This window comes from Stenella coeruleoalba, assembly GCF_951394435.1.
Source record: "Stenella coeruleoalba genome assembly, chromosome: 19".
NCBI classification, from domain to species: Eukaryota; Metazoa; Chordata; class Mammalia; order Artiodactyla; family Delphinidae; genus Stenella; species Stenella coeruleoalba.
This window is the reverse complement of record NC_137165.1, coordinates 23,014,355-23,082,576: the sequence shown is the minus strand read 5'-3', so window position 1 is coordinate 23,082,576 and position 68,222 is coordinate 23,014,355.

The following is a 68,222-nucleotide window of genomic DNA, read 5'->3' as shown; positions in this document are numbered from 1 at the left end:
GCTGGCAGAACTGTGGCCACTAAACCAAAGGGACCCTCAGGCCAAGAAGGGGACACTGGCTTCTTATTGCAGGAAGCCAAGCGCAGGGACCCAGGCTGGCAGAAGGAGTGGCGCTTCCAAGCCACAGACCACCAATGTTTCCTGGACTCTGGCGCTCTTTATTCCTCTCTCCATGCCCTGCCGCCCCCTGCCCCTGCCCCCGCCCCCATTTGCTGCTGGTAAGTTCATTTTCCCAGTCTGGCTCCCGTGCAGAGAGGGCCTGGAGGCCGAGGTGGAAGGCAGCAGCGAGTTGGCCCGCGCTTGGTCCTCCTGCGGTTGCCGCTTCAGCACCAGACTGTCATACACCTGGTAGTTGGCATTGCCTCCTGGGTTCCGGCTGAGTGGCATGAAGGTGGGCGGGGGTGGAGGGTGCTCGGTAGCCTGGACGTCGGGCAGGAGGTGAGAGGGGCGGAGGAGCAGCGCTGAGCTGGGAGCCGGGGCCCGCTGGTCCGAGGCCTCGGCCAGTACCGTGAGGGAGGCGGAGGTGGCCACAGGGCGCCGCAAGGGCAGGATCTCAGCCCATTCGGCCGCCGGGTGCCGCACCTCGTGGGGATCGCGGGAGTAATCCAAGTGTCCCGTGGAGGGGTGCAGGCTGCGGTTGGACTCGCTGTGAGCACAGCTGGGGAGGCTACGTCTGTGGGCCGGTGGGGTGTCGCGCTACCAGGCTTCGGGCCGGTAGCCCCGAGGCACCAGAGCGGATGGAGGCTCAGAGCCCTCCAGACCCAGACTCCGCCGCGGGCCCAGTTGCCGTCCTTTCGGCCCACGAGCCCCTCGACCTGCACCTGGCCGCCCCCACCGGCGCCCAGCCCCGGCGCCGCCACCTGTGTGCCGGTGTGTCCCTCCACAGCTCCCTCCGACAAAAGCCCCCCCCCCACCCCGCCCCTCTGGCGTGTCACCGCGGCCGGGTGCGGGAGCGGGATCGAGGGCAGGGGCCGCTTCCCCGGGCCTGCCGGCCACCAGGGGCGGGGTCCTGAGCTCGGCGGGGGGTGTGGGGCAGGGGTGGCCTTGCCGGGGCTGAGGGGCCGTGGCGACTCAACGGTGGCTCCCAGTGGCTTCGGGCCAGCTGCTGTCGGGCAGGAGGGCCGGCCCGGGCTGCGGCCGGGCTGCGCCTAGCGCCGCGTGGGCGGGCAGGGCCGATGCCCAAGGGACCGCGGGCCCCGGGCCCTGAAGCCTCCGGGGCCACGTCCCTGTGGGCGACGTGCGGGATGTTGGGCGGGGCGCCAAGCGCCGAAGGGTTTGCCGGGTCACGGCCGCCCTGGGCTGGGAGGTGGTCGCCAAACCCTCCGCCGCCGCCCGATACCCGAGACCTCCGTTCCCCCTGCCTGGGCGGGCGAGGGGGCCCTGCCGGGGCGGGCCGGCCGCCAGGCTGGCGTTAAGGCGCCAGCGCCAGCGAAACTGCGGCTCAAGAGGCAGCCCGCGGCCCCCGCCCCCGTCTACGGCCATACCACCCTGAACGCGCCCGATCTCGTCTGATCTCGGAAGCTAAGCAGGGTCGGGCCTGGTTAGTACTTGGATGGGAGACCGCCTGGGAATACCGGGTGCTGTAGGCTTTTTGCCTCCCGCTCCGCCCGCCTTCTCCTTTACTCGCCCGCGGCGGGGGCCGCCGGCTCCGCCCCCGCCGGGCCCCGCTGCAGGCAGTAGTCAAGGTGGTTTGCCTGCCCGAGCAGGAAGCTTGGGCGATGGCAGAAGCGGGAAGAAACTCTTGAGCACAGGTTCTTGGGATCCACGGAGCAGCGCATGCACATGCGATGGCTGCCTTACACAGCTGGCTTGCTTGTCTGTGGGGAAAGGCGAGATGGGTCAGGGCCTGGGTTCCTGAGGGGCTGAGAATCAAGGCAGGGATAGAAGAAAGGGGACAGGCCCACATCCCCTGAACCCACGCCGGCGCCCACTCACCTTTGTGGAAAATACGATTGAAAAGTGCCCGCAAGAATCTCTTCAGATGCCTCCAGAGTTGAGGGAAGAAGGGGAGGGGGTAGGCCGGGAGCAGGGTGAGCCCTGAAATCCAACCCTTGTCCGGTCACACCCCAGCAGCCCTCCCACCTCAGCCCCTTCAAGACCCCAGGGCTCCCCCAACCGCGCTGCACAGATCCTGCCCTGACCATAGTCACCACGTTGATCCCCACGTTGAGCAAGATGAAGCTGACCGGGCTCAGAAGAATTGAGTATCCTTGCTCCTGGCATTTCCTGGGGATGGGGCCAGTGAACGGCTCGGCTCGGTAGTAGTTTCGCTCACCCATGGCCGTTGGTCCCAGGACTGCCTGGGCCCCCTGCCCTCCAGTTTTAACTGGGAGCCAGACTGGGTCATAATGGGGCAGGTGGTGAGGTCACAGTGAGGGAGGGGGATGAAAAGGAGGGCCCAGAGTGGCATTCCCTGGTAACCAGGGTCAGGTAAGCTGAGCCTGGACAGTCAAACAGGGCCCGGTGGCCGGCATACATCCCCTCGAGCGGTCATTCATTCGCTCACCGCCCACTGACTCACTTGTTCAAATGACACATTGCGTCTCTTGGCCCCTCTTGAGACTAGGAAGACCTGGGCCTCAGAGGCCTGCTGAAGGCCTGGCTGGAGTCCAGAGCCTCAGCCTTCTTCATGCCCTTCACTGGGCCTGGAGCTGGACCTGCCCAGATGTGGAACCTCCCAGTTTGGAAGCAGCTTCTTGTATGAGGCTCTCTGTGGACAGGGACAGCTGAGACACAGAGGAGGTGCCCAGAGACCAGGGGTTTGGAGTCTGCAGCTGCAGATGTACTTAGTGCATGGTATAGGACCAGGAGGGGCCTGCTGGCAGAACTGTGGCCACTAAACCAAAGGGACCCTCAGGCCAAGAAGGGGACACTGGCTTCTTATTGCAGGAAGCCAAGCGCAGGGACCCAGGCTGGCAGAAGGAGTGGCGCTTCCAAGCCACAGACCACCAATGTTTCCTGGACTCTGGCGCTCTTTATTCCTCTCTCCATGCCCTGCCGCCCCCTGCCCCTGCCCCCGCCCCCATTTGCTGCTGGTAAGTTCATTTTCCCAGTCTGGCTCCCGTGCAGAGAGGGCCTGGAGGCCGAGGTGGAAGGCAGCAGCGAGTTGGCCCGCGCTTGGTCCTCCTGCGGTTGCCGCTTCAGCACCAGACTGTCATACACCTGGTAGTTGGCATTGCCTCCTGGGTTCCGGCTGAGTGGCATGAAGGTGGGCGGGGGTGGAGGGTGCTCGGTAGCCTGGACGTCGGGCAGGAGGTGAGAGGGGCGGAGGAGCAGCGCTGAGCTGGGAGCCGGGGCCCGCTGGTCCGAGGCCTCGGCCAGTACCGTGAGGGAGGCGGAGGTGGCCACAGGGCGCCGCAAGGGCAGGATCTCAGCCCATTCGGCCGCCGGGTGCCGCACCTCGTGGGGATCGCGGGAGTAATCCAAGTGTCCCGTGGAGGGGTGCAGGCTGCGGTTGGACTCGCTGTGAGCACAGCTGGGGAGGCTACGTCTGTGGGCCAGTGGGGTGTCGCGCTACCAGGCTTCGGGCCGGTAGCCCCGAGGCACCAGAGCGGATGGAGGCTCAGAGCCCTCCAGACCCAGACTCCGCCGCGGGCCCAGTTGCCGTTCTTTCGGCCCACGAGCCCCTCGACCTGCACCTGGCCGCCCCCACCGGCGCCCAGCCCCGGCGCCGCCACCTGTGTGCCGGTGTGTCCCTCCACAGCTCCCTCCGACAAAAGCCCCCCCCCCACCCCGCCCCTCTGGCGTGTCACCGCGGCCGGGTGCGGGAGCGGGATCGAGGGCAGGGGCCGCTTCCCCGGGCCTGCCGGCCACCAGGGGCGGGGTCCTGAGCTCGGCGGGGGGTGTGGGGCAGGGGTGGCCTTGCCGGGGCTGAGGGGCCGTGGCGACTCAACGGTGGCTCCCAGTGGCTTCGGGCCAGCTGCTGTCGGGCAGGAGGGCCGGCCCGGGCTGCGGCCGGGCTGCGCCTAGCGCCGCGTGGGCGGGCAGGGCCGATGCCCAAGGGACCGCGGGCCCCGGGCCCTGAAGCCTCCGGGGCCACGTCCCTGTGGGCGACGTGCGGGATGTTGGGCGGGGCGCCAAGCGCCGAAGGGTTTGCCGGGTCACGGCCGCCCTGGGCTGGGAGGTGGTCGCCAAACCTTCCGCCACCGCCCGATACCCGAGACCTCCGTTCCCCCTTCCTGGGCGGGCGAGGGGGCCCTGCCGGGGCGGGCCGGCCGCCAGGCTGGCGTTAAGGCGCCAGCGCCAGCGAAACTGCGGCTCAAGAGGCAGCCCGCGGCCCCCGCCCCCGTCTACGGCCATACCACCCTGAACGCGCCCGATCTCGTCTGATCTCGGAAGCTAAGCAGGGTCGGGCCTGGTTAGTACTTGGATGGGAGACCGCCTGGGAATACCGGGTGCTGTAGGCTTTTTGCCTCCCGCTCCGCCCGCCTTCTCCTTTACTAGCCCGCGGCGGGGGCCGCCGGCTCCGCCCCCGCCGGGCCCCGCTGCAGGCAGTAGTCAAGGTGGTTTGCCTGCCCGAGCAGGAAGCTTGGGCGATGGCAGAAGCGGGAAGAAACTCTTGAGCACAGGTTCTTGGGATCCACGGAGCAGCGCATGCACATGCGATGGCTGCCTTACACAGCTGGCTTGCTTGTCTGTGGGGAAAGGCGAGATGGGTCAGGGCCTGGGTTCCTGAGGGGCTGAGAATCAAGGCAGGGATAGAAGAAAGGGGACAGGCCCACATCCCCTGAACCCACGCCGGCGCCCACTCACCTTTGTGGAAAATACGATTGAAAAGTGCCCGCAAGAATCTCTTCAGATGCCTCCAGAGTTGAGGGAAGAAGGGGAGGGGGGAGGCCGGGAGCAGGGTGAGCCCTGAAATCCAACCCTTGTCCGGTCACACCCCAGCAGCCCTCCCACCTCAGCCCCTTCAAGACCCCAGGGCTCCCCCAACCGCGCTGCACAGATCCTGCCCTGACCATAGTCACCACGTTGATCCCCACGTTGAGCAAGATGAAGCTGACCGGGCTCAGAAGAATTGAGTATCCTTGCTCCTGGCATTTCCTGGGGATGGGGCCAGTGAACGGCTCGGCTCGGTAGTAGTTTCGCTCACCCATGGCCGTTGGTCCCAGGACTGCCTGGGCCCCCTGCCCTCCAGTTTTAACTGGGAGCCAGACTGGGTCATAATGGGGCAGGTGGTGAGGTCACAGTGAGGGAGGGGGATGAAAAGGAGGGCCCAGAGTGGCATTCCCTGGTAACCAGGGTCAGGTAAGCTGAGCCTGGACAGTCAAACAGGGCCCGGTGGCCGGCATACATCCCCTCGAGCGGTCATTCATTCGCTCACCGCCCACTGACTCACTTGTTCAAATGACACATTGCGTCTCTTGGCCCCTCTTGAGACTAGGAAGACCTGGGCCTCAGAGGCCTGCTGAAGGCCTGGCTGGAGTCCAGAGCCTCAGCCTTCTTCATGCCCTTCACTGGGCCTGGAGCTGGACCTGCCCAGATGTGGAACCTCCCAGTTTGGAAGCAGCTTCTTGTATGAGGCTCTCTGTGGACAGGGACAGCTGAGACACAGAGGAGGTGCCCAGAGACCAGGGGTTTGGAGTCTGCAGCTGCAGATGTACTTAGTGCATGGTATAGGACCAGGAGGGGCCTGCTGGCAGAACTGTGGCCACTAAACCAAAGGGACCCTCAGGCCAAGAAGGGGACACTGGCTTCTTATTGCAGGAAGCCAAGCGCAGGGACCCAGGCTGGCAGAAGGAGTGGCGCTTCCAAGCCACAGACCACCAATGTTTCCTGGACTCTGGCGCTCTTTATTCCTCTCTCCATGCCCTGCCGCCCCCTGCCCCTGCCCCCGCCCCCATTTGCTGCTGGTAAGTTCATTTTCCCAGTCTGGCTCCCGTGCAGAGAGGGCCTGGAGGCCGAGGTGGAAGGCAGCAGCGAGTTGGCCCGCGCTTGGTCCTCCTGCGGTTGCCGCTTCAGCACCAGACTGTCATACACCTGGTAGTTGGCATTGCCTCCTGGGTTCCGGCTGAGTGGCATGAAGGTGGGCGGGGGTGGAGGGTGCTCGGTAGCCTGGACGTCGGGCAGGAGGTGAGAGGGGCGGAGGAGCAGCGCTGAGCTGGGAGCCGGGGCCCGCTGGTCCGAGGCCTCGGCCAGTACCGTGAGGGAGGCGGAGGTGGCCACAGGGCGCCGCAAGGGCAGGATCTCAGCCCATTCGGCCGCCGGGTGCCGCACCTCGTGGGGATCGCGGGAGTAATCCAAGTGTCCCGTGGAGGGGTGCAGGCTGCGGTTGGACTCGCTGTGAGCACAGCTGGGGAGGCTACGTCTGTGGGCCGGTGGGGTGTCGCGCTACCAGGCTTCGGGCCGGTAGCCCCGAGGCACCAGAGCGGATGGAGGCTCAGAGCCCTCCAGACCCAGACTCCGCCGCGGGCCCAGTTGCCGTCCTTTTGGCCCACGAGCCCCTCGACCTGCACCTGGCCGCCCCCACCGGCGCCCAGCCCCGGCGCCGCCACCTGTGTGCCGGTGTGTCCCTCCACAGCTCCCTCCGACAAAAGCCCCCCCCCCACCCCGCCCCTCTGGCGTGTCACCGCGGCCGGGTGCGGGAGCGGGATCGAGGGCAGGGGCCGCTTCCCCGGGCCTGCCGGCCACCAGGGGCGGGGTCCTGAGCTCGGCGGGGGGTGTGGGGCAGGGGTGGCCTTGCCGGGGCTGAGGGGCCGTGGCGACTCAACGGTGGCTCCCAGTGGCTTCGGGCCAGCTGCTGTCGGGCAGGAGGGCCGGCCCGGGCTGCGGCCGGGCTGCGCCTAGCGCCGCGTGGGCGGGCAGGGCCGATGCCCAAGGGACCGCGGGCCCCGGGCCCTGAAGCCTCCGGGGCCACGTCCCTGTGGGCGACGTGCGGGATGTTGGGCGGGGCGCCAAGCGCCGAAGGGTTTGCCGGGTCACGGCCGCCCTGGGCTGGGAGGTGGTCGCCAAACCCTCCGCCGCCGCCCGATACCCGAGACCTCCGTTCCCCCTGCCTGGGCGGGCGAGGGGGCCCTGCCGGGGCGGGCCGGCCGCCAGGCTGGCGTTAAGGCGCCAGCGCCAGCGAAACTGCGGCTCAAGAGGCAGCCCGCGGCCCCCGCCCCCGTCTACGGCCATACCACCCTGAACGCGCCCGATCTCGTCTGATCTCGGAAGCTAAGCAGGGTCGGGCCTGGTTAGTACTTGGATGGGAGACCGCCTGGGAATACCGGGTGCTGTAGGCTTTTTGCCTCCCGCTCCGCCCGCCTTCTCCTTTACTCGCCCGCGGCGGGGGCCGCCGGCTCCGCCCCCGCCGGGCCCCGCTGCAGGCAGTAGTCAAGGTGGTTTGCCTGCCCGAGCAGGAAGCTTGGGCGATGGCAGAAGCGGGAAGAAACTCTTGAGCACAGGTTCTTGGGATCCACGGAGCAGCGCATGCACATGCGATGGCTGCCTTACACAGCTGGCTTGCTTGTCTGTGGGGAAAGGCGAGATGGGTCAGGGCCTGGGTTCCTGAGGGGCTGAGAATCAAGGCAGGGATAGAAGAAAGGGGACAGGCCCACATCCCCTGAACCCACGCCGGCGCCCACTCACCTTTGTGGAAAATACGATTGAAAAGTGCCCGCAAGAATCTCTTCAGATGCCTCCAGAGTTGAGGGAAGAAGGGGAGGGGGGAGGCCGGGAGCAGGGTGAGCCCTGAAATCCAACCCTTGTCCGGTCACACCCCAGCAGCCCTCCCACCTCAGCCCCTTCAAGACCCCAGGGCTCCCCCAACCGCGCTGCACAGATCCTGCCCTGACCATAGTCACCACGTTGATCCCCACGTTGAGCAAGATGAAGCTGACCGGGCTCAGAAGAATTGAGTATCCTTGCTCCTGGCATTTCCTGGGGATGGGGCCAGTGAACGGCTCGGCTCGGTAGTAGTTTCGCTCACCCATGGCCGTTGGTCCCAGGACTGCCTGGGCCCCCTGCCCTCCAGTTTTAACTGGGAGCCAGACTGGGTCATAATGGGGCAGGTGGTGAGGTCACAGTGAGGGAGGGGGATGAAAAGGAGGGCCCAGAGTGGCATTCCCTGGTAACCAGGGTCAGGTAAGCTGAGCCTGGACAGTCAAACAGGGCCCGGTGGCCGGCATACATCCCCTCGAGCGGTCATTCATTCGCTCACCGCCCACTGACTCACTTGTTCAAATGACACATTGCGTCTCTTGGCCCCTCTTGAGACTAGGAAGACCTGGGCCTCAGAGGCCTGCTGAAGGCCTGGCTGGAGTCCAGAGCCTCAGCCTTCTTCATGCCCTTCACTGGGCCTGGAGCTGGACCTGCCCAGATGTGGAACCTCCCAGTTTGGAAGCAGCTTCTTGTATGAGGCTCTCTGTGGACAGGGACAGCTGAGACACAGAGGAGGTGCCCAGAGACCAGGGGTTTGGAGTCTGCAGCTGCAGATGTACTTAGTGCATGGTATAGGACCAGGAGGGGCCTGCTGGCAGAACTGTGGCCACTAAACCAAAGGGACCCTCAGGCCAAGAAGGGGACACTGGCTTCTTATTGCAGGAAGCCAAGCGCAGGGACCCAGGCTGGCAGAAGGAGTGGCGCTTCCAAGCCACAGACCACCAATGTTTCCTGGACTCTGGCGCTCTTTATTCCTCTCTCCATGCCCTGCCGCCCCCTGCCCCTGCCCCCGCCCCCATTTGCTGCTGGTAAGTTCATTTTCCCAGTCTGGCTCCCGTGCAGAGAGGGCCTGGAGGCCGAGGTGGAAGGCAGCAGCGAGTTGGCCCGCGCTTGGTCCTCCTGCGGTTGCCGCTTCAGCACCAGACTGTCATACACCTGGTAGTTGGCATTGCCTCCTGGGTTCCGGCTGAGTGGCATGAAGGTGGGCGGGGGTGGAGGGTGCTCGGTAGCCTGGACGTCGGGCAGGAGGTGAGAGGGGCGGAGGAGCAGCGCTGAGCTGGGAGCCGGGGCCCGCTGGTCCGAGGCCTCGGCCAGTACCGTGAGGGAGGCGGAGGTGGCCACAGGGCGCCGCAAGGGCAGGATCTCAGCCCATTCGGCCGCCGGGTGCCGCACCTCGTGGGGATCGCGGGAGTAATCCAAGTGTCCCGTGGAGGGGTGCAGGCTGCGGTTGGACTCGCTGTGAGCACAGCTGGGGAGGCTACGTCTGTGGGCCAGTGGGGTGTCGCGCTACCAGGCTTCGGGCCGGTAGCCCCGAGGCACCAGAGCGGATGGAGGCTCAGAGCCCTCCAGACCCAGACTCCGCCGCGGGCCCAGTTGCCGTCCTTTCGGCCCACGAGCCCCTCGACCTGCACCTGGCCGCCCCCACCGGCGCCCAGCCCCGGCGCCGCCACCTGTGTGCCGGTGTGTCCCTCCACAGCTCCCTCCGACAAAAGCCCCCCCCCCACCCCGCCCCTCTGGCGTGTCACCGCGGCCGGGTGCGGGAGCGGGATCGAGGGCAGGGGCCGCTTCCCCGGGCCTGCCGGCCACCAGGGGCGGGGTCCTGAGCTCGGCGGGGGGTGTGGGGCAGGGGTGGCCTTGCCGGGGCTGAGGGGCCGTGGCGACTCAACGGTGGCTCCCAGTGGCTTCGGGCCAGCTGCTGTCGGGCAGGAGGGCCGGCCCGGGCTGCGGCCGGGCTGCGCCTAGCGCCGCGTGGGCGGGCAGGGCCGATGCCCAAGGGACCGCGGGCCCCGGGCCCTGAAGCCTCCGGGGCCACGTCCCTGTGGGCGACGTGCGGGATGTTGGGCGGGGCGCCAAGCGCCGAAGGGTTTGCCGGGTCACGGCCGCCCTGGGCTGGGAGGTGGTCGCCAAACCTTCCGCCACCGCCTGATACCCGAGACCTCCGTTCCCCCTTCCTGGGCGGGCGAGGGGGCCCTGCCGGGGCGGGCCGGCCGCCAGGCTGGCGTTAAGGCGCCAGCGCCAGCGAAACTGCGGCTCAAGAGGCAGCCCGCGGCCCCCGCCCCCGTCTACGGCCATACCACCCTGAACGCGCCCGATCTCGTCTGATCTCGGAAGCTAAGCAGGGTCGGGCCTGGTTAGTACTTGGATGGGAGACCGCCTGGGAATACCGGGTGCTGTAGGCTTTTTGCCTCCCGCTCCGCCCGCCTTCTCCTTTACTCGCCTGCGGCGGGGGCCGCCGGCTCCGCCCCCGCCGGGCCCCGCTGCAGGCAGTAGTCAAGGTGGTTTGCCTGCCCGAGCAGGAAGCTTGGGCGATGGCAGAAGCGGGAAGAAACTCTTGAGCACAGGTTCTTGGGATCCACGGAGCAGCGCATGCACATGCGATGGCTGCCTTACACAGCTGGCTTGCTTGTCTGTGGGGAAAGGCGAGATGGGTCAGGGCCTGGGTTCCTGAGGGGCTGAGAATCAAGGCAGGGATAGAAGAAAGGGGACAGGCCCACATCCCCTGAACCCACGCCGGCGCCCACTCACCTTTGTGGAAAATACGATTGAAAAGTGCCCGCAAGAATCTCTTCAGATGCCTCCAGAGTTGAGGGAAGAAGGGGAGGGGGGAGGCCGGGAGCAGGGTGAGCCCTGAAATCCAACCCTTGTCCGGTCACACCCCAGCAGCCCTCCCACCTCAGCCCCTTCAAGACCCCAGGGCTCCCCCAACCGCGCTGCACAGATCCTGCCCTGACCATAGTCACCACGTTGATCCCCACGTTGAGCAAGATGAAGCTGACCGGGCTCAGAAGAATTGAGTATCCTTGCTCCTGGCATTTCCTGGGGATGGGGCCAGTGAACGGCTCGGCTCGGTAGTAGTTTCGCTCACCCATGGCCGTTGGTCCCAGGACTGCCTGGGCCCCCTGCCCTCCAGTTTTAACTGGGAGCCAGACTGGGTCATAATGGGGCAGGTGGTGAGGTCACAGTGAGGGAGGGGGATGAAAAGGAGGGCCCAGAGTGGCATTCCCTGGTAACCAGGGTCAGGTAAGCTGAGCCTGGACAGTCAAACAGGGCCCGGTGGCCGGCATACATCCCCTCGAGCGGTCATTCATTCGCTCACCGCCCACTGACTCACTTGTTCAAATGACACATTGCGTCTCTTGGCCCCTCTTGAGACTAGGAAGACCTGGGCCTCAGAGGCCTGCTGAAGGCCTGGCTGGAGTCCAGAGCCTCAGCCTTCTTCATGCCCTTCACTGGGCCTGGAGCTGGACCTGCCCAGATGTGGAACCTCCCAGTTTGGAAGCAGCTTCTTGTATGAGGCTCTCTGTGGACAGGGACAGCTGAGACACAGAGGAGGTGCCCAGAGACCAGGGGTTTGGAGTCTGCAGCTGCAGATGTACTTAGTGCATGGTATAGGACCAGGAGGGGCCTGCTGGCAGAACTGTGGCCACTAAACCAAAGGGACCCTCAGGCCAAGAAGGGGACACTGGCTTCTTATTGCAGGAAGCCAAGCGCAGGGACCCAGGCTGGCAGAAGGAGTGGCGCTTCCAAGCCACAGACCACCAATGTTTCCTGGACTCTGGCGCTCTTTATTCCTCTCTCCATGCCCTGCCGCCCCCTGCCCCTGCCCCCGCCCCCATTTGCTGCTGGTAAGTTCATTTTCCCAGTCTGGCTCCCGTGCAGAGAGGGCCTGGAGGCCGAGGTGGAAGGCAGCAGCGAGTTGGCCCGCGCTTGGTCCTCCTGCGGTTGCCGCTTCAGCACCAGACTGTCATACACCTGGTAGTTGGCATTGCCTCCTGGGTTCCGGCTGAGTGGCATGAAGGTGGGCGGGGGTGGAGGGTGCTCGGTAGCCTGGACGTCGGGCAGGAGGTGAGAGGGGCGGAGGAGCAGCGCTGAGCTGGGAGCCGGGGCCCGCTGGTCCGAGGCCTCGGCCAGTACCGTGAGGGAGGCGGAGGTGGCCACAGGGCGCCGCAAGGGCAGGATCTCAGCCCATTCGGCCGCCGGGTGCCGCACCTCGTGGGGATCGCGGGAGTAATCCAAGTGTCCCGTGGAGGGGTGCAGGCTGCGGTTGGACTCGCTGTGAGCACAGCTGGGGAGGCTACGTCTGTGGGCCAGTGGGGTGTCGCGCTACCAGGCTTCGGGCCGGTAGCCCCGAGGCACCAGAGCGGATGGAGGCTCAGAGCCCTCCAGACCCAGACTCCGCCGCGGGCCCAGTTGCCGTCCTTTCGGCCCACGAGCCCCTCGACCTGCACCTGGCCGCCCCCACCGGCGCCCAGCCCCGGCGCCGCCACCTGTGTGCCGGTGTGTCCCTCCACAGCTCCCTCCGACAAAAGCCCCCCCCCCACCCCGCCCCTCTGGCGTGTCACCGCGGCCGGGTGCGGGAGCGGGATCGAGGGCAGGGGCCGCTTCCCCGGGCCTGCCGGCCACCAGGGGCGGGGTCCTGAGCTCGGCGGGGGGTGTGGGGCAGGGGTGGCCTTGCCGGGGCTGAGGGGCCGTGGCGACTCAACGGTGGCTCCCAGTGGCTTCGGGCCAGCTGCTGTCGGGCAGGAGGGCCGGCCCGGGCTGCGGCCGGGCTGCGCCTAGCGCCGCGTGGGCGGGCAGGGCCGATGCCCAAGGGACCGCGGGCCCCGGGCCCTGAAGCCTCCGGGGCCACGTCCCTGTGGGCGACGTGCGGGATGTTGGGCGGGGCGCCAAGCGCCGAAGGGTTTGCCGGGTCACGGCCGCCCTGGGCTGGGAGGTGGTCGCCAAACCTTCCGCCACCGCCCGATACCCGAGACCTCCGTTCCCCCTTCCTGGGCGGGCGAGGGGGCCCTGCCGGGGCGGGCCGGCCGCCAGGCTGGCGTTAAGGCGCCAGCGCCAGCGAAACTGCGGCTCAAGAGGCAGCCCGCGGCCCCCGCCCCCGTCTACGGCCATACCACCCTGAACGCGCCCGATCTCGTCTGATCTCGGAAGCTAAGCAGGGTCGGGCCTGGTTAGTACTTGGATGGGAGACCGCCTGGGAATACCGGGTGCTGTAGGCTTTTTGCCTCCCGCTCCGCCCGCCTTCTCCTTTACTCGCCCGCGGCGGGGGCCGCCGGCTCCGCCCCCGCCGGGCCCCGCTGCAGGCAGTAGTCAAGGTGGTTTGCCTGCCCGAGCAGGAAGCTTGGGCGATGGCAGAAGCGGGAAGAAACTCTTGAGCACAGGTTCTTGGGATCCACGGAGCAGCGCATGCACATGCGATGGCTGCCTTACACAGCTGGCTTGCTTGTCTGTGGGGAAAGGCGAGATGGGTCAGGGCCTGGGTTCCTGAGGGGCTGAGAATCAAGGCAGGGATAGAAGAAAGGGGACAGGCCCACATCCCCTGAACCCACGCCGGCGCCCACTCACCTTTGTGGAAAATACGATTGAAAAGTGCCCGCAAGAATCTCTTCAGATGCCTCCAGAGTTGAGGGAAGAAGGGGAGGGGGGAGGCCGGGAGCAGGGTGAGCCCTGAAATCCAACCCTTGTCCGGTCACACCCCAGCAGCCCTCCCACCTCAGCCCCTTCAAGACCCCAGGGCTCCCCCAACCGCGCTGCACAGATCCTGCCCTGACCATAGTCACCACGTTGATCCCCACGTTGAGCAAGATGAAGCTGACCGGGCTCAGAAGAATTGAGTATCCTTGCTCCTGGCATTTCCTGGGGATGGGGCCAGTGAACGGCTCGGCTCGGTAGTAGTTTCGCTCACCCATGGCCGTTGGTCCCAGGACTGCCTGGGCCCCCTGCCCTCCAGTTTTAACTGGGAGCCAGACTGGGTCATAATGGGGCAGGTGGTGAGGTCACAGTGAGGGAGGGGGATGAAAAGGAGGGCCCAGAGTGGCATTCCCTGGTAACCAGGGTCAGGTAAGCTGAGCCTGGACAGTCAAACAGGGCCCGGTGGCCGGCATACATCCCCTCGAGCGGTCATTCATTCGCTCACCGCCCACTGACTCACTTGTTCAAATGACACATTGCGTCTCTTGGCCCCTCTTGAGACTAGGAAGACCTGGGCCTCAGAGGCCTGCTGAAGGCCTGGCTGGAGTCCAGAGCCTCAGCCTTCTTCATGCCCTTCACTGGGCCTGGAGCTGGACCTGCCCAGATGTGGAACCTCCCAGTTTGGAAGCAGCTTCTTGTATGAGGCTCTCTGTGGACAGGGACAGCTGAGACACAGAGGAGGTGCCCAGAGACCAGGGGTTTGGAGTCTGCAGCTGCAGATGTACTTAGTGCATGGTATAGGACCAGGAGGGGCCTGCTGGCAGAACTGTGGCCACTAAACCAAAGGGACCCTCAGGCCAAGAAGGGGACACTGGCTTCTTATTGCAGGAAGCCAAGCGCAGGGACCCAGGCTGGCAGAAGGAGTGGCGCTTCCAAGCCACAGACCACCAATGTTTCCTGGACTCTGGCGCTCTTTATTCCTCTCTCCATGCCCTGCCGCCCCCTGCCCCTGCCCCCGCCCCCATTTGCTGCTGGTAAGTTCATTTTCCCAGTCTGGCTCCCGTGCAGAGAGGGCCTGGAGGCCGAGGTGGAAGGCAGCAGCGAGTTGGCCCGCGCTTGGTCCTCCTGCGGTTGCCGCTTCAGCACCAGACTGTCATACACCTGGTAGTTGGCATTGCCTCCTGGGTTCCGGCTGAGTGGCATGAAGGTGGGCGGGGGTGGAGGGTGCTCGGTAGCCTGGACGTCGGGCAGGAGGTGAGAGGGGCGGAGGAGCAGCGCTGAGCTGGGAGCCGGGGCCCGCTGGTCCGAGGCCTCGGCCAGTACCGTGAGGGAGGCGGAGGTGGCCACAGGGCGCCGCAAGGGCAGGATCTCAGCCCATTCGGCCGCCGGGTGCCGCACCTCGTGGGGATCGCGGGAGTAATCCAAGTGTCCCGTGGAGGGGTGCAGGCTGCGGTTGGACTCGCTGTGAGCACAGCTGGGGAGGCTACGTCTGTGGGCCGGTGGGGTGTCGCGCTACCAGGCTTCGGGCCGGTAGCCCCGAGGCACCAGAGCGGATGGAGGCTCAGAGCCCTCCAGACCCAGACTCCGCCGCGGGCCCAGTTGCCGTCCTTTCGGCCCACGAGCCCCTCGACCTGCACCTGGCCGCCCCCACCGGCGCCCAGCCCCGGCGCCGCCACCTGTGTGCCGGTGTGTCCCTCCACAGCTCCCTCCGACAAAAGCCCCCCCCCCACCCCGCCCCTCTGGCGTGTCACCGCGGCCGGGTGCGGGAGCGGGATCGAGGGCAGGGGCCGCTTCCCCGGGCCTGCCGGCCACCAGGGGCGGGGTCCTGAGCTCGGCGGGGGGTGTGGGGCAGGGGTGGCCTTGCCGGGGCTGAGGGGCCGTGGCGACTCAACGGTGGCTCCCAGTGGCTTCGGGCCAGCTGCTGTCGGGCAGGAGGGCCGGCCCGGGCTGCGGCCGGGCTGCGCCTAGCGCCGCGTGGGCGGGCAGGGCCGATGCCCAAGGGACCGCGGGCCCCGGGCCCTGAAGCCTCCGGGGCCACGTCCCTGTGGGCGACGTGCGGGATGTTGGGCGGGGCGCCAAGCGCCGAAGGGTTTGCCGGGTCACGGCCGCCCTGGGCTGGGAGGTGGTCGCCAAACCTTCCGCCACCGCCCGATACCCGAGACCTCCGTTCCCCCTTCCTGGGCGGGCGAGGGGGCCCTGCCGGGGCGGGCCGGCCGCCAGGCTGGCGTTAAGGCGCCAGCGCCAGCGAAACTGCGGCTCAAGAGGCAGCCCGCGGCCCCCGCCCCCGTCTACGGCCATACCACCCTGAACGCGCCCGATCTCGTCTGATCTCGGAAGCTAAGCAGGGTCGGGCCTGGTTAGTACTTGGATGGGAGACCGCCTGGGAATACCGGGTGCTGTAGGCTTTTTGCCTCCCGCTCCGCCCGCCTTCTCCTTTACTCGCCTGCGGCGGGGGCCGCCGGCTCCGCCCCCGCCGGGCCCCGCTGCAGGCAGTAGTCAAGGTGGTTTGCCTGCCCGAGCAGGAAGCTTGGGCGATGGCAGAAGCGGGAAGAAACTCTTGAGCACAGGTTCTTGGGATCCACGGAGCAGCGCATGCACATGCGATGGCTGCCTTACACAGCTGGCTTGCTTGTCTGTGGGGAAAGGCGAGATGGGTCAGGGCCTGGGTTCCTGAGGGGCTGAGAATCAAGGCAGGGATAGAAGAAAGGGGACAGGCCCACATCCCCTGAACCCACGCCGGCGCCCACTCACCTTTGTGGAAAATACGATTGAAAAGTGCCCGCAAGAATCTCTTCAGATGCCTCCAGAGTTGAGGGAAGAAGGGGAGGGGGGAGGCCGGGAGCAGGGTGAGCCCTGAAATCCAACCCTTGTCCGGTCACACCCCAGCAGCCCTCCCACCTCAGCCCCTTCAAGACCCCAGGGCTCCCCCAACCGCGCTGCACAGATCCTGCCCTGACCATAGTCACCACGTTGATCCCCACGTTGAGCAAGATGAAGCTGACCGGGCTCAGAAGAATTGAGTATCCTTGCTCCTGGCATTTCCTGGGGATGGGGCCAGTGAACGGCTCGGCTCGGTAGTAGTTTCGCTCACCCATGGCCGTTGGTCCCAGGACTGCCTGGGCCCCCTGCCCTCCAGTTTTAACTGGGAGCCAGACTGGGTCATAATGGGGCAGGTGGTGAGGTCACAGTGAGGGAGGGGGATGAAAAGGAGGGCCCAGAGTGGCATTCCCTGGTAACCAGGGTCAGGTAAGCTGAGCCTGGACAGTCAAACAGGGCCCGGTGGCCGGCATACATCCCCTCGAGCGGTCATTCATTCGCTCACCGCCCACTGACTCACTTGTTCAAATGACACATTGCGTCTCTTGGCCCCTCTTGAGACTAGGAAGACCTGGGCCTCAGAGGCCTGCTGAAGGCCTGGCTGGAGTCCAGAGCCTCAGCCTTCTTCATGCCCTTCACTGGGCCTGGAGCTGGACCTGCCCAGATGTGGAACCTCCCAGTTTGGAAGCAGCTTCTTGTATGAGGCTCTCTGTGGACAGGGACAGCTGAGACACAGAGGAGGTGCCCAGAGACCAGGGGTTTGGAGTCTGCAGCTGCAGATGTACTTAGTGCATGGTATAGGACCAGGAGGGGCCTGCTGGCAGAACTGTGGCCACTAAACCAAAGGGACCCTCAGGCCAAGAAGGGGACACTGGCTTCTTATTGCAGGAAGCCAAGCGCAGGGACCCAGGCTGGCAGAAGGAGTGGCGCTTCCAAGCCACAGACCACCAATGTTTCCTGGACTCTGGCGCTCTTTATTCCTCTCTCCATGCCCTGCCGCCCCCTGCCCCTGCCCCCGCCCCCATTTGCTGCTGGTAAGTTCATTTTCCCAGTCTGGCTCCCGTGCAGAGAGGGCCTGGAGGCCGAGGTGGAAGGCAGCAGCGAGTTGGCCCGCGCTTGGTCCTCCTGCGGTTGCCGCTTCAGCACCAGACTGTCATACACCTGGTAGTTGGCATTGCCTCCTGGGTTCCGGCTGAGTGGCATGAAGGTGGGCGGGGGTGGAGGGTGCTCGGTAGCCTGGACGTCGGGCAGGAGGTGAGAGGGGCGGAGGAGCAGCGCTGAGCTGGGAGCCGGGGCCCGCTGGTCCGAGGCCTCGGCCAGTACCGTGAGGGAGGCGGAGGTGGCCACAGGGCGCCGCAAGGGCAGGATCTCAGCCCATTCGGCCGCCGGGTGCCGCACCTCGTGGGGATCGCGGGAGTAATCCAAGTGTCCCGTGGAGGGGTGCAGGCTGCGGTTGGACTCGCTGTGAGCACAGCTGGGGAGGCTACGTCTGTGGGCCGGTGGGGTGTCGCGCTACCAGGCTTCGGGCCGGTAGCCCCGAGGCACCAGAGCGGATGGAGGCTCAGAGCCCTCCAGACCCAGACTCCGCCGCGGGCCCAGTTGCTGTCCTTTCGGCCCACGAGCCCCTCGACCTGCACCTGGCCGCCCCCACCGGCGCCCAGCCCCGGCGCCGCCACCTGTGTGCCGGTGTGTCCCTCCACAGCTCCCTCCGACAAAAGCCCCCCCCACCCCGCCCCTCTGGCGTGTCACCGCGGCCGGGTGCAGGAGCGGGATCGAGGGCAGGGGCCGCTTCCCCGGGCCTGCCGGCCACCAGGGGCGGGGTCCTGAGCTCGGCGGGGGGTGTGGGGCAGGGGTGGCCTTGCCGGGGCTGAGGGGCCGTGGCGACTCAACGGTGGCTCCCAGTGGCTTCGGGCCAGCTGCTGTCGGGCAGGAGGGCCGGCCCGGGCTGCGGCCGGGCTGCGCCTAGCGCCGCGTGGGCGGGCAGGGCCGATGCCCAAGGGACCGCGGGCCCCGGGCCCTGAAGCCTCCGGGGCCACGTCCCTGTGGGCGACGTGCGGGATGTTGGGCGGGGCGCCAAGCGCCGAAGGGTTTGCCGGGTCACGGCCGCCCTGGGCTGGGAGGTGGTCGCCAAACCCTCCGCCGCCGCCCGATACCCGAGACCTCCGTTCCCCCTGCCTGGGCGGGCGAGGGGGCCCTGCCGGGGCGGGCCGGCCGCCAGGCTGGCGTTAAGGCGCCAGCGCCAGCGAAACTGCGGCTCAAGAGGCAGCCCGCGGCCCCCGCCCCCGTCTACGGCCATACCACCCTGAACGCGCCCGATCTCGTCTGATCTCGGAAGCTAAGCAGGGTCGGGCCTGGTTAGTACTTGGATGGGAGACCGCCTGGGAATACCGGGTGCTGTAGGCTTTTTGCCTCCCGCTCCGCCCGCCTTCTCCTTTACTCGCCCGCGGCGGGGGCCGCCGGCTCCGCCCCCGCCGGGCCCCGCTGCAGGCAGTAGTCAAGGTGGTTTGCCTGCCCGAGCAGGAAGCTTGGGCGATGGCAGAAGCGGGAAGAAACTCTTGAGCACAGGTTCTTGGGATCCACGGAGCAGCGCATGCACATGCGATGGCTGCCTTACACAGCTGGCTTGCTTGTCTGTGGGGAAAGGCGAGATGGGTCAGGGCCTGGGTTCCTGAGGGGCTGAGAATCAAGGCAGGGATAGAAGAAAGGGGACAGGCCCACATCCCCTGAACCCACGCCGGCGCCCACTCACCTTTGTGGAAAATACGATTGAAAAGTGCCCGCAAGAATCTCTTCAGATGCCTCCAGAGTTGAGGGAAGAAGGGGAGGGGGGAGGCCGGGAGCAGGGTGAGCCCTGAAATCCAACCCTTGTCCGGTCACACCCCAGCAGCCCTCCCACCTCAGCCCCTTCAAGACCCCAGGGCTCCCCCAACCGCGCTGCACAGATCCTGCCCTGACCATAGTCACCACGTTGATCCCCACGTTGAGCAAGATGAAGCTGACCGGGCTCAGAAGAATTGAGTATCCTTGCTCCTGGCATTTCCTGGGGATGGGGCCAGTGAACGGCTCGGCTCGGTAGTAGTTTCGCTCACCCATGGCCGTTGGTCCCAGGACTGCCTGGGCCCCCTGCCCTCCAGTTTTAACTGGGAGCCAGACTGGGTCATAATGGGGCAGGTGGTGAGGTCACAGTGAGGGAGGGGGATGAAAAGGAGGGCCCAGAGTGGCATTCCCTGGTAACCAGGGTCAGGTAAGCTGAGCCTGGACAGTCAAACAGGGCCCGGTGGCCGGCATACATCCCCTCGAGCGGTCATTCATTCGCTCACCGCCCACTGACTCACTTGTTCAAATGACACATTGCGTCTCTTGGCCCCTCTTGAGACTAGGAAGACCTGGGCCTCAGAGGCCTGCTGAAGGCCTGGCTGGAGTCCAGAGCCTCAGCCTTCTTCATGCCCTTCACTGGGCCTGGAGCTGGACCTGCCCAGATGTGGAACCTCCCAGTTTGGAAGCAACTTCTTGTATGAGGCTCTCTGTGGACAGGGACAGCTGAGACACAGAGGAGGTGCCCAGAGACCAGGGGTTTGGAGTCTGCAGCTGCAGATGTACTTAGTGCATGGTATAGGACCAGGAGGGGCCTGCTGGCAGAACTGTGGCCACTAAACCAAAGGGACCCTCAGGCCAAGAAGGGGACACTGGCTTCTTATTGCAGGAAGCCAAGCGCAGGGACCCAGGCTGGCAGAAGGAGTGGCGCTTCCAAGCCACAGACCACCAATGTTTCCTGGACTCTGGCGCTCTTTATTCCTCTCTCCATGCCCTGCCGCCCCCTGCCCCTGCCCCCGCCCCCATTTGCTGCTGGTAAGTTCATTTTCCCAGTCTGGCTCCCGTGCAGAGAGGGCCTGGAGGCCGAGGTGGAAGGCAGCAGCGAGTTGGCCCGCGCTTGGGCCTCCTGCGGTTGCCGCTTCAGCACCAGACTGTCATACACCTGGTAGTTGGCATTGCCTCCTGGGTTCCGGCTGAGTGGCATGAAGGTGGGCGGGGGTGGAGGGTGCTCGGTAGCCTGGACGTCGGGCAGGAGGTGAGAGGGGCGGAGGAGCAGCGCTGAGCTGGGAGCCGGGGCCCGCTGGTCCGAGGCCTCGGCCAGTACCGTGAGGGAGGCGGAGGTGGCCACAGGGCGCCGCAAGGGCAGGATCTCAGCCCATTCGGCCGCCGGGTGCCGCACCTCGTGGGGATCGCGGGAGTAATCCAAGTGTCCCGTGGAGGGGTGCAGGCTGCGGTTGGACTCGCTGTGAGCACAGCTGGGGAGGCTACGTCTGTGGGCCGGTGGGGTGTCGCGCTACCAGGCTTCGGGCCGGTAGCCCCGAGGCACCAGAGCGGATGGAGGCTCAGAGCCCTCCAGACCCAGACTCCGCCGCGGGCCCAGTTGCCGTCCTTTCGGCCCACGAGCCCCTCGACCTGCACCTGGCCGCCCCCACCGGCGCCCAGCCCCGGCGCCGCCACCTGTGTGCCGGTGTGTCCCTCCACAGCTCCCTCCGACAAAAGCCCCCCCCCCACCCCGCCCCTCTGGCGTGTCACCGCGGCCGGGTGCGGGAGCGGGATCGAGGGCAGGGGCCGCTTCCCCGGGCCTGCCGGCCACCAGGGGCGGGGTCCTGAGCTCGGCGGGGGGTGTGGGGCAGGGGTGGCCTTGCCGGGGCTGAGGGGCCGTGGCGACTCAATGGTGGCTCCCAGTGGCTTTGGGCCAGCTGCTGTCGGGCAGGAGGGCCGGCCCGGGCTGCGGCCGGGCTGCGCCTAGCGCCGCGTGGGCGGGCAGGGCCGATGCCCAAGGGACCGCGGGCCCCGGGCCCTGAAGCCTCCGGGGCCACGTCCCTGTGGGCGACGTGCGGGATGTTGGGCGGGGCGCCAAGCGCCGAAGGGTTTGCCGGGTCACGGCCGCCCTGGGCTGGGAGGTGGTCGCCAAACCTTCCGCCACCGCCCGATACCCGAGACCTCCGTTCCCCCTTCCTGGGCGGGCGAGGGGGCCCTGCCGGGGCGGGCCGGCCGCCAGGCTGGCGTTAAGGCGCCAGCGCCAGCGAAACTGCGGCTCAAGAGGCAGCCCGCGGCCCCCGCCCCCGTCTACGGCCATACCACCCTGAACGCGCCCGATCTCGTCTGATCTCGGAAGCTAAGCAGGGTCGGGCCTGGTTAGTACTTGGATGGGAGACCGCCTGGGAATACCGGGTGCTGCAGGCTTTTTGCCTCCCGCTCCGCCCGCCTTCTCCTTTACTCGCCCGCGGCGGGGGCCGCCGGCTCCGCCCCCGCCGGGCCGCGCTGCAGGCCCCACCTCCTCAGGCCCCTCCCACCACGGCGCGCGCCGGCGGGGGCGCTCCCCGCCGGCCCGGCCGGCCAGGCGGCCAGAAGGCGGCCCTGGAAGGCAGCCGCACCCCAGACGCTCCCGGGGTGGCCGGCCCGGACCCAGACTCCGCCGCGGGCCCAGCTGCCGTCCTTTCGGGCCGCGAGCCCCTCGACCAGCACCTGGCCGCCCCCACCGGCGCCCAGCCCCGGCGCCGCCACCTGTGTGCCGGTGTGTCCCTCCACAGCTCCCTCCGACAAAAGCCCCCCCCCCCACCCCGCCCCTCTGGCGTGTCACCGCGGCCGGGTGCGGGAGCGGGATCGAGGGCAGGGGCCGCTTCCCCGGGCCTGCCGGCCACCAGGGGCGGGGTCCTGAGCTCGGCGGGGGGTGTGGGGGCAAGGGTGGCCTTGCCGGGGCTGAGGGGCCGTGGCGACTCAATGGTGGCTCCCAGTGGCTTCGGGCCAGCTGCTGTCGGGCAGGAGGGCCGGCCCGGGCTGCGGCCGGGCTGCGCCTAGCGCCGCGTGGGCGGGCAGGGCCGATGCCCAAGGGACCGCGGGCCCCGGGCCCTGAAGCCTCCGGGGCCACGTCCCTGTGGGCGACGTGCGGGATGTTGGGCGGGGCGCCAAGCGCCGAAGGGTTTGCCGGGTCACGGCCGCCCTGGGCTGGGAGGTGGTCGCCAAACCCTCCGCCGCCGCCCGATACCCGAGACCTCCGTTCCCCCTGCCTGGGCGGGCGAGGGGGCCCTGCCGGGGCGGGCCGGCCGCCAGGCTGGCGTTAAGGCGCCAGCGCCAGCGAAACTGCGGCTCAAGAGGCAGCCCGCGGCCCCCGCCCCCGTCTACGGCCATACCACCCTGAACGCGCCCGATCTCGTTGATCTCAGAAGCTAAGCAGGGTCGGGCCTGGTTAGTACTTGGATGGGAGACCGCCTGGGAATACCGGGTGCTGTAGGCTTTTTGCCTCCCGCTCCGCCCGCCTTCTCCTTTACTCGCCCGCGGCGGGGGCCGCCGGCTCCGCCCCCGCCGGGCCCCGCTGCAGGCAGTAGTCAAGGTGGTTTGCCTGCCCGAGCAGGAAGCTTGGGCGATGGCAGAAGCGGGAAGAAACTCTTGAGCACAGGTTCTTGGGATCCACGGAGCAGCGCATGCACATGCGATGGCTGCCTTACACAGCTGGCTTGCTTGTCTGTGGGGAAAGGCGAGATGGGTCAGGGCCTGGGTTCCTGAGGGGCTGAGAATCAAGGCAGGGATAGAAGAAAGGGGACAGGCCCACATCCCCTGAACCCACGCCGGCGCCCACTCACCTTTGTGGAAAATACGATTGAAAAGTGCCCGCAAGAATCTCTTCAGATGCCTCCAGAGTTGAGGGAAGAAGGGGAGGGGGGAGGCCGGGAGCAGGGTGAGCCCTGAAATCCAACCCTTGTCCGGTCACACCCCAGCAGCCCTCCCACCTCAGCCCCTTCAAGACCCCAGGGCTCCCCCAACCGCGCTGCACAGATCCTGCCCTGACCATAGTCACCACGTTGATCCCCACGTTGAGCAAGATGAAGCTGACCGGGCTCAGAAGAATTGAGTATCCTTGCTCCTGGCATTTCCTGGGGATGGGGCCAGTGAACGGCTCGGCTCGGTAGTAGTTTCGCTCACCCATGGCCGTTGGTCCCAGGACTGCCTGGGCCCCCTGCCCTCCAGTTTTAACTGGGAGCCAGACTGGGTCATAATGGGGCAGGTGGTGAGGTCACAGTGAGGGAGGGGGATGAAAAGGAGGGCCCAGAGTGGCATTCCCTGGTAACCAGGGTCAGGTAAGCTGAGCCTGGACAGTCAAACAGGGCCCGGTGGCCGGCATACATCCCCTCGAGCGGTCATTCATTCGCTCACCGCCCACTGACTCACTTGTTCAAATGACACATTGCGTCTCTTGGCCCCTCTTGAGACTAGGAAGACCTGGGCCTCAGAGGCCTGCTGAAGGCCTGGCTGGAGTCCAGAGCCTCAGCCTTCTTCATGCCCTTCACTGGGCCTGGAGCTGGACCTGCCCAGATGTGGAACCTCCCAGTTTGGAAGCAACTTCTTGTATGAGGCTCTCTGTGGACAGGGACAGCTGAGACACAGAGGAGGTGCCCAGAGACCAGGGGTTTGGAGTCTGCAGCTGCAGATGTACTTAGTGCATGGTATAGGACCAGGAGGGGCCTGCTGGCAGAACTGTGGCCACTAAACCAAAGGGACCCTCAGGCCAAGAAGGGGACACTGGCTTCTTATTGCAGGAAGCCAAGCGCAGGGACCCAGGCTGGCAGAAGGAGTGGCGCTTCCAAGCCACAGACCACCAATGTTTCCTGGACTCTGGCGCTCTTTATTCCTCTCTCCATGCCCTGCCGCCCCCTGCCCCTGCCCCCGCCCCCATTTGCTGCTGGTAAGTTCATTTTCCCAGTCTGGCTCCCGTGCAGAGAGGGCCTGGAGGCCGAGGTGGAAGGCAGCAGCGAGTTGGCCCGCGCTTGGGCCTCCTGCGGTTGCCGCTTCAGCACCAGACTGTCATACACCTGGTAGTTGGCATTGCCTCCTGGGTTCCGGCTGAGTGGCATGAAGGTGGGCGGGGGTGGAGGGTGCTCGGTAGCCTGGACGTCGGGCAGGAGGTGAGAGGGGCGGAGGAGCAGCGCTGAGCTGGGAGCCGGGGCCCGCTGGTCCGAGGCCTCGGCCAGTACCGTGAGGGAGGCGGAGGTGGCCACAGGGCGCCGCAAGGGCAGGATCTCAGCCCATTCGGCCGCCGGGTGCCGCACCTCGTGGGGATCGCGGGAGTAATCCAAGTGTCCCGTGGAGGGGTGCAGGCTGCGGTTGGACTCGCTGTGAGCACAGCTGGGGAGGCTACGTCTGTGGGCCGGTGGGGTGTCGCGCTACCAGGCTTCGGGCCGGTAGCCCCGAGGCACCAGAGCGGATGGAGGCTCAGAGCCCTCCAGACCCAGACTCCGCCGCGGGCCCAGTTGCCGTCCTTTCGGCCCACGAGCCCCTCGACCTGCACCTGGCCGCCCCCACCGGCGCCCAGCCCCGGCGCCGCCACCTGTGTGCCGGTGTGTCCCTCCACAGCTCCCTCCGACAAAAGCCCCCCCCCACCCCGCCCCTCTGGCGTGTCACCGCGGCCGGGTGCGGGAGCGGGATCGAGGGCAGGGGCCGCTTCCCCGGGCCTGCCGGCCACCAGGGGCGGGGTCCTGAGCTCGGCGGGGGGTGTGGGGCAGGGGTGGCCTTGCCGGGGCTGAGGGGCCGTGGCGACTCAACGGTGGCTCCCAGTGGCTTCGGGCCAGCTGCTGTCGGGCAGGAGGGCCGGCCCGGGCTGCGGCCGGGCTGCGCCTAGCGCCGCGTGGGCGGGCAGGGCCGATGCCCAAGGGACCGCGGGCCCCGGGCCCTGAAGCCTCCGGGGCCACGTCCCTGTGGGCGACGTGCGGGATGTTGGGCGGGGCGCCAAGCGCCGAAGGGTTTGCCGGGTCACGGCCGCCCTGGGCTGGGAGGTGGTCGCCAAACCTTCCGCCACCGCCCGATACCCGAGACCTCCGTTCCCCCTTCCTGGGCGGGCGAGGGGGCCCTGCCGGGGCGGGCCGGCCGCCAGGCTGGCGTTAAGGCGCCAGCGCCAGCGAAACTGCGGCTCAAGAGGCAGCCCGCGGCCCCCGCCCCCGTCTACGGCCATACCACCCTGAACGCGCCCGATCTCGTCTGATCTCGGAAGCTAAGCAGGGTCGGGCCTGGTTAGTACTTGGATGGGAGACCGCCTGGGAATACCGGGTGCTGCAGGCTTTTTGCCTCCCGCTCCGCCCGCCTTCTCCTTTACTCGCCCGCGGCGGGGGCCGCCGGCTCCGCCCCCGCCGGGCCGCGCTGCAGGCCCCACCTCCTCAGGCCCCTCCCACCACGGCGCGCGCCGGCGGGGGCGCTCCCCGCCGGCCCGGCCGGCCAGGCGGCCAGAAGGCGGCCCTGGAAGGCAGCCGCACCCCAGACGCTCCCGGGGTGGCCGGCCCGGACCCAGACTCCGCCGCGGGCCCAGCTGCCGTCCTTTCGGCCCGCGAGCCCCTCGACCAGCACCTGGCCGCCCCCACCGGCGCCCAGCCCCGGCGCCGCCACCTGTGTGCCGGTGTGTCCCTCCACAGCTCCCTCCGACAAAAGCCCCCCCCCCACCCCGCCCCTCTGGCGTGTCACCGCGGCCGGGTGCGGGAGCGGGATCGAGGGCAGGGGCCGCTTCCCCGGGCCTGCCGGCCACCAGGGGCGGGGTCCTGAGCTCGGCGGGGGGTGTGGGGGCAAGGGTGGCCTTGCCGGGGCTGAGGGGCCGTGGCGACTCAATGGTGGCTCCCAGTGGCTTCGGGCCAGCTGCTGTCGGGCAGGAGGGCCGGCCCGGGCTGCGGCCGGGCTGCGCCTAGCGCCGCGTGGGCGGGCAGGGCCGATGCCCAAGGGACCGCGGGCCCCGGGCCCTGAAGCCTCCGGGGCCACGTCCCTGTGGGCGACGTGCGGGATGTTGGGCGGGGCGCCAAGCGCCGAAGGGTTTGCCGGGTCACGGCCGCCCTGGGCTGGGAGGTGGTCGCCAAACCCTCCGCCGCCGCCCGATACCCGAGACCTCCGTTCCCCCTGCCTGGGCGGGCGAGGGGGCCCTGCCGGGGCGGGCCGGCCGCCAGGCTGGCGTTAAGGCGCCAGCGCCAGCGAAACTGCGGCTCAAGAGGCAGCCCGCGGCCCCCGCCCCCGTCTACGGCCATACCACCCTGAACGCGCCCGATCTCGTCTGATCTCGGAAGCTAAGCAGGGTCGGGCCTGGTTAGTACTTGGATGGGAGACCGCCTGGGAATACCGGGTGCTGTAGGCTTTTTGCCTCCCGCTCCGCCCGCCTTCTCCTTTACTCGCCCGCGGCGGGGGCCGCCGGCTCCGCCCCCGCCGGGCCCCGCTGCAGGCAGTAGTCAAGGTGGTTTGCCTGCCCGAGCAGGAAGCTTGGGCGATGGCAGAAGCGGGAAGAAACTCTTGAGCACAGGTTCTTGGGATCCACGGAGCAGCGCATGCACATGCGATGGCTGCCTTACACAGCTGGCTTGCTTGTCTGTGGGGAAAGGCGAGATGGGTCAGGGCCTGGGTTCCTGAGGGGCTGAGAATCAAGGCAGGGATAGAAGAAAGGGGACAGGCCCACATCCCCTGAACCCACGCCGGCGCCCACTCACCTTTGTGGAAAATACGATTGAAAAGTGCCCGCAAGAATCTCTTCAGATGCCTCCAGAGTTGAGGGAAGAAGGGGAGGGGGGAGGCCGGGAGCAGGGTGAGCCCTGAAATCCAACCCTTGTCCGGTCACACCCCAGCAGCCCTCCCACCTCAGCCCCTTCAAGACCCCAGGGCTCCCCCAACCGCGCTGCACAGATCCTGCCCTGACCATAGTCACCACGTTGATCCCCACATTGAGCAAGATGAAGCTGACCGGGCTCAGAAGAATTGAGTATCCTTGCTCCTGGCATTTCCTGGGGATGGGGCCAGTGAACGGCTCGGCTCGGTAGTAGTTTCGCTCACCCATGGCCGTTGGTCCCAGGACTGCCTGGGCCCCCTGCCCTCCAGTTTTAACTGGGAGCCAGACTGGGTCATAATGGGGCAGGTGGTGAGGTCACAGTGAGGGAGGGGGATGAAAAGGAGGGCCCAGAGTGGCATTCCCTGGTAACCAGGGTCAGGTAAGCTGAGCCTGGACAGTCAAACAGGGCCCGGTGGCCGGCATACATCCCCTCGAGCGGTCATTCATTCGCTCACCGCCCACTGACTCACTTGTTCAAATGACACATTGCGTCTCTTGGCCCCTCTTGAGACTAGGAAGACCTGGGCCTCAGAGGCCTGCTGAAGGCCTGGCTGGAGTCCAGAGCCTCAGCCTTCTTCATGCCCTTCACTGGGCCTGGAGCTGGACCTGCCCAGATGTGGAACCTCCCAGTTTGGAAGCAACTTCTTGTATGAGGCTCTCTGTGGACAGGGACAGCTGAGACACAGAGGAGGTGCCCAGAGACCAGGGGTTTGGAGTCTGCAGCTGCAGATGTACTTAGTGCATGGTATAGGACCAGGAGGGGCCTGCTGGCAGAACTGTGGCCACTAAACCAAAGGGACCCTCAGGCCAAGAAGGGGACACTGGCTTCTTATTGCAGGAAGCCAAGCGCAGGGACCCAGGCTGGCAGAAGGAGTGGCGCTTCCAAGCCACAGACCACCAATGTTTCCTGGACTCTGGCGCTCTTTATTCCTCTCTCCATGCCCTGCCGCCCCCTGCCCCTGCCCCCGCCCCCATTTGCTGCTGGTAAGTTCATTTTCCCAGTCTGGCTCCCGTGCAGAGAGGGCCTGGAGGCCGAGGTGGAAGGCAGCAGCGAGTTGGCCCGCGCTTGGGCCTCCTGCGGTTGCCGCTTCAGCACCAGACTGTCATACACCTGGTAGTTGGCATTGCCTCCTGGGTTCCGGCTGAGTGGCATGAAGGTGGGCGGGGGTGGAGGGTGCTCGGTAGCCTGGACGTCGGGCAGGAGGTGAGAGGGGCGGAGGAGCAGCGCTGAGCTGGGAGCCGGGGCCCGCTGGTCCGAGGCCTCGGCCAGTACCGTGAGGGAGGCGGAGGTGGCCACAGGGCGCCGCAAGGGCAGGATCTCAGCCCATTCGGCCGCCGGGTGCCGCACCTCGTGGGGATCGCGGGAGTAATCCAAGTGTCCCGTGGAGGGGTGCAGGCTGCGGTTGGACTCGCTGTGAGCACAGCTGGGGAGGCTACGTCTGTGGGCCGGTGGGGTGTCGCGCTACCAGGCTTCGGGCCGGTAGCCCCGAGGCACCAGAGCGGATGGAGGCTCAGAGCCCTCCAGACCCAGACTCCGCCGCGGGCCCAGTTGCCGTCCTTTCGGCCCACGAGCCCCTCGACCTGCACCTGGCCGCCCCCACCGGCGCCCAGCCCCGGCGCCGCCACCTGTGTGCCGGTGTGTCCCTCCACAGCTCCCTCCGACAAAAGCCCCCCCCCCACCCCGCCCCTCTGGCGTGTCACCGCGGCCGGGTGCGGGAGCGGGATCGAGGGCAGGGGCCGCTTCCCCGGGCCTGCCGGCCACCAGGGGCGGGGTCCTGAGCTCGGCGGGGGGTGTGGGGCAGGGGTGGCCTTGCCGGGGCTGAGGGGCCGTGGCGACTCAATGGTGGCTCCCAGTGGCTTTGGGCCAGCTGCTGTCGGGCAGGAGGGCCGGCCCGGGCTGCGGCCGGGCTGCGCCTAGCGCCGCGTGGGCGGGCAGGGCCGATGCCCAAGGGACCGCGGGCCCCGGGCCCTGAAGCCTCCGGGGCCACGTCCCTGTGGGCGACGTGCGGGATGTTGGGCGGGGCGCCAAGCGCCGAAGGGTTTGCCGGGTCACGGCCGCCCTGGGCTGGGAGGTGGTCGCCAAACCTTCCGCCACCGCCCGATACCCGAGACCTCCGTTCCCCCTTCCTGGGCGGGCGAGGGGGCCCTGCCGGGGCGGGCCGGCCGCCAGGCTGGCGTTAAGGCGCCAGCGCCAGCGAAACTGCGGCTCAAGAGGCAGCCCGCGGCCCCCGCCCCCGTCTACGGCCATACCACCCTGAACGCGCCCGATCTCGTCTGATCTCGGAAGCTAAGCAGGGTCGGGCCTGGTTAGTACTTGGATGGGAGACCGCCTGGGAATACCGGGTGCTGCAGGCTTTTTGCCTCCCGCTCCGCCCGCCTTCTCCTTTACTCGCCCGCGGCGGGGGCCGCCGGCTCCGCCCCCGCCGGGCCGCGCTGCAGGCCCCACCTCCTCAGGCCCCTCCCACCACGGCGCGCGCCGGCGGGGGCGCTCCCCGCCGGCCCGGCCGGCCAGGCGGCCAGAAGGCGGCCCTGGAAGGCAGCCGCACCCCAGACGCTCCCGGGGTGGCCGGCCCGGACCCAGACTCCGCCGCGGGCCCAGCTGCCGTCCTTTCGGGCCGCGAGCCCCTCGACCAGCACCTGGCCGCCCCCACCGGCGCCCAGCCCCGGCGCCGCCACCTGTGTGCCGGTGTGTCCCTCCACAGCTCCCTCCGACAAAAGCCCCCCCCCCCACCCCGCCCCTCTGGCGTGTCACCGCGGCCGGGTGCGGGAGCGGGATCGAGGGCAGGGGCCGCTTCCCCGGGCCTGCCGGCCACCAGGGGCGGGGTCCTGAGCTCGGCGGGGGGTGTGGGGGCAAGGGTGGCCTTGCCGGGGCTGAGGGGCCGTGGCGACTCAATGGTGGCTCCCAGTGGCTTCGGGCCAGCTGCTGTCGGGCAGGAGGGCCGGCCCGGGCTGCGGCCGGGCTGCGCCTAGCGCCGCGTGGGCGGGCAGGGCCGATGCCCAAGGGACCGCGGGCCCCGGGCCCTGAAGCCTCCGGGGCCACGTCCCTGTGGGCGACGTGCGGGATGTTGGGCGGGGCGCCAAGCGCCGAAGGGTTTGCCGGGTCACGGCCGCCCTGGGCTGGGAGGTGGTCGCCAAACCCTCCGCCGCCGCCCGATACCCGAGACCTCCGTTCCCCCTGCCTGGGCGGGCGAGGGGGCCCTGCCGGGGCGGGCCGGCCGCCAGGCTGGCGTTAAGGCGCCAGCGCCAGCGAAACTGCGGCTCAAGAGGCAGCCCGCGGCCCCCGCCCCCGTCTACGGCCATACCACCCTGAACGCGCCCGATCTCGTTGATCTCAGAAGCTAAGCAGGGTCGGGCCTGGTTAGTACTTGGATGGGAGACCGCCTGGGAATACCGGGTGCTGTAGGCTTTTTGCCTCCCGCTCCGCCCGCCTTCTCCTTTACTCGCCCGCGGCGGGGGCCGCCGGCTCCGCCCCCGCCGGGCCCCGCTGCAGGCAGTAGTCAAGGTGGTTTGCCTGCCCGAGCAGGAAGCTTGGGCGATGGCAGAAGCGGGAAGAAACTCTTGAGCACAGGTTCTTGGGATCCACGGAGCAGCGCATGCACATGCGATGGCTGCCTTACACAGCTGGCTTGCTTGTCTGTGGGGAAAGGCGAGATGGGTCAGGGCCTGGGTTCCTGAGGGGCTGAGAATCAAGGCAGGGATAGAAGAAAGGGGACAGGCCCACATCCCCTGAACCCACGCCGGCGCCCACTCACCTTTGTGGAAAATACGATTGAAAAGTGCCCGCAAGAATCTCTTCAGATGCCTCCAGAGTTGAGGGAAGAAGGGGAGGGGGGAGGCCGGGAGCAGGGTGAGCCCTGAAATCCAACCCTTGTCCGGTCACACCCCAGCAGCCCTCCCACCTCAGCCCCTTCAAGACCCCAGGGCTCCCCCAACCGCGCTGCACAGATCCTGCCCTGACCATAGTCACCACGTTGATCCCCACGTTGAGCAAGATGAAGCTGACCGGGCTCAGAAGAATTGAGTATCCTTGCTCCTGGCATTTCCTGGGGATGGGGCCAGTGAACGGCTCGGCTCGGTAGTAGTTTCGCTCACCCATGGCCGTTGGTCCCAGGACTGCCTGGGCCCCCTGCCCTCCAGTTTTAACTGGGAGCCAGACTGGGTCATAATGGGGCAGGTGGTGAGGTCACAGTGAGGGAGGGGGATGAAAAGGAGGGCCCAGAGTGGCATTCCCTGGTAACCAGGGTCAGGTAAGCTGAGCCTGGACAGTCAAACAGGGCCCGGTGGCCGGCATACATCCCCTCGAGCGGTCATTCATTCGCTCACCGCCCACTGACTCACTTGTTCAAATGACACATTGCGTCTCTTGGCCCCTCTTGAGACTAGGAAGACCTGGGCCTCAGAGGCCTGCTGAAGGCCTGGCTGGAGTCCAGAGCCTCAGCCTTCTTCATGCCCTTCACTGGGCCTGGAGCTGGACCTGCCCAGATGTGGAACCTCCCAGTTTGGAAGCAACTTCTTGTATGAGGCTCTCTGTGGACAGGGACAGCTGAGACACAGAGGAGGTGCCCAGAGACCAGGGGTTTGGAGTCTGCAGCTGCAGATGTACTTAGTGCATGGTATAGGACCAGGAGGGGCCTGCTGGCAGAACTGTGGCCACTAAACCAAAGGGACCCTCAGGCCAAGAAGGGGACACTGGCTTCTTATTGCAGGAAGCCAAGCGCAGGGACCCAGGCTGGCAGAAGGAGTGGCGCTTCCAAGCCACAGACCACCAATGTTTCCTGGACTCTGGCGCTCTTTATTCCTCTCTCCATGCCCTGCCGCCCCCTGCCCCTGCCCCCGCCCCCATTTGCTGCTGGTAAGTTCATTTTCCCAGTCTGGCTCCCGTGCAGAGAGGGCCTGGAGGCCGAGGTGGAAGGCAGCAGCGAGTTGGCCCGCGCTTGGTCCTCCTGCGGTTGCCGCTTCAGCACCAGACTGTCATACACCTGGTAGTTGGCATTGCCTCCTGGGTTCCGGCTGAGTGGCATGAAGGTGGGCGGGGGTGGAGGGTGCTCGGTAGCCTGGACGTCGGGCAGGAGGTGAGAGGGGCGGAGGAGCAGCGCTGAGCTGGGAGCCGGGGCCCGCTGGTCCGAGGCCTCGGCCAGTACCGTGAGGGAGGCGGAGGTGGCCACAGGGCGCCGCAAGGGCAGGATCTCAGCCCATTCGGCCGCCGGGTGCCGCACCTCGTGGGGATCGCGGGAGTAATCCAAGTGTCCCGTGGAGGGGTGCAGGCTGCGGTTGGACTCGCTGTGAGCACAGCTGGGGAGGCTACGTCTGTGGGCCGGTGGGGTGTCGCGCTACCAGGCTTCGGGCCGGTAGCCCCGAGGCACCAGAGCGGATGGAGGCTCAGAGCCCTCCAGACCCAGACTCCGCCGCGGGCCCAGTTGCCGTCCTTTCGGCCCACGAGCCCCTCGACCTGCACCTGGCCGCCCCCACCGGCGCCCAGCCCCGGCGCCGCCACCTGTGTGCCGGTGTGTCCCTCCACAGCTCCCTCCGACAAAAGCCCCCCCCCCACCCCGCCCCTCTGGCGTGTCACCGCGGCCGGGTGCGGGAGCGGGATCGAGGGCAGGGGCCGCTTCCCCGGGCCTGCCGGCCACCAGGGGCGGGGTCCTGAGCTCGGCGGGGGGTGTGGGGCAGGGGTGGCCTTGCCGGGGCTGAGGGGCCGTGGCGACTCAATGGTGGCTCCCAGTGGCTTTGGGCCAGCTGCTGTCGGGCAGGAGGGCCGGCCCGGGCTGCGGCCGGGCTGCGCCTAGCGCCGCGTGGGCGGGCAGGGCCGATGCCCAAGGGACCGCGGGCCCCGGGCCCTGAAGCCTCCGGGGCCACGTCCCTGTGGGCGACGTGCGGGATGTTGGGCGGGGCGCCAAGCGCCGAAGGGTTTGCCGGGTCACGGCCGCCCTGGGCTGGGAGGTGGTCGCCAAACCTTCCGCCACCGCCCGATACCCGAGACCTCCGTTCCCCCTTCCTGGGCGGGCGAGGGGGCCCTGCCGGGGCGGGCCGGCCGCCAGGCTGGCGTTAAGGCGCCAGCGCCAGCGAAACTGCGGCTCAAGAGGCAGCCCGCGGCCCCCGCCCCCGTCTACGGCCATACCACCCTGAACGCGCCCGATCTCGTCTGATCTCGGAAGCTAAGCAGGGTCGGGCCTGGTTAGTACTTGGATGGGAGACCGCCTGGGAATACCGGGTGCTGCAGGCTTTTTGCCTCCCGCTCCGCCCGCCTTCTCCTTTACTCGCCCGCGGCGGGGGCCGCCGGCTCCGCCCCCGCCGGGCCGCGCTGCAGGCCCCACCTCCTCAGGCCCCTCCCACCACGGCGCGCGCCGGCGGGGGCGCTCCCCGCCGGCCCGGCCGGCCAGGCGGCCAGAAGGCGGCCCTGGAAGGCAGCCGCACCCCAGACGCTCCCGGGGTGGCCGGCCCGGACCCAGACTCCGCCGCGGGCCCAGCTGCCGTCCTTTCGGGCCGCGAGCCCCTCGACCAGCACCTGGCCGCCCCCACCGGCGCCCAGCCCCGGCGCCGCCACCTGTGTGCCGGTGTGTCCCTCCACAGCTCCCTCCGACAAAAGCCCCCCCCCCCACCCCGCCCCTCTGGCGTGTCACCGCGGCCGGGTGCGGGAGCAGGATCGAGGGCAGGGGCCGCTTCCCCGGGCCTGCCGGCCACCAGGGGCGGGGTCCTGAGCTCGGCGGGGGGTGTGGGGGCAAGGGTGGCCTTGCCGGGGCTGAGGGGCCGTGGCGACTCAATGGTGGCTCCCAGTGGCTTCGGGCCAGCTGCTGTCGGGCAGGAGGGCCGGCCCGGGCTGCGGCCGGGCTGCGCCTAGCGCCGCGTGGGCGGGCAGGGCCGATGCCCAAGGGACCGCGGGCCCCGGGCCCTGAAGCCTCCGGGGCCACGTCCCTGTGGGCGACGTGCGGGATGTTGGGCGGGGCGCCAAGCGCCGAAGGGTTTGCCGGGTCACGGCCGCCCTGGGCTGGGAGGTGGTCGCCAAACCCTCCGCCGCCGCCCGATACCCGAGACCTCCGTTCCCCCTGCCTGGGCGGGCGAGGGGGCCCTGCCGGGGCGGGCCGGCCGCCAGGCTGGCGTTAAGGCGCCAGCGCCAGCGAAACTGCGGCTCAAGAGGCAGCCCGCGGCCCCCGCCCCCGTCTACGGCCATACCACCCTGAACGCGCCCGATCTCGTCTGATCTCGGAAGCTAAGCAGGGTCGGGCCTGGTTAGTACTTGGATGGGAGACCGCCTGGGAATACCGGGTGCTGCAGGCTTTTTGCCTCCCGCTCCGCCCGCCTTCTCCTTTACTCGCCCGCGGCGGGGGCCGCCGGCTCCGCCCCCGCCGGGCCGCGCTGCAGGCCCCACCTCCTCAGGCCCCTCCCACCACGGCGCGCGCCGGCGGGGGCGCTCCCCGCCGGCCCGGCCGGCCAGGCGGCCAGAAGGCGGCCCTGGAAGGCAGCCGCACCCCAGACGCTCCCGGGGTGGCCGGCCCGGACCCAGACTCCGCCGCGGGCCCAGCTGCCGTCCTTTCGGGCCGCGAGCCCCTCGACCAGCACCTGGCCGCCCCCACCGGCGCCCAGCCCCGGCGCCGCCACCTGTGTGCCGGTGTGTCCCTCCACAGCTCCCTCCGACAAAAGCCCCCCCCCCCACCCCGCCCCTCTGGCGTGTCACCGCGGCCGGGTGCGGGAGCAGGATCGAGGGCAGGGGCCGCTTCCCCGGGCCTGCCGGCCACCAGGGGCGGGGTCCTGAGCTCGGCGGGGGGTGTGGGGGCAAGGGTGGCCTTGCCGGGGCTGAGGGGCCGTGGCGACTCAATGGTGGCTCCCAGTGGCTTCGGGCCAGCTGCTGTCGGGCAGGAGGGCCGGCCCGGGCTGCGGCCGGGCTGCGCCTAGCGCCGCGTGGGCGGGCAGGGCCGATGCCCAAGGGACCGCGGGCCCCGGGCCCTGAAGCCTCCGGGGCCACGTCCCTGTGGGCGACGTGCGGGATGTTGGGCGGGGCGCCAAGCGCCGAAGGGTTTGCCGGGTCACGGCCGCCCTGGGCTGGGAGGTGGTCGCCAAACCCTCCGCCGCCGCCCGATACCCGAGACCTCCGTTCCCCCTGCCTGGGCGGGCGAGGGGGCCCTGCCGGGGCGGGCCGGCCGCCAGGCTGGCGTTAAGGCGCCAGCGCCAGCGAAACTGCGGCTCAAGAGGCAGCCCGCGGCCCCCGCCCCCGTCTACGGCCATACCACCCTGAACGCGCCCGATCTCGTTGATCTCAGAAGCTAAGCAGGGTCGGGCCTGGTTAGTACTTGGATGGGAGACCGCCTGGGAATACCGGGTGCTGTAGGCTTTTTGCCTCCCGCTCCGCCCGCCTTCTCCTTTACTCGCCCGCGGCGGGGGCCGCCGGCTCCGCCCCCGCCGGGCCCCGCTGCAGGCAGTAGTCAAGGTGGTTTGCCTGCCCGAGCAGGAAGCTTGGGCGATGGCAGAAGCGGGAAGAAACTCTTGAGCACAGGTTCTTGGGATCCACGGAGCAGCGCATGCACATGCGATGGCTGCCTTACACAGCTGGCTTGCTTGTCTGTGGGGAAAGGCGAGATGGGTCAGGGCCTGGGTTCCTGAGGGGCTGAGAATCAAGGCAGGGATAGAAGAAAGGGGACAGGCCCACATCCCCTGAACCCACGCCGGCGCCCACTCACCTTTGTGGAAAATACGATTGAAAAGTGCCCGCAAGAATCTCTTCAGATGCCTCCAGAGTTGAGGGAAGAAGGGGAGGGGGGAGGCCGGGAGCAGGGTGAGCCCTGAAATCCAACCCTTGTCCGGTCACACCCCAGCAGCCCTCCCACCTCAGCCCCTTCAAGACCCCAGGGCTCCCCCAACCGCGCTGCACAGATCCTGCCCTGACCATAGTCACCACGTTGATCCCCACGTTGAGCAAGATGAAGCTGACCGGGCTCAGAAGAATTGAGTATCCTTGCTCCTGGCATTTCCTGGGGATGGGGCCAGTGAACGGCTCGGCTCGGTAGTAGTTTCGCTCACCCATGGCCGTTGGTCCCAGGACTGCCTGGGCCCCCTGCCCTCCAGTTTTAACTGGGAGCCAGACTGGGTCATAATGGGGCAGGTGGTGAGGTCACAGTGAGGGAGGGGGATGAAAAGGAGGGCCCAGAGTGGCATTCCCTGGTAACCAGGGTCAGGTAAGCTGAGCCTGGACAGTCAAACAGGGCCCGGTGGCCGGCATACATCCCCTCGAGCGGTCATTCATTCGCTCACCGCCCACTGACTCACTTGTTCAAATGACACATTGCGTCTCTTGGCCCCTCTTGAGACTAGGAAGACCTGGGCCTCAGAGGCCTGCTGAAGGCCTGGCTGGAGTCCAGAGCCTCAGCCTTCTTCATGCCCTTCACTGGGCCTGGAGCTGGACCTGCCCAGATGTGGAACCTCCCAGTTTGGAAGCAACTTCTTGTATGAGGCTCTCTGTGGACAGGGACAGCTGAGACACAGAGGAGGTGCCCAGAGACCAGGGGTTTGGAGTCTGCAGCTGCAGATGTACTTAGTGCATGGTATAGGACCAGGAGGGGCCTGCTGGCAGAACTGTGGCCACTAAACCAAAGGGACCCTCAGGCCAAGAAGGGGACACTGGCTTCTTATTGCAGGAAGCCAAGCGCAGGGACCCAGGCTGGCAGAAGGAGTGGCGCTTCCAAGCCACAGACCACCAATGTTTCCTGGACTCTGGCGCTCTTTATTCCTCTCTCCATGCCCTGCCGCCCCCTGCCCCTGCCCCCGCCCCCATTTGCTGCTGGTAAGTTCATTTTCCCAGTCTGGCTCCCGTGCAGAGAGGGCCTGGAGGCCGAGGTGGAAGGCAGCAGCGAGTTGGCCCGCGCTTGGGCCTCCTGCGGTTGCCGCTTCAGCACCAGACTGTCATACACCTGGTAGTTGGCATTGCCTCCTGGGTTCCGGCTGAGTGGCATGAAGGTGGGCGGGGGTGGAGGGTGCTCGGTAGCCTGGACGTCGGGCAGGAGGTGAGAGGGGCGGAGGAGCAGCGCTGAGCTGGGAGCCGGGGCCCGCTGGTCCGAGGCCTCGGCCAGTACCGTGAGGGAGGCGGAGGTGGCCACAGGGCGCCGCAAGGGCAGGATCTCAGCCCATTCGGCCGCCGGGTGCCGCACCTCGTGGGGATCGCGGGAGTAATCCAAGTGTCCCGTGGAGGGGTGCAGGCTGCGGTTGGACTCGCTGTGAGCACAGCTGGGGAGGCTACGTCTGTGGGCCGGTGGGGTGTCGCGCTACCAGGCTTCGGGCCGGTAGCCCCGAGGCACCAGAGCGGATGGAGGCTCAGAGCCCTCCAGACCCAGACTCCGCCGCGGGCCCAGTTGCCGTCCTTTCGGCCCACGAGCCCCTCGACCTGCACCTGGCCGCCCCCACCGGCGCCCAGCCCCGGCGCCGCCACCTGTGTGCCGGTGTGTCCCTCCACAGCTCCCTCCGACAAAAGCCCCCCCCCCACCCCGCCCCTCTGGCGTGTCACCGCGGCCGGGTGCGGGAGCGGGATCGAGGGCAGGGGCCGCTTCCCCGGGCCTGCCGGCCACCAGGGGCGGGGTCCTGAGCTCGGCGGGGGGTGTGGGGCAGGGGTGGCCTTGCCGGGGCTGAGGGGCCGTGGCGACTCAATGGTGGCTCCCAGTGGCTTTGGGCCAGCTGCTGTCGGGCAGGAGGGCCGGCCCGGGCTGCGGCCGGGCTGCGCCTAGCGCCGCGTGGGCGGGCAGGGCCGATGCCCAAGGGACCGCGGGCCCCGGGCCCTGAAGCCTCCGGGGCCACGTCCCTGTGGGCGACGTGCGGGATGTTGGGCGGGGCGCCAAGCGCCGAAGGGTTTGCCGGGTCACGGCCGCCCTGGGCTGGGAGGTGGTCGCCAAACCTTCCGCCACCGCCCGATACCCGAGACCTCCGTTCCCCCTTCCTGGGCGGGCGAGGGGGCCCTGCCGGGTCGGGCCGGCCGCCAGGCTGGCGTTAAGGCGCCAGCGCCAGCGAAACTGCGGCTCAAGAGGCAGCCCGCGGCCCCCGCCCCCGTCTACGGCCATACCACCCTGAACGCGCCCGATCTCGTCTGATCTCGGAAGCTAAGCAGGGTCGGGCCTGGTTAGTACTTGGATGGGAGACCGCCTGGGAATACCGGGTGCTGCAGGCTTTTTGCCTCCCGCTCCGCCCGCCTTCTCCTTTACTCGCCCGCGGCGGGGGCCGCCGGCTCCGCCCCCGCCGGGCCGCGCTGCAGGCCCCACCTCCTCAGGCCCCTCCCACCACGGCGCGCGCCGGCGGGGGCGCTCCCCGCCGGCCCGGCCGGCCAGGCGGCCAGAAGGCGGCCCTGGAAGGCAGCCGCACCCCAGACGCTCCCGGGGTGGCCGGCCCGGACCCAGACTCCGCCGCGGGCCCAGCTGCCGTCCTTTCGGGCCGCGAGCCCCTCGACCAGCACCTGGCCGCCCCCACCGGCGCCCAGCCCCGGCGCCGCCACCTGTGTGCCGGTGTGTCCCTCCACAGCTCCCTCCGACAAAAGCCCCCCCCCCCACCCCGCCCCTCTGGCGTGTCACCGCGGCCGGGTGCGGGAGCGGGATCGAGGGCAGGGGCCGCTTCCCCGGGCCTGCCGGCCACCAGGGGCGGGGTCCTGAGCTCGGCGGGGGGTGTGGGGGCAAGGGTGGCCTTGCCGGGGCTGAGGGGCCGTGGCGACTCAATGGTGGCTCCCAGTGGCTTCGGGCCAGCTGCTGTCGGGCAGGAGGGCCGGCCCGGGCTGCGGCCGGGCTGCGCCTAGCGCCGCGTGGGCGGGCAGGGCCGATGCCCAAGGGACCGCGGGCCCCGGGCCCTGAAGCCTCCGGGGCCACGTCCCTGTGGGCGACGTGCGGGATGTTGGGCGGGGCGCCAAGCGCCGAAGGGTTTGCCGGGTCACGGCCGCCCTGGGCTGGGAGGTGGTCGCCAAACCCTCCGCCGCCGCCCGATACCCGAGACCTCCGTTCCCCCTGCCTGGGCGGGCGAGGGGGCCCTGCCGGGGCGGGCCGGCCGCCAGGCTGGCGTTAAGGCGCCAGCGCCAGCGAAACTGCGGCTCAAGAGGCAGCCCGCGGCCCCCGCCCCCGTCTACGGCCATACCACCCTGAACGCGCCCGATCTCGTTGATCTCAGAAGCTAAGCAGGGTCGGGCCTGGTTAGTACTTGGATGGGAGACCGCCTGGGAATACCGGGTGCTGTAGGCTTTTTGCCTCCCGCTCCGCCCGCCTTCTCCTTTACTCGCCCGCGGCGGGGGCCGCCGGCTCCGCCCCCGCCGGGCCCCGCTGCAGGCAGTAGTCAAGGTGGTTTGCCTGCCCGAGCAGGAAGCTTGGGCGATGGCAGAAGCGGGAAGAAACTCTTGAGCACAGGTTCTTGGGATCCACGGAGCAGCGCATGCACATGCGATGGCTGCCTTACACAGCTGGCTTGCTTGTCTGTGGGGAAAGGCGAGATGGGTCAGGGCCTGGGTTCCTGAGGGGCTGAGAATCAAGGCAGGGATAGAAGAAAGGGGACAGGCCCACATCCCCTGAACCCACGCCGGCGCCCACTCACCTTTGTGGAAAATACGATTGAAAAGTGCCCGCAAGAATCTCTTCAGATGCCTCCAGAGTTGAGGGAAGAAGGGGAGGGGGGAGGCCGGGAGCAGGGTGAGCCCTGAAATCCAACCCTTGTCCGGTCACACCCCAGCAGCCCTCCCACCTCAGCCCCTTCAAGACCCCAGGGCTCCCCCAACCGCGCTGCACAGATCCTGCCCTGACCATAGTCACCACGTTGATCCCCACGTTGAGCAAGATGAAGCTGACCGGGCTCAGAAGAATTGAGTATCCTTGCTCCTGGCATTTCCTGGGGATGGGGCCAGTGAACGGCTCGGCTCGGTAGTAGTTTCGCTCACCCATGGCCGTTGGTCCCAGGACTGCCTGGGCCCCCTGCCCTCCAGTTTTAACTGGGAGCCAGACTGGGTCATAATGGGGCAGGTGGTGAGGTCACAGTGAGGGAGGGGGATGAAAAGGAGGGCCCAGAGTGGCATTCCCTGGTAACCAGGGTCAGGTAAGCTGAGCCTGGACAGTCAAACAGGGCCCGGTGGCCGGCATACATCCCCTCGAGCGGTCATTCATTCGCTCACCGCCCACTGACTCACTTGTTCAAATGACACATTGCGTCTCTTGGCCCCTCTTGAGACTAGGAAGACCTGGGCCTCAGAGGCCTGCTGAAGGCCTGGCTGGAGTCCAGAGCCTCAGCCTTCTTCATGCCCTTCACTGGGCCTGGAGCTGGACCTGCCCAGATGTGGAACCTCCCAGTTTGGAAGCAACTTCTTGTATGAGGCTCTCTGTGGACAGGGACAGCTGAGACACAGAGGAGGTGCCCAGAGACCAGGGGTTTGGAGTCTGCAGCTGCAGATGTACTTAGTGCATGGTATAGGACCAGGAGGGGCCTGCTGGCAGAACTGTGGCCACTAAACCAAAGGGACCCTCAGGCCAAGAAGGGGACACTGGCTTCTTATTGCAGGAAGCCAAGCGCAGGGACCCAGGCTGGCAGAAGGAGTGGCGCTTCCAAGCCACAGACCACCAATGTTTCCTGGACTCTGGCGCTCTTTATTCCTCTCTCCATGCCCTGCCGCCCCCTGCCCCTGCCCCCGCCCCCATTTGCTGCTGGTAAGTTCATTTTCCCAGTCTGGCTCCCGTGCAGAGAGGGCCTGGAGGCCGAGGTGGAAGGCAGCAGCGAGTTGGCCCGCGCTTGGGCCTCCTGCGGTTGCCGCTTCAGCACCAGACTGTCATACACCTGGTAGTTGGCATTGCCTCCTGGGTTCCGGCTGAGTGGCATGAAGGTGGGCGGGGGTGGAGGGTGCTCGGTAGCCTGGACGTCGGGCAGGAGGTGAGAGGGGCGGAGGAGCAGCGCTGAGCTGGGAGCCGGGGCCCGCTGGTCCGAGGCCTCGGCCAGTACCGTGAGGGAGGCGGAGGTGGCCACAGGGCGCCGCAAGGGCAGGATCTCAGCCCATTCGGCCGCCGGGTGCCGCACCTCGTGGGGATCGCGGGAGTAATCCAAGTGTCCCGTGGAGGGGTGCAGGCTGCGGTTGGACTCGCTGTGAGCACAGCTGGGGAGGCTACGTCTGTGGGCCGGTGGGGTGTCGCGCTACCAGGCTTCGGGCCGGTAGCCCCGAGGCACCAGAGCGGATGGAGGCTCAGAGCCCTCCAGACCCAGACTCCGCCGCGGGCCCAGTTGCCGTCCTTTCGGCCCACGAGCCCCTCGACCTGCACCTGGCCGCCCCCACCGGCGCCCAGCCCCGGCGCCGCCACCTGTGTGCCGGTGTGTCCCTCCACAGCTCCCTCCGACAAAAGCCCCCCCCCCACCCCGCCCCTCTGGCGTGTCACCGCGGCCGGGTGCGGGAGCGGGATCGAGGGCAGGGGCCGCTTCCCCGGGCCTGCCGGCCACCAGGGGCGGGGTCCTGAGCTCGGCGGGGGGTGTGGGGCAGGGGTGGCCTTGCCGGGGCTGAGGGGCCGTGGCGACTCAATGGTGGCTCCCAGTGGCTTTGGGCCAGCTGCTGTCGGGCAGGAGGGCCGGCCCGGGCTGCGGCCGGGCTGCGCCTAGCGCCGCGTGGGCGGGCAGGGCCGATGCCCAAGGGACCGCGGGCCCCGGGCCCTGAAGCCTCCGGGGCCACGTCCCTGTGGGCGACGTGCGGGATGTTGGGCGGGGCGCCAAGCGCCGAAGGGTTTGCCGGGTCACGGCCGCCCTGGGCTGGGAGGTGGTCGCCAAACCTTCCGCCACCGCCCGATACCCGAGACCTCCGTTCCCCCTTCCTGGGCGGGCGAGGGGGCCCTGCCGGGTCGGGCCGGCCGCCAGGCTGGCGTTAAGGCGCCAGCGCCAGCGAAACTGCGGCTCAAGAGGCAGCCCGCGGCCCCCGCCCCCGTCTACGGCCATACCACCCTGAACGCGCCCGATCTCGTCTGATCTCGGAAGCTAAGCAGGGTCGGGCCTGGTTAGTACTTGGATGGGAGACCGCCTGGGAATACCGGGTGCTGCAGGCTTTTTGCCTCCCGCTCCGCCCGCCTTCTCCTTTACTCGCCCGCGGCGGGGGCCGCCGGCTCCGCCCCCGCCGGGCCGCGCTGCAGGCCCCACCTCCTCAGGCCCCTCCCACCACGGCGCGCGCCGGCGGGGGCGCTCCCCGCCGGCCCGGCCGGCCAGGCGGCCAGAAGGCGGCCCTGGAAGGCAGCCGCACCCCAGACGCTCCCGGGGTGGCCGGCCCGGACCCAGACTCCGCCGCGGGCCCAGCTGCCGTCCTTTCGGGCCGCGAGCCCCTCGACCAGCACCTGGCCGCCCCCACCGGCGCCCAGCCCCGGCGCCGCCACCTGTGTGCCGGTGTGTCCCTCCACAGCTCCCTCCGACAAAAGCCCCCCCCCCCACCCCGCCCCTCTGGCGTGTCACCGCGGCCGGGTGCGGGAGCGGGATCGAGGGCAGGGGCCGCTTCCCCGGGCCTGCCGGCCACCAGGGGCGGGGTCCTGAGCTCGGCGGGGGGTGTGGGGGCAAGGGTGGCCTTGCCGGGGCTGAGGGGCCGTGGCGACTCAATGGTGGCTCCCAGTGGCTTCGGGCCAGCTGCTGTCGGGCAGGAGGGCCGGCCCGGGCTGCGGCCGGGCTGCGCCTAGCGCCGCGTGGGCGGGCAGGGCCGATGCCCAAGGGACCGCGGGCCCCGGGCCCTGAAGCCTCCGGGGCCACGTCCCTGTGGGCGACGTGCGGGATGTTGGGCGGGGCGCCAAGCGCCGAAGGGTTTGCCGGGTCACGGCCGCCCTGGGCTGGGAGGTGGTCGCCAAACCCTCCGCCGCCGCCCGATACCCGAGACCTCCGTTCCCCCTGCCTGGGCGGGCGAGGGGGCCCTGCCGGGGCGGGCCGGCCGCCAGGCTGGCGTTAAGGCGCCAGCGCCAGCGAAACTGCGGCTCAAGAGGCAGCCCGCGGCCCCCGCCCCCGTCTACGGCCATACCACCCTGAACGCGCCCGATCTCGTTGATCTCAGAAGCTAAGCAGGGTCGGGCCTGGTTAGTACTTGGATGGGAGACCGCCTGGGAATACCGGGTGCTGTAGGCTTTTTGCCTCCCGCTCCGCCCGCCTTCTCCTTTACTCGCCCGCGGCGGGGGCCGCCGGCTCCGCCCCCGCCGGGCCCCGCTGCAGGCAGTAGTCAAGGTGGTTTGCCTGCCCGAGCAGGAAGCTTGGGCGATGGCAGAAGCGGGAAGAAACTCTTGAGCACAGGTTCTTGGGATCCACGGAGCAGCGCATGCACATGCGATGGCTGCCTTACACAGCTGGCTTGCTTGTCTGTGGGGAAAGGCGAGATGGGTCAGGGCCTGGGTTCCTGAGGGGCTGAGAATCAAGGCAGGGATAGAAGAAAGGGGACAGGCCCACATCCCCTGAACCCACGCCGGCGCCCACTCACCTTTGTGGAAAATACGATTGAAAAGTGCCCGCAAGAATCTCTTCAGATGCCTCCAGAGTTGAGGGAAGAAGGGGAGGGGGGAGGCCGGGAGCAGGGTGAGCCCTGAAATCCAACCCTTGTCCGGTCACACCCCAGCAGCCCTCCCACCTCAGCCCCTTCAAGACCCCAGGGCTCCCCCAACCGCGCTGCACAGATCCTGCCCTGACCATAGTCACCACGTTGATCCCCACGTTGAGCAAGATGAAGCTGACCGGGCTCAGAAGAATTGAGTATCCTTGCTCCTGGCATTTCCTGGGGATGGGGCCAGTGAACGGCTCGGCTCGGTAGTAGTTTCGCTCACCCATGGCCGTTGGTCCCAGGACTGCCTGGGCCCCCTGCCCTCCAGTTTTAACTGGGAGCCAGACTGGGTCATAATGGGGCAGGTGGTGAGGTCACAGTGAGGGAGGGGGATGAAAAGGAGGGCCCAGAGTGGCATTCCCTGGTAACCAGGGTCAGGTAAGCTGAGCCTGGACAGTCAAACAGGGCCCGGTGGCCGGCATACATCCCCTCGAGCGGTCATTCATTCGCTCACCGCCCACTGACTCACTTGTTCAAATGACACATTGCGTCTCTTGGCCCCTCTTGAGACTAGGAAGACCTGGGCCTCAGAGGCCTGCTGAAGGCCTGGCTGGAGTCCAGAGCCTCAGCCTTCTTCATGCCCTTCACTGGGCCTGGAGCTGGACCTGCCCAGATGTGGAACCTCCCAGTTTGGAAGCAGCTTCTTGTATGAGGCTCTCTGTGGACAGGGACAGCTGAGACACAGAGGAGGTGCCCAGAGACCAGGGGTTTGGAGTCTGCAGCTGCAGATGTACTTAGTGCATGGTATAGGACCAGGAGGGGCCTGCTGGCAGAACTGTGGCCACTAAACCAAAGGGACCCTCAGGCCAAGAAGGGGACACTGGCTTCTTATTGCAGGAAGCCAAGCGCAGGGACCCAGGCTGGCAGAAGGAGTGGCGCTTCCAAGCCACAGACCACCAATGTTTCCTGGACTCTGGCGCTCTTTATTCCTCTCTCCATGCCCTGCCGCCCCCTGCCCCTGCCCCCGCCCCCATTTGCTGCTGGTAAGTTCATTTTCCCAGTCTGGCTCCCGTGCAGAGAGGGCCTGGAGGCCGAGGTGGAAGGCAGCAGCGAGTTGGCCCGCGCTTGGGCCTCCTGCGGTTGCCGCTTCAGCACCAGACTGTCATACACCTGGTAGTTGGCATTGCCTCCTGGGTTCCGGCTGAGTGGCATGAAGGTGGGCGGGGGTGGAGGGTGCTCGGTAGCCTGGACGTCGGGCAGGAGGTGAGAGGGGCGGAGGAGCAGCGCTGAGCTGGGAGCCGGGGCCCGCTGGTCCGAGGCCTCGGCCAGTACCGTGAGGGAGGCGGAGGTGGCCACAGGGCGCCGCAAGGGCAGGATCTCAGCCCATTCGGCCGCCGGGTGCCGCACCTCGTGGGGATCGCGGGAGTAATCCAAGTGTCCCGTGGAGGGGTGCAGGCTGCGGTTGGACTCGCTGTGAGCACAGCTGGGGAGGCTACGTCTGTGGGCCGGTGGGGTGTCGCGCTACCAGGCTTCGGGTCAGTAGCCCCGAGGCACCAGAGCGGATGGAGGCTCAGAGCCCTCCAGACCCAGACTCCGCCGCGGGCCCAGTTGCCGTCCTTTCGGCCCACGAGCCCCTCGACCTGCACCTGGCCGCCCCCACCGGCGCCCAGCCCCGGCGCCGCCACCTGTGTGCCGGTGTGTCCCTCCACAGCTCCCTCCGACAAAAGCCCCCCCCCCACCCCGCCCCTCTGGCGTGTCACCGCGGCCGGGTGCGGGAGCAGGATCGAGGGCAGGGGCCGCTTCCCCGGGCCTGCCGGCCACCAGGGGCGGGGTCCTGAGCTCGGCGGGGGGTGTGGGGCAGGGGTGGCCTTGCCGGGGCTGAGGGGCCGTGGCGACTCAACGGTGGCTCCCAGTGGCTTCGGGCCAGCTGCTGTCGGGCAGGAGGGCCGGCCCGGGCTGCGGCCGGGCTGCGCCTAGCGCCGCGTGGGCGGGCAGGGCCGATGCCCAAGGGACCGCGGGCCCCGGGCCCTGAAGCCTCCGGGGCCACGTCCCTGTGGGCGACGTGCGGGATGTTGGGCGGGGCGCCAAGCGCCGAAGGGTTTGCCGGGTCACGGCCGCCCTGGGCTGGGAGGTGGTCGCCAAACCTTCCGCCACCGCCCGATACCCGAGACCTCCGTTCCCCCTGCCTGGGCGGGCGAGGGGGCCCTGCCGGGGCGGGCCGGCCGCCAGGCTGGCGTTAAGGCGCCAGCGCCAGCGAAACTGCGGCTCAAGAGGCAGCCCGCGGCCCCCGCCCCCGTCTACGGCCATACCACCCTGAACGCGCCCGATCTCGTCTGATCTCGGAAGCTAAGCAGGGTCGGGCCTGGTTAGTACTTGGATGGGAGACCGCCTGGGAATACCGGGTGCTGCAGGCTTTTTGCCTCCCGCTCCGCCCGCCTTCTCCTTTACTCGCCCGCGGCGGGGGCCGCCGGCTCCGCCCCCGCCGCGCCGCGCTGCAGGCCCCACCTCCTCAGGCCCCTCCCACCACGGCGCGCGCCGGCGGGGGCGCTCCCCGCCGGCCCGGCCGGCCAGGCGGCCAGAAGGCGGCCCTGGAAGGCAGCCGCACCCCAGACGCTCCCGGGGTGGCCGGCCCCGACCCAGACTCCGCCGCGGGCCCAGCTGCCGTCCTTTCGGCCCGCGAGCCCCTCGACCAGCACCTGGCCGCCCCCACCGGCGCCCAGCCCCGGCGCCGCCACCTGTGTGCCGGTGTGTCCCTCCACAGCTCCCTCCGACAAAAGCCCCCCCCCACCCCGCCCCTCTGGCGTGTCACCGCGGCCGGGTGCGGGAGCGGGATCGAGGGCAGGGGCCGCTTCCCCGGGCCTGCCGGCCACCAGGGGCGGGGTCCTGAGCTCGGCGGGGGGTGTGGGGGCAAGGGTGGCCTTGCCGGGGCTGAGGGGCCGTGGCGACTCAATGGTGGCTCCCAGTGGCTTCGGGCCAGCTGCTGTCGGGCAGGAGGGCCGGCCCGGGCTGCGGCCGGGCTGCGCCTAGCGCCGCGTGGGCGGGCAGGGCCGATGCCCAAGGGACCGCGGGCCCCGGGCCCTGAAGCCTCCGGGGCCATGTCCCTGTGGGCGACGTGCGGGATGTTGGGCGGGGCGCCAAGCGCCGAAGGGTTTGCCGGGTCACGGCCGCCCTGGGCTGGGAGGTGGTCGCCAAACCCTCCGCCGCCGCCCGATACCCGAGACCTCCGTTCCCCCTGCCTGGGCGGGCGAGGGGGCCCTGCCGGGGCGGGCCGGCCGCCAGGCTGGCGTTAAGGCGCCAGCGCCAGCGAAACTGCGGCTCAAGAGGCAGCCCGCGGCCCCCGCCCCCGTCTACGGCCATACCACCCTGAACGCGCCCGATCTCGTCTGATCTCGGAAGCTAAGCAGGGTCGGGCCTGGTTAGTACTTGGATGGGAGACCGCCTGGGAATACCGGGTGCTGTAGGCTTTTTGCCTCCCGCTCCGCCCGCCTTCTCCTTTACTCGCCCGCGGCGGGGGCCGCCGGCTCCGCCCCCGCCGGGCCCCGCTGCAGGCAGTAGTCAAGGTGGTTTGCCTGCCCGAGCAGGAAGCTTGGGCGATGGCAGAAGCGGGAAGAAACTCTTGAGCACAGGTTCTTGGGATCCACGGAGCAGCGCATGCACATGCGATGGCTGCCTTACACAGCTGGCTTGCTTGTCTGTGGGGAAAGGCGAGATGGGTCAGGGCCTGGGTTCCTGAGGGGCTGAGAATCAAGGCAGGGATAGAAGAAAGGGGACAGGCCCACATCCCCTGAACCCACGCCGGCGCCCACTCACCTTTGTGGAAAATACGATTGAAAAGTGCCCGCAAGAATCTCTTCAGATGCCTCCAGAGTTGAGGGAAGAAGGGGAGGGGGGAGGCCGGGAGCAGGGTGAGCCCTGAAATCCAACCCTTGTCCGGTCACACCCCAGCAGCCCTCCCACCTCAGCCCCTTCAAGACCCCAGGGCTCCCCCAACCGCGCTGCACAGATCCTGCCCTGACCATAGTCACCACGTTGATCCCCACGTTGAGCAAGATGAAGCTGACCGGGCTCAGAAGAATTGAGTATCCTTGCTCCTGGCATTTCCTGGGGATGGGGCCAGTGAACGGCTCGGCTCGGTAGTAGTTTCGCTCACCCATGGCCGTTGGTCCCAGGACTGCCTGGGCCCCCTGCCCTCCAGTTTTAACTGGGAGCCAGACTGGGTCATAATGGGGCAGGTGGTGAGGTCACAGTGAGGGAGGGGGATGAAAAGGAGGGCCCAGAGTGGCATTCCCTGGTAACCAGGGTCAGGTAAGCTGAGCCTGGACAGTCAAACAGGGCCCGGTGGCCGGCATACATCCCCTCGAGCGGTCATTCATTCGCTCACCGCCCACTGACTCACTTGTTCAAATGACACATTGCGTCTCTTGGCCCCTCTTGAGACTAGGAAGACCTGGGCCTCAGAGGCCTGCTGAAGGCCTGGCTGGAGTCCAGAGCCTCAGCCTTCTTCATGCCCTTCACTGGGCCTGGAGCTGGACCTGCCCAGATGTGGAACCTCCCAGTTTGGAAGCAACTTCTTGTATGAGGCTCTCTGTGGACAGGGACAGCTGAGACACAGAGGAGGTGCCCAGAGACCAGGGGTTTGGAGTCTGCAGCTGCAGATGTACTTAGTGCATGGTATAGGACCAGGAGGGGCCTGCTGGCAGAACTGTGGCCACTAAACCAAAGGGACCCTCAGGCCAAGAAGGGGACACTGGCTTCTTATTGCAGGAAGCCAAGCGCAGGGACCCAGGCTGGCAGAAGGAGTGGCGCTTCCAAGCCACAGACCACCAATGTTTCCTGGACTCTGGCGCTCTTTATTCCTCTCTCCATGCCCTGCCGCCCCCTGCCCCTGCCCCCGCCCCCATTTGCTGCTGGTAAGTTCATTTTCCCAGTCTGGCTCCCGTGCAGAGAGGGCCTGGAGGCCGAGGTGGAAGGCAGCAGCGAGTTGGCCCGCGCTTGGGCCTCCTGCGGTTGCCGCTTCAGCACCAGACTGTCATACACCTGGTAGTTGGCATTGCCTCCTGGGTTCCGGCTGAGTGGCATGAAGGTGGGCGGGGGTGGAGGGTGCTCGGTAGCCTGGACGTCGGGCAGGAGGTGAGAGGGGCGGAGGAGCAGCGCTGAGCTGGGAGCCGGGGCCCGCTGGTCCGAGGCCTCGGCCAGTACCGTGAGGGAGGCGGAGGTGGCCACAGGGCGCCGCAAGGGCAGGATCTCAGCCCATTCGGCCGCCGGGTGCCGCACCTCGTGGGGATCACGGGAGTAATCCAAGTGTCCCGTGGAGGGGTGCAGGCTGCGGTTGGACTCGCTGTGAGCACAGCTGGGGAGGCTACGTCTGTGGGCCGGTGGGGTGTCGCGCTACCAGGCTTCGGGCCGGTAGCCCCGAGGCACCAGAGCGGATGGAGGCTCAGAGCCCTCCAGACCCAGACTCCGCCGCGGGCCCAGTTGCCGTCCTTTCGGCCCACGAGCCCCTCGACCTGCACCTGGCCGCCCCCACCGGCGCCCAGCCCCGGCGCCGCCACCTGTGTGCCGGTGTGTCCCTCCACAGCTCCCTCCGACAAAAGCCCCCCCCCACCCCGCCCCTCTGGCGTGTCACCGCGGCCGGGTGCGGGAGCGGGATCGAGGGCAGGGGCCGCTTCCCCGGGCCTGCCGGCCACCAGGGGCGGGGTCCTGAGCTCGGCGGGGGGTGTGGGGCAGGGGTGGCCTTGCCGGGGCTGAGGGGCCGTGGCGACTCAACGGTGGCTCCCAGTGGCTTCGGGCCAGCTGCTGTCGGGCAGGAGGGCCGGCCCGGGCTGCGGCCGGGCTGCGCCTAGCGCCGCGTGGGCGGGCAGGGCCGATGCCCAAGGGACCGCGGGCCCCGGGCCCTGAAGCCTCCGGGGCCACGTCCCTGTGGGCGACGTGCGGGATGTTGGGCGGGGCGCCAAGCGCCGAAGGGTTTGCCGGGTCACGGCCGCCCTGGGCTGGGAGGTGGTCGCCAAACCTTCCGCCACCGCCCGATACCCGAGACCTCCGTTCCCCCTTCCTGGGCGGGCGAGGGGGCCCTGCCGGGGCGGGCCGGCCGCCAGGCTGGCGTTAAGGCGCCAGCGCCAGCGAAACTGCGGCTCAAGAGGCAGCCCGCGGCCCCCGCCCCCGTCTACGGCCATACCACCCTGAACGCGCCCGATCTCGTCTGATCTCGGAAGCTAAGCAGGGTCGGGCCTGGTTAGTACTTGGATGGGAGACCGCCTGGGAATACCGGGTGCTGCAGGCTTTTTGCCTCCCGCTCCGCCCGCCTTCTCCTTTACTCGCCCGCGGCGGGGGCCGCCGGCTCCGCCCCCGCCGGGCCGCGCTGCAGGCCCCACCTCCTCAGGCCCCTCCCACCACGGCGCGCGCCGGCGGGGGCGCTCCCCGCCGGCCCGGCCGGCCAGGCGGCCAGAAGGCGGCCCTGGAAGGCAGCCGCACCCCAGACGCTCCCGGGGTGGCCGGCCCGGACCCAGACTCCGCCGCGGGCCCAGCTGCCGTCCTTTCGGCCCGCGAGCCCCTCGACCAGCACCTGGCCGCCCCCACCGGCGCCCAGCCCCGGCGCCGCCACCTGTGTGCCGGTGTGTCCCTCCACAGCTCCCTCCGACAAAAGCCCCCCCCCCACCCCGCCCCTCTGGCGTGTCACCGCGGCCGGGTGCGGGAGCGGGATCGAGGGCAGGGGCCGCTTCCCCGGGCCTGCCGGCCACCAGGGGCGGGGTCCTGAGCTCGGCGGGGGGTGTGGGGGCAAGGGTGGCCTTGCCGGGGCTGAGGGGCCGTGGCGACTCAATGGTGGCTCCCAGTGGCTTCGGGCCAGCTGCTGTCGGGCAGGAGGGCCGGCCCGGGCTGCGGCCGGGCTGCGCCTAGCGCCGCGTGGGCGGGCAGGGCCGATGCCCAAGGGACCGCGGGCCCCGGGCCCTGAAGCCTCCGGGGCCACGTCCCTGTGGGCGACGTGCGGGATGTTGGGCGGGGCGCCAAGCGCCGAAGGGTTTGCCGGGTCACGGCCGCCCTGGGCTGGGAGGTGGTCGCCAAACCCTCCGCCGCCGCCCGATACCCGAGACCTCCGTTCCCCCTGCCTGGGCGGGCGAGGGGGCCCTGCCGGGGCGGGCCGGCCGCCAGGCTGGCGTTAAGGCGCCAGCGCCAGCGAAACTGCGGCTCAAGAGGCAGCCCGCGGCCCCCGCCCCCGTCTACGGCCATACCACCCTGAACGCGCCCGATCTCGTCTGATCTCGGAAGCTAAGCAGGGTCGGGCCTGGTTAGTACTTGGATGGGAGACCGCCTGGGAATACCGGGTGCTGTAGGCTTTTTGCCTCCCGCTCCGCCCGCCTTCTCCTTTACTCGCCCGCGGCGGGGGCCGCCGGCTCCGCCCCCGCCGGGCCCCGCTGCAGGCAGTAGTCAAGGTGGTTTGCCTGCCCGAGCAGGAAGCTTGGGCGATGGCAGAAGCGGGAAGAAACTCTTGAGCACAGGTTCTTGGGATCCACGGAGCAGCGCATGCACATGCGATGGCTGCCTTACACAGCTGGCTTGCTTGTCTGTGGGGAAAGGCGAGATGGGTCAGGGCCTGGGTTCCTGAGGGGCTGAGAATCAAGGCAGGGATAGAAGAAAGGGGACAGGCCCACATCCCCTGAACCCACGCCGGCGCCCACTCACCTTTGTGGAAAATACGATTGAAAAGTGCCCGCAAGTATCTCTTCAGATGCCTCCAGAGTTGAGGGAAGAAGGGGAGGGGGGAGGCCGGGAGCAGGGTGAGCCCTGAAATCCAACCCTTGTCCGGTCACACCCCAGCAGCCCTCCCACCTCAGCCCCTTCAAGACCCCAGGGCTCCCCCAACCGCGCTGCACAGATCCTGCCCTGACCATAGTCACCACGTTGATCCCCACGTTGAGCAAGATGAAGCTGACCGGGCTCAGAAGAATTGAGTATCCTTGCTCCTGGCATTTCCTGGGGATGGGGCCAGTGAACGGCTCGGCTCGGTAGTAGTTTCGCTCACCCATGGCCGTTGGTCCCAGGACTGCCTGGGCCCCCTGCCCTCCAGTTTTAACTGGGAGCCAGACTGGGTCATAATGGGGCAGGTGGTGAGGTCACAGTGAGGGAGGGGGATGAAAAGGAGGGCCCAGAGTGGCATTCCCTGGTAACCAGGGTCAGGTAAGCTGAGCCTGGACAGTCAAACAGGGCCCGGTGGCCGGCATACATCCCCTCGAGCGGTCATTCATTCGCTCACCGCCCACTGACTCACTTGTTCAAATGACACATTGCGTCTCTTGGCCCCTCTTGAGACTAGGAAGACCTGGGCCTCAGAGGCCTGCTGAAGGCCTGGCTGGAGTCCAGAGCCTCAGCCTTCTTCATGCCCTTCACTGGGCCTGGAGCTGGACCTGCCCAGATGTGGAACCTCCCAGTTTGGAAGCAACTTCTTGTATGAGGCTCTCTGTGGACAGGGACAGCTGAGACACAGAGGAGGTGCCCAGAGACCAGGGGTTTGGAGTCTGCAGCTGCAGATGTACTTAGTGCATGGTATAGGACCAGGAGGGGCCTGCTGGCAGAACTGTGGCCACTAAACCAAAGGGACCCTCAGGCCAAGAAGGGGACACTGGCTTCTTATTGCAGGAAGCCAAGCGCAGGGACCCAGGCTGGCAGAAGGAGTGGCGCTTCCAAGCCACAGACCACCAATGTTTCCTGGACTCTGGCGCTCTTTATTCCTCTCTCCATGCCCTGCCGCCCCCTGCCCCTGCCCCCGCCCCCATTTGCTGCTGGTAAGTTCATTTTCCCAGTCTGGCTCCCGTGCAGAGAGGGCCTGGAGGCCGAGGTGGAAGGCAGCAGCGAGTTGGCCCGCGCTTGGGCCTCCTGCGGTTGCCGCTTCAGCACCAGACTGTCATACACCTGGTAGTTGGCATTGCCTCCTGGGTTCCGGCTGAGTGGCATGAAGGTGGGCGGGGGTGGAGGGTGCTCGGTAGCCTGGACGTCGGGCAGGAGGTGAGAGGGGCGGAGGAGCAGCGCTGAGCTGGGAGCCGGGGCCCGCTGGTCCGAGGCCTCGGCCAGTACCGTGAGGGAGGCGGAGGTGGCCACAGGGCGCCGCAAGGGCAGGATCTCAGCCCATTCGGCCGCCGGGTGCCGCACCTCGTGGGGATCGCGGGAGTAATCCAAGTGTCCCGTGGAGGGGTGCAGGCTGCGGTTGGACTCGCTGTGAGCACAGCTGGGGAGGCTACGTCTGTGGGCCGGTGGGGTGTCGCGCTACCAGGCTTCGGGCCGGTAGCCCCGAGGCACCAGAGCGGATGGAGGCTCAGAGCCCTCCAGACCCAGACTCCGCCGCGGGCCCAGTTGCCGTCCTTTCGGCCCACGAGCCCCTCGACCTGCACCTGGCCGCCCCCACCGGCGCCCAGCCCCGGCGCCGCCACCTGTGTGCCGGTGTGTCCCTCCACAGCTCCCTCCGACAAAAGCCCCCCCCCACCCCGCCCCTCTGGCGTGTCACCGCGGCCGGGTTCGGGAGCGGGATCGAGGGCAGGGGCCGCTTCCCCGGGCCTGCCGGCCACCAGGGGCGGGGTCCTGAGCTCGGCGGGGGGTGTGGGGCAGGGGTGGCCTTGCCGGGGCTGAGGGGCCGTGGCGACTCAACGGTGGCTCCCAGTGGCTTCGGGCCAGCTGCTGTCGGGCAGGAGGGCCGGCCCGGGCTGCGGCCGGGCTGCGCCTAGCGCCGCGTGGGCGGGCAGGGCCGATGCCCAAGGGACCGCGGGCCCCGGGCCCTGAAGCCTCCGGGGCCACGTCCCTGTGGGCGACGTGCGGGATGTTGGGCGGGGCGCCAAGCGCCGAAGGGTTTGCCGGGTCACGGCCGCCCTGGGCTGGGAGGTGGTCGCCAAACCCTCCGCCGCCGCCCGATACCCGAGACCTCCGTTCCCCCTGCCTGGGCGGGCGAGGGGGCCCTGCCGGGGCGGGCCGGCCGCCAGGCTGGCGTTAAGGCGCCAGCGCCAGCGAAACTGCGGCTCAAGAGGCAGCCCGCGGCCCCCGCCCCCGTCTACGGCCATACCACCCTGAACGCGCCCGATCTCGTCTGATCTCGGAAGCTAAGCAGGGTCGGGCCTGGTTAGTACTTGGATGGGAGACCGCCTGGGAATACCGGGTGCTGTAGGCTTTTTGCCTCCCGCTCCGCCCGCCTTCTCCTTTACTCGCCCGCGGCGGGGGCCGCCGGCTCCGCCCCCGCCGGGCCCCGCTGCAGGCAGTAGTCAAGGTGGTTTGCCTGCCCGAGCAGGAAGCTTGGGCGATGGCAGAAGCGGGAAGAAACTCTTGAGCACAGGTTCTTGGGATCCACGGAGCAGCGCATGCACATGCGATGGCTGCCTTACACAGCTGGCTTGCTTGTCTGTGGGGAAAGGCGAGATGGGTCAGGGCCTGGGTTCCTGAGGGGCTGAGAATCAAGGCAGGGATAGAAGAAAGGGGACAGGCCCACATCCCCTGAACCCACGCCGGCGCCCACTCACCTTTGTGGAAAATACGATTGAAAAGTGCCCGCAAGAATCTCTTCAGATGCCTCCAGAGTTGAGGGAAGAAGGGGAGGGGGGAGGCCGGGAGCAGGGTGAGCCCTGAAATCCAACCCTTGTCCGGTCACACCCCAGCAGCCCTCCCACCTCAGCCCCTTCAAGACCCCAGGGCTCCCCCAACCGCGCTGCACAGATCCTGCCCTGACCATAGTCACCACGTTGATCCCCACGTTGAGCAAGATGAAGCTGACCGGGCTCAGAAGAATTGAGTATCCTTGCTCCTGGCATTTCCTGGGGATGGGGCCAGTGAACGGCTCGGCTCGGTAGTAGTTTCGCTCACCCATGGCCGTTGGTCCCAGGACTGCCTGGGCCCCCTGCCCTCCAGTTTTAACTGGGAGCCAGACTGGGTCATAATGGGGCAGGTGGTGAGGTCACAGTGAGGGAGGGGGATGAAAAGGAGGGCCCAGAGTGGCATTCCCTGGTAACCAGGGTCAGGTAAGCTGAGCCTGGACAGTCAAACAGGGCCCGGTGGCCGGCATACATCCCCTCGAGCGGTCATTCATTCGCTCACCGCCCACTGACTCACTTGTTCAAATGACACATTGCGTCTCTTGGCCCCTCTTGAGACTAGGAAGACCTGGGCCTCAGAGGCCTGCTGAAGGCCTGGCTGGAGTCCAGAGCCTCAGCCTTCTTCATGCCCTTCACTGGGCCTGGAGCTGGACCTGCCCAGATGTGGAACCTCCCAGTTTGGAAGCAACTTCTTGTATGAGGCTCTCTGTGGACAGGGACAGCTGAGACACAGAGGAGGTGCCCAGAGACCAGGGGTTTGGAGTCTGCAGCTGCAGATGTACTTAGTGCATGGTATAGGACCAGGAGGGGCCTGCTGGCAGAACTGTGGCCACTAAACCAAAGGGACCCTCAGGCCAAGAAGGGGACACTGGCTTCTTATTGCAGGAAGCCAAGCGCAGGGACCCAGGCTGGCAGAAGGAGTGGCGCTTCCAAGCCACAGACCACCAATGTTTCCTGGACTCTGGCGCTCTTTATTCCTCTCTCCATGCCCTGCCGCCCCCTGCCCCTGCCCCCGCCCCCATTTGCTGCTGGTAAGTTCATTTTCCCAGTCTGGCTCCCGTGCAGAGAGGGCCTGGAGGCCGAGGTGGAAGGCAGCAGCGAGTTGGCCCGCGCTTGGGCCTCCTGCGGTTGCCGCTTCAGCACCAGACTGTCATACACCTGGTAGTTGGCATTGCCTCCTGGGTTCCGGCTGAGTGGCATGAAGGTGGGCGGGGGTGGAGGGTGCTCGGTAGCCTGGACGTCGGGCAGGAGGTGAGAGGGGCGGAGGAGCAGCGCTGAGCTGGGAGCCGGGGCCCGCTGGTCCGAGGCCTCGGCCAGTACCGTGAGGGAGGCGGAGGTGGCCACAGGGCGCCGCAAGGGCAGGATCTCAGCCCATTCGGCCGCCGGGTGCCGCACCTCGTGGGGATCACGGGAGTAATCCAAGTGTCCCGTGGAGGGGTGCAGGCTGCGGTTGGACTCGCTGTGAGCACAGCTGGGGAGGCTACGTCTGTGGGCCGGTGGGGTGTCGCGCTACCAGGCTTCGGGCCGGTAGCCCCGAGGCACCAGAGCGGATGGAGGCTCAGAGCCCTCCAGACCCAGACTCCGCCGCGGGCCCAGTTGCCGTCCTTTCGGCCCACGAGCCCCTCGACCTGCACCTGGCCGCCCCCACCGGCGCCCAGCCCCGGCGCCGCCACCTGTGTGCCGGTGTGTCCCTCCACAGCTCCCTCCGACAAAAGCCCCCCCCCCACCCCGCCCCTCTGGCGTGTCACCGCGGCCGGGTGCGGGAGCGGGATCGAGGGCAGGGGCCGCTTCCCCGGGCCTGCCGGCCACCAGGGGCGGGGTCCTGAGCTCGGCGGGGGGTGTGGGGCAGGGGTGGCCTTGCCGGGGCTGAGGGGCCGTGGCGACTCAACGGTGGCTCCCAGTGGCTTCGGGCCAGCTGCTGTCGGGCAGGAGGGCCGGCCCGGGCTGCGGCCGGGCTGCGCCTAGCGCCACTGGGCGGGCAGGGCCGATGCCCAAGGGACCGCGGGCCCCGGGCCCTGAAGCCTCCGGGGCCACGTCCCTGTGGGCGACGTGCGGGATGTTGGGCGGGGCGCCAAGCGCCGAAGGGTTTGCCGGGTCACAGCCGCCCTGGGCTGGGAGGTGGTCGCCAAACCTTCCGCCACCGCCCGATACCCGAGACCTCCGTTCCCCCTTCCTGGGCGGGCGAGGGGGCCCTGCCGGGGCGGGCCGGCCGCCAGGCTGGCGTTAAGGCGCCAGCGCCAGCGAAACTGTGGCTCAAGAGGCAGCCCGCGGCCCCCGCCCCCGTCTACGGCCATACCACCCTGAACGCGCCCGATCTCGTCTGATCTCGGAAGCTAAGCAGGGTCGGGCCTGGTTAGTACTTGGATGGGAGACCGCCTGGGAATACCGGGTGCTGCAGGCTTTTTGCCTCCCGCTCCGCCCGCCTTCTCCTTTACTCGCCCGCGGCGGGGGCCGCCGGCTCCGCCCCCGCCGGGCCGCGCTGCAGGCCCCACCTCCTCAGGCCCCTCCCACCACGGCGCGCGCCGGCGGGGGCGCTCCCCGCCGGCCCGGCCGGCCAGGCGGCCAGAAGGCGGCCCTGGAAGGCAGCCGCACCCCAGACGCTCCCGGGGTGGCCGGCCCGGACCCAGACTCCGCCGCGGGCCCAGCTGCCGTCCTTTCGGCCCGCGAGCCCCTCGACCAGCACCTGGCCGCCCCCACCGGCGCCCAGCCCCGGCGCCGCCACCTGTGTGCCGGTGTGTCCCTCCACAGCTCCCTCCGACAAAAGCCCCCCCCCACCCCGCCCCTCTGGCGTGTCACCGCGGCCGGGTGCGGGAGCGGGATCGAGGGCAGGGGCCGCTTCCCCGGGCCTGCCGGCCACCAGGGGCGGGGTCCTGAGCTCGGCGGGGGGTGTGGGGGCAAGGGTGGCCTTGCCGGGGCTGAGGGGCCGTGGCGACTCAATGGTGGCTCCCAGTGGCTTCGGGCCAGCTGCTGTCGGGCAGGAGGGCCGGCCCGGGCTGCGGCCGGGCTGCGCCTAGCGCCGCGTGGGCGGGCAGGGCCGATGCCCAAGGGACCGCGGGCCCCGGGCCCTGAAGCCTCCGGGGCCACGTCCCTGTGGGCGACGTGCGGGATGTTGGGCGGGGCGCCAAGCGCCGAAGGGTTTGCCGGGTCACGGCCGCCCTGGGCTGGGAGGTGGTCGCCAAACCCTCCGCCGCCGCCCGATACCCGAGACCTCCGTTCCCCCTGCCTGGGCGGGCGAGGGGGCCCTGCCGGGGCGGGCCGGCCGCCAGGCTGGCGTTAAGGCGCCAGCGCCAGCGAAACTGCGGCTCAAGAGGCAGCCCGCGGCCCCCGCCCCCGTCTACGGCCATACCACCCTGAAAGCGCCCGATCTCGTCTGATCTCGGAAGCTAAGCAGGGTCGGGCCTGGTTAGTACTTGGATGGGAGACCGCCTGGGAATACCGGGTGCTGTAGGCTTTTTGCCTCCCGCTCCGCCCGCCTTCTCCTTTGCGGCGGGGGCCGCCGGCTCCGCCCCCGCCGGGCCCCGCTGCAGGCAGTAGTCAAGGTGGTTTGCCTGCCCGAGCAGGAAGCTTGGGCGATGGCAGAAGCGGGAAGAAACTCTTGAGCACAGGTTCTTGGGATCCACGGAGCAGCGCATGCACATGCGATGGCTGCCTTACACAGCTGGCTTGCTTGTCTGTGGGGAAAGGCGAGATGGGTCAGGGCCTGGGTTCCTGAGGGGCTGAGAATCAAGGCAGGGATAGAAGAAAGGGGACAGGCCCACATCCCCTGAACCCACGCCGGCGCCCACTCACCTTTGTGGAAAATACGATTGAAAAGTGCCCGCAAGAATCTCTTCAGATGCCTCCAGAGTTGAGGGAAGAAGGGGAGGGGGGAGGCCGGGAGCAGGGTGAGCCCTGAAATCCAACCCTTGTCCGGTCACACCCCAGCAGCCCTCCCACCTCAGCCCCTTCAAGACCCCAGGGCTCCCCCAACCGCGCTGCACAGATCCTGCCCTGACCATAGTCACCACGTTGATCCCCACGTTGAGCAAGATGAAGCTGACCGGGCTCAGAAGAATTGAGTATCCTTGCTCCTGGCATTTCCTGGGGATGGGGCCAGTGAACGGCTCGGCTCGGTAGTAGTTTCGCTCACCCATGGCCGTTGGTCCCAGGACTGCCTGGGCCCCCTGCCCTCCAGTTTTAACTGGGAGCCAGACTGGGTCATAATGGGGCAGGTGGTGAGGTCACAGTGAGGGAGGGGGATGAAAAGGAGGGCCCAGAGTGGCATTCCCTGGTAACCAGGGTCAGGTAAGCTGAGCCTGGACAGTCAAACAGGGCCCGGTGGCCGGCATACATCCCCTCGAGCGGTCATTCATTCGCTCACCGCCCACTGACTCACTTGTTCAAATGACACATTGCGTCTCTTGGCCCCTCTTGAGACTAGGAAGACCTGGGCCTCAGAGGCCTGCTGAAGGCCTGGCTGGAGTCCAGAGCCTCAGCCTTCTTCATGCCCTTCACTGGGCCTGGAGCTGGACCTGCCCAGATGTGGAACCTCCCAGTTTGGAAGCAGCTTCTTGTATGAGGCTCTCTGTGGACAGGGACAGCTGAGACACAGAGGAGGTGCCCAGAGACCAGGGGTTTGGAGTCTGCAGCTGCAGATGTACTTAGTGCATGGTATAGGACCAGGAGGGGCCTGCTGGCAGAACTGTGGCCACTAAACCAAAGGGACCCTCAGGCCAAGAAGGGGACACTGGCTTCTTATTGCAGGAAGCCAAGCGCAGGGACCCAGGCTGGCAGAAGGAGTGGCGCTTCCAAGCCACAGACCACCAATGTTTCCTGGACTCTGGCGCTCTTTATTCCTCTCTCCATGCCCTGCCGCCCCCTGCCCCTGCCCCCGCCCCCATTTGCTGCTGGTAAGTTCATTTTCCCAGTCTGGCTCCCGTGCAGAGAGGGCCTGGAGGCCGAGGTGGAAGGCAGCAGCGAGTTGGCCCGCGCTTGGGCCTCCTGCGGTTGCCGCTTCAGCACCAGACTGTCATACACCTGGTAGTTGGCATTGCCTCCTGGGTTCCGGCTGAGTGGCATGAAGGTGGGCGGGGGTGGAGGGTGCTCGGTAGCCTGGACGTCGGGCAGGAGGTGAGAGGGGCGGAGGAGCAGCGCTGAGCTGGGAGCCGGGGCCCGCTGGTCCGAGGCCTCGGCCAGTACCGTGAGGGAGGCGGAGGTGGCCACAGGGCGCCGCAAGGGCAGGATCTCAGCCCATTCGGCCGCCGGGTGCCGCACCTCGTGGGGATCGCGGGAGTAATCCAAGTGTCCCGTGGAGGGGTGCAGGCTGCGGTTGGACTCGCTGTGAGCACAGCTGGGGAGGCTACGTCTGTGGGCCGGTGGGGTGTCGCGCTACCAGGCTTCGGGCCGGTAGCCCCGAGGCACCAGAGCGGATGGAGGCTCAGAGCCCTCCAGACCCAGACTCCGCCGCGGGCCCAGTTGCCGTCCTTTCGGCCCACGAGCCCCTCGACCTGCACCTGGCCGCCCCCACCGGCGCCCAGCCCCGGCGCCGCCACCTGTGTGCCGGTGTGTCCCTCCACAGCTCCCTCCGACAAAAGCCCCCCCCCCACCCCGCCCCTCTGGCGTGTCACCGCGGCCGGGTGCGGGAGCGGGATCGAGGGCAGGGGCCGCTTCCCCGGGCCTGCCGGCCACCAGGGGCGGGGTCCTGAGCTCGGCGGGGGGTGTGGGGCAGGGGTGGCCTTGCCGGGGCTGAGGGGCCGTGGCGACTCAACGGTGGCTCCCAGTGGCTTCGGGCCAGCTGCTGTCGGGCAGGAGGGCCGGCCCGGGCTGCGGCCGGGCTGCGCCTAGCGCCGCGTGGGCGGGCAGGGCCGATGCCCAAGGGACCGCGGGCCCCGGGCCCTGAAGCCTCCGGGGCCACGTCCCTGTGGGCGACGTGCGGGATGTTGGGCGGGGCGCCAAGCGCCGAAGGGTTTGCCGGGTCACAGCCGCCCTGGGCTGGGAGGTGGTCGCCAAAACTTCCGCCACCGCCCGATACCCGAGACCTCCGTTCCCCCTTCCTGGGCGGGCGAGGGGGCCCTGCCGGGGCGGGCCGGCCGCCAGGCTGGCGTTAAGGCGCCAGCGCCAGCGAAACTGCGGCTCAAGAGGCAGCCCGCGGCCCCCGCCCCCGTCTACGGCCATACCACCCTGAACGCGCCCGATCTCGTCTGATCTCGGAAGCTAAGCAGGGTCGGGCCTGGTTAGTACTTGGATGGGAGACCGCCTGGGAATACCGGGTGCTGCAGGCTTTTTGCCTCCCGCTCCGCCCGCCTTCTCCTTTACTCGCCCGCGGCGGGGGCCGCCGGCTCCGCCCCCGCCGGGCCGCGCTGCAGGCCCCACCTCCTCAGGCCCCTCCCACCACGGCGCGCGCCGGCGGGGGCGCTCCCCGCCGGCCCGGCCGGCCAGGCGGCCAGAAGGCGGCCCTGGAAGGCAGCCGCACCCCAGACGCTCCCGGGGTGGCCGGCCCGGACCCAGACTCCGCCGCGGGCCCAGCTGCCGTCCTTTCGGCCCGCGAGCCCCTCGACCAGCACCTGGCCGCCCCCACCGGCGCCCAGCCCCGGCGCCGCCACCTGTGTGCCGGTGTGTCCCTCCACAGCTCCCTCCGACAAAAGCCCCCCCCCACCCCGCCCCTCTGGCGTGTCACCGCGGCCGGGTGCGGGAGCGGGATCGAGGGCAGGGGCCGCTTCCCCGGGCCTGCCGGCCACCAGGGGCGGGGTCCTGAGCTCGGCGGGGGGTGTGGGGGCAAGGGTGGCCTTGCCGGGGCTGAGGGGCCGTGGCGACTCAATGGTGGCTCCCAGTGGCTTCGGGCCAGCTGCTGTCGGGCAGGAGGGCCGGCCCGGGCTGCGGCCGGGCTGCGCCTAGCGCCGCGTGGGCGGGCAGGGCCGATGCCCAAGGGACCGCGGGCCCCGGGCCCTGAAGCCTCCGGGGCCACGTCCCTGTGGGCGACGTGCGGGATGTTGGGCGGGGCGCCAAGCGCCGAAGGGTTTGCCGGGTCACGGCCGCCCTGGGCTGGGAGGTGGTCGCCAAACCCTCCGCCGCCGCCCGATACCCGAGACCTCCGTTCCCCCTGCCTGGGCGGGCGAGGGGGCCCTGCCGGGGCGGGCCGGCCGCCAGGCTGGCGTTAAGGCGCCAGCGCCAGCGAAACTGCGGCTCAAGAGGCAGCCCGCGGCCCCCGCCCCCGTCTACGGCCATACCACCCTGAACGCGCCCGATCTCGTTGATCTCAGAAGCTAAGCAGGGTCGGGCCTGGTTAGTACTTGGATGGGAGACCGCCTGGGAATACCGGGTGCTGTAGGCTTTTTGCCTCCCGCTCCGCCCGCCTTCTCCTTTACTCGCCCGCGGCGGGGGCCGCCGGCTCCGCCCCCGCCGGGCCCCGCTGCAGGCAGTAGTCAAGGTGGTTTGCCTGCCCGAGCAGGAAGCTTGGGCGATGGCAGAAGCGGGAAGAAACTCTTGAGCACAGGTTCTTGGGATCCACGGAGCAGCGCATGCACATGCGATGGCTGCCTTACACAGCTGGCTTGCTTGTCTGTGGGGAAAGGCGAGATGGGTCAGGGCCTGGGTTCCTGAGGGGCTGAGAATCAAGGCAGGGATAGAAGAAAGGGGACAGGCCCACATCCCCTGAACCCACGCCGGCGCCCACTCACCTTTGTGGAAAATACGATTGAAAAGTGCCCGCAAGAATCTCTTCAGATGCCTCCAGAGTTGAGGGAAGAAGGGGAGGGGGGAGGCCGGGAGCAGGGTGAGCCCTGAAATCCAACCCTTGTCCGGTCACACCCCAGCAGCCCTCCCACCTCAGCCCCTTCAAGACCCCAGGGCTCCCCCAACCGCGCTGCACAGATCCTGCCCTGACCATAGTCACCACGTTGATCCCCACGTTGAGCAAGATGAAGCTGACCGGGCTCAGAAGAATTGAGTATCCTTGCTCCTGGCATTTCCTGGGGATGGGGCCAGTGAACGGCTCGGCTTGGTAGTAGTTTCGCTCACCCATGGCCGTTGGTCCCAGGACTGCCTGGGCCCCCTGCCCTCCAGTTTTAACTGGGAGCCAGACTGGGTCATAATGGGGCAGGTGGTGAGGTCACAGTGAGGGAGGGGGATGAAAAGGAGGGCCCAGAGTGGCATTCCCTGGTAACCAGGGTCAGGTAAGCTGAGCCTGGACAGTCAAACAGGGCCCGGTGGCCGGCATACATCCCCTCGAGCGGTCATTCATTCGCTCACCGCCCACTGACTCACTTGTTCAAATGACACATTGCGTCTCTTGGCCCCTCTTGAGACTAGGAAGACCTGGGCCTCAGAGGCCTGCTGAAGGCCTGGCTGGAGTCCAGAGCCTCAGCCTTCTTCATGCCCTTCACTGGGCCTGGAGCTGGACCTGCCCAGATGTGGAACCTCCCAGTTTGGAAGCAACTTCTTGTATGAGGCTCTCTGTGGACAGGGACAGCTGAGACACAGAGGAGGTGCCCAGAGACCAGGGGTTTGGAGTCTGCAGCTGCAGATGTACTTAGTGCATGGTATAGGACCAGGAGGGGCCTGCTGGCAGAACTGTGGCCACTAAACCAAAGGGACCCTCAGGCCAAGAAGGGGACACTGGCTTCTTATTGCAGGAAGCCAAGCGCAGGGACCCAGGCTGGCAGAAGGAGTGGCGCTTCCAAGCCACAGACCACCAATGTTTCCTGGACTCTGGCGCTCTTTATTCCTCTCTCCATGCCCTGCCGCCCCCTGCCCCTGCCCCCGCCCCCATTTGCTGCTGGTAAGTTCATTTTCCCAGTCTGGCTCCCGTGCAGAGAGGGCCTGGAGGCCGAGGTGGAAGGCAGCAGCGAGTTGGCCCGCGCTTGGGCCTCCTGCGGTTGCCGCTTCAGCACCAGACTGTCATACACCTGGTAGTTGGCATTGCCTCCTGGGTTCCGGCTGAGTGGCATGAAGGTGGGCGGGGGTGGAGGGTGCTCGGTAGCCTGGACGTCGGGCAGGAGGTGAGAGGGGCGGAGGAGCAGCGCTGAGCTGGGAGCCGGGGCCCGCTGGTCCGAGGCCTCGGCCAGTACCGTGAGGGAGGCGGAGGTGGCCACAGGGCGCCGCAAGGGCAGGATCTCAGCCCATTCGGCCGCCGGGTGCCGCACCTCGTGGGGATCGCGGGAGTAATCCAAGTGTCCCGTGGAGGGGTGCAGGCTGCGGTTGGACTCGCTGTGAGCACAGCTGGGGAGGCTACGTCTGTGGGCCGGTGGGGTGTCGCGCTACCAGGCTTCGGGCCGGTAGCCCCGAGGCACCAGAGCGGATGGAGGCTCAGAGCCCTCCAGACCCAGACTCCGCCGCGGGCCCAGTTGCCGTCCTTTCGGCCCACGAGCCCCTCGACCTGCACCTGGCCGCCCCCACCGGCGCCCAGCCCCGGCGCCGCCACCTGTGTGCCGGTGTGTCCCTCCACAGCTCCCTCCGACAAAAGCCCCCCCCCACCCCGCCCCTCTGGCGTGTCACCGCGGCCGGGTGCGGGAGCGGGATCGAGGGCAGGGGCCGCTTCCCCGGGCCTGCCGGCCACCAGGGGCGGGGTCCTGAGCTCGGCGGGGGGTGTGGGGGCAAGGGTGGCCTTGCCGGGGCTGAGGGGCCGTGGCGACTCAATGGTGGCTCCCAGTGGCTTCGGGCCAGCTGCTGTCGGGCAGGAGGGCCGGCCCGGGCTGCGGCCGGGCTGCGCCTAGCGCCGCGTGGGCGGGCAGGGCCGATGCCCAAGGGACCGCGGGCCCCGGGCCCTGAAGCCTCCGGGGCCACGTCCCTGTGGGCGACGTGCGGGATGTTGGGCGGGGCGCCAAGCGCCGAAGGGTTTGCCGGGTCACGGCCGCCCTGGGCTGGGAGGTGGTCGCCAAACCCTCCGCCGCCGCCCGATACCCGAGACCTCCGTTCCCCCTGCCTGGGCGGGCGAGGGGGCCCTGCCGGGGCGGGCCGGCCGCCAGGCTGGCGTTAAGGCGCCAGCGCCAGCGAAACTGCGGCTCAAGAGGCAGCCCGCGGCCCCCGCCCCCGTCTACGGCCATACCACCCTGAACGCGCCCGATCTCGTCTGATCTCGGAAGCTAAGCAGGGTCGGGCCTGGTTAGTACTTGGATGGGAGACCGCCTGGGAATACCGGGTGCTGTAGGCTTTTTGCCTCCCGCTCCGCCCGCCTTCTCCTTTACTGGCCCGCGGCGGGGGCCGCCGGCTCCGCCCCCGCCGGGCCCCGCTGCAGGCAGTAGTCAAGGTGGTTTGCCTGCCCGAGCAGGAAGCTTGGGCGATGGCAGAAGCGGGAAGAAACTCTTGAGCACAGGTTCTTGGGATCCACGGAGCAGCGCATGCACATGCGATGGCTGCCTTACACAGCTGGCTTGCTTGTCTGTGGGGAAAGGCGAGATGGGTCAGGGCCTGGGTTCCTGAGGGGCTGAGAATCAAGGCAGGGATAGAAGAAAGGGGACAGGCCCACATCCCCTGAACCCACGCCGGCGCCCACTCACCTTTGTGGAAAATACGATTGAAAAGTGCCCGCAAGAATCTCTTCAGATGCCTCCAGAGTTGAGGGAAGAAGGGGAGGGGGGAGGCCGGGAGCAGGGTGAGCCCTGAAATCCAACCCTTGTCCGGTCACACCCCAGCAGCCCTCCCACCTCAGCCCCTTCAAGACCCCAGGGCTCCCCCAACCGCGCTGCACAGATCCTGCCCTGACCATAGTCACCACGTTGATCCCCACGTTGAGCAAGATGAAGCTGACCGGGCTCAGAAGAATTGAGTATCCTTGCTCCTGGCATTTCCTGGGGATGGGGCCAGTGAACGGCTCGGCTCGGTAGTAGTTTCGCTCACCCATGGCCGTTGGTCCCAGGACTGCCTGGGCCCCCTGCCCTCCAGTTTTAACTGGGAGCCAGACTGGGTCATAATGGGGCAGGTGGTGAGGTCACAGTGAGGGAGGGGGATGAAAAGGAGGGCCCAGAGTGGCATTCCCTGGTAACCAGGGTCAGGTAAGCTGAGCCTGGACAGTCAAACAGGGCCCGGTGGCCGGCATACATCCCCTCGAGCGGTCATTCATTCGCTCACCGCCCACTGACTCACTTGTTCAAATGACACATTGCGTCTCTTGGCCCCTCTTGAGACTAGGAAGACCTGGGCCTCAGAGGCCTGCTGAAGGCCTGGCTGGAGTCCAGAGCCTCAGCCTTCTTCATGCCCTTCACTGGGCCTGGAGCTGGACCTGCCCAGATGTGGAACCTCCCAGTTTGGAAGCAACTTCTTGTATGAGGCTCTCTGTGGACAGGGACAGCTGAGACACAGAGGAGGTGCCCAGAGACCAGGGGTTTGGAGTCTGCAGCTGCAGATGTACTTAGTGCATGGTATAGGACCAGGAGGGGCCTGCTGGCAGAACTGTGGCCACTAAACCAAAGGGACCCTCAGGCCAAGAAGGGGACACTGGCTTCTTATTGCAGGAAGCCAAGCGCAGGGACCCAGGCTGGCAGAAGGAGTGGCGCTTCCAAGCCACAGACCACCAATGTTTCCTGGACTCTGGCGCTCTTTATTCCTCTCTCCATGCCCTGCCGCCCCCTGCCCCTGCCCCCGCCCCCATTTGCTGCTGGTAAGTTCATTTTCCCAGTCTGGCTCCCGTGCAGAGAGGGCCTGGAGGCCGAGGTGGAAGGCAGCAGCGAGTTGGCCCGCGCTTGGGCCTCCTGCGGTTGCCGCTTCAGCACCAGACTGTCATACACCTGGTAGTTGGCATTGCCTCCTGGGTTCCGGCTGAGTGGCATGAAGGTGGGCGGGGGTGGAGGGTGCTCGGTAGCCTGGACGTCGGGCAGGAGGTGAGAGGGGCGGAGGAGCAGCGCTGAGCTGGGAGCCGGGGCCCGCTGGTCCGAGGCCTCGGCCAGTACCGTGAGGGAGGCGGAGGTGGCCACAGGGCGCCGCAAGGGCAGGATCTCAGCCCATTCGGCCGCCGGGTGCCGCACCTCGTGGGGATCGCGGGAGTAATCCAAGTGTCCCGTGGAGGGGTGCAGGCTGCGGTTGGACTCGCTGTGAGCACAGCTGGGGAGGCTACGTCTGTGGGCCGGTGGGGTGTCGCGCTACCAGGCTTCGGGCCGGTAGCCCCGAGGCACCAGAGCGGATGGAGGCTCAGAGCCCTCCAGACCCAGACTCCGCCGCGGGCCCAGTTGCCGTCCTTTCGGCCCACGAGCCCCTCGACCTGCACCTGGCCGCCCCCACCGGCGCCCAGCCCCGGCGCCGCCACCTGTGTGCCGGTGTGTCCCTCCACAGCTCCCTCCGACAAAAGCCCCCCCCCCACCCCGCCCCTCTGGCGTGTCACCGCGGCCGGGTGCGGGAGCGGGATCGAGGGCAGGGGCCGCTTCCCCGGGCCTGCCGGCCACCAGGGGCGGGGTCCTGAGCTCGGCGGGGGGTGTGGGGCAGGGGTGGCCTTGCCGGGGCTGAGGGGCCGTGGCGACTCAACGGTGGCTCCCAGTGGCTTCGGGCCAGCTGCTGTCGGGCAGGAGGGCCGGCCCGGGCTGCGGCCGGGCTGCGCCTAGCGCCGCGTGGGCGGGCAGGGCCGATGCCCAAGGGACCGCGGGCCCCGGGCCCTGAAGCCTCCGGGGCCACGTCCCTGTGGGCGACGTGCGGGATGTTGGGCGGGGCGCCAAGCGCCGAAGGGTTTGCCGGGTCACGGCCGCCCTGGGCTGGGAGGTGGTCGCCAAACCTTCCGCCACCGCCCGATACCCGAGACCTCCGTTCCCCCTTCCTGGGCGGGCGAGGGGGCCCTGCCGGGGCGGGCCGGCCGCCAGGCTGGCGTTAAGGCGCCAGCGCCAGCGAAACTGCGGCTCAAGAGGCAGCCCGCGGCCCCCGCCCCCGTCTACGGCCATACCACCCTGAACGCGCCCGATCTCGTCTGATCTCGGAAGCTAAGCAGGGTCGGGCCTGGTTAGTACTTGGATGGGAGACCGCCTGGGAATACCGGGTGCTGCAGGCTTTTTGCCTCCCGCTCCGCCCGCCTTCTCCTTTACTCGCCCGCGGCGGGGGCCGCCGGCTCCGCCCCCGCCGGGCCGCGCTGCAGGCCCCACCTCCTCAGGCCCCTCCCACCACGGCGCGCGCCGGCGGGGGCGCTCCCCGCCGGCCCGGCCGGCCAGGCGGCCAGAAGGCGGCCCTGGAAGGCAGCCGCACCCCAGACGCTCCCGGGGTGGCCGGCCCGGACCCAGACTCCGCCGCGGGCCCAGCTGCCGTCCTTTCGGCCCGCGAGCCCCTCGACCAGCACCTGGCCGCCCCCACCGGCGCCCAGCCCCGGCGCCGCCACCTGTGTGCCGGTGTGTCCCTCCACAGCTCCCTCCGACAAAAGCCCCCCCCCACCCCGCCCCTCTGGCGTGTCACCGCGGCCGGGTGCGGGAGCGGGATCGAGGGCAGGGGCCGCTTCCCCGGGCCTGCCGGCCACCAGGGGCGGGGTCCTGAGCTCGGCGGGGGGTGTGGGGGCAAGGGTGGCCTTGCCGGGGCTGAGGGGCCGTGGCGACTCAATGGTGGCTCCCAGTGGCTTCGGGCCAGCTGCTGTCGGGCAGGAGGGCCGGCCCGGGCTGCGGCCGGGCTGCGCCTAGCGCCGCGTGGGCGGGCAGGGCCGATGCCCAAGGGACCGCGGGCCCCGGGCCCTGAAGCCTCCGGGGCCACGTCCCTGTGGGCGACGTGCGGGATGTTGGGCGGGGCGCCAAGCGCCGAAGGGTTTGCCGGGTCACGGCCGCCCTGGGCTGGGAGGTGGTCGCCAAACCCTCCGCCGCCGCCCGATACCCGAGACCTCCGTTCCCCCTGCCTGGGCGGGCGAGGGGGCCCTGCCGGGGCGGGCCGGCCGCCAGGCTGGCGTTAAGGCGCCAGCGCCAGCGAAACTGCGGCTCAAGAGGCAGCCCGCGGCCCCCGCCCCCGTCTACGGCCATACCACCCTGAACGCGCCCGATCTCGTCTGATCTCGGAAGCTAAGCAGGGTCGGGCCTGGTTAGTACTTGGATGGGAGACCGCCTGGGAATACCGGGTGCTGTAGGCTTTTTGCCTCCCGCTCCGCCCGCCTTCTCCTTTACTCGCCCGCGGCGGGGGCCGCCGGCTCCGCCCCCGCCGGGCCCCGCTGCAGGCAGTAGTCAAGGTGGTTTGCCTGCCCGAGCAGGAAGCTTGGGCGATGGCAGAAGCGGGAAGAAACTCTTGAGCACAGGTTCTTGGGATCCACGGAGCAGCGCATGCACATGCGATGGCTGCCTTACACAGCTGGCTTGCTTGTCTGTGGGGAAAGGCGAGATGGGTCAGGGCCTGGGTTCCTGAGGGGCTGAGAATCAAGGCAGGGATAGAAGAAAGGGGACAGGCCCACATCCCCTGAACCCACGCCGGCGCCCACTCACCTTTGTGGAAAATACGATTGAAAAGTGCCCGCAAGAATCTCTTCAGATGCCTCCAGAGTTGAGGGAAGAAGGGGAGGGGGGAGGCCGGGAGCAGGGTGAGCCCTGAAATCCAACCCTTGTCCGGTCACACCCCAGCAGCCCTCCCACCTCAGCCCCTTCAAGACCCCAGG